General features: G+C 43.3%; 4 protein-coding genes, 1 long non-coding RNA gene and 1 pseudogene across 7 annotated transcripts; 1 reads left to right on the top strand and 5 right to left on the bottom strand.

The window, feature by feature from the left end:
- Positions 1–30,365: 30,365 nt before the first annotated feature.
- Positions 30,366–31,775, bottom strand: LOC127315811 (uncharacterized). Its single transcript, XR_007860173.1, has 2 exons — positions 31,488–31,775; positions 30,366–30,713 (listed from the first exon to the last, which is right to left on the bottom strand). It is a non-coding gene; the product is annotated as an uncharacterized lncRNA (long non-coding RNA).
- Positions 31,776–31,787: 12 nt separating this feature from the next.
- Positions 31,788–33,682, top strand: LOC127315809 (peptidyl-prolyl cis-trans isomerase CYP18-2). The gene is made up of 6 exons (XM_051346260.2): positions 31,788–31,973; positions 32,077–32,172; positions 32,257–32,318; positions 32,645–32,778; positions 33,234–33,318; positions 33,484–33,682. Exons 1-6 carry the CDS (start codon positions 31,902–31,904, stop codon positions 33,527–33,529), a joined length of 495 nt encoding a protein of 164 aa, XP_051202220.1. The 5' UTR covers positions 31,788–31,901; the 3' UTR covers positions 33,530–33,682.
- Positions 33,683–34,602: 920 nt separating this feature from the next.
- LOC127315805 (probable UDP-N-acetylglucosamine--peptide N-acetylglucosaminyltransferase SPINDLY) lies at positions 34,603–42,079 on the bottom strand. Its single transcript, XM_051346258.2, has 18 exons — positions 41,854–42,079; positions 41,008–41,441; positions 40,015–40,176; positions 39,724–39,899; positions 39,540–39,615; positions 39,118–39,246; positions 38,914–39,033; positions 38,763–38,831; positions 38,580–38,661; positions 38,028–38,122; positions 37,758–37,822; positions 37,449–37,647; positions 36,903–37,097; positions 36,601–36,695; positions 36,379–36,514; positions 36,085–36,302; positions 35,803–35,930; positions 34,603–35,520 (listed from the first exon to the last, which is right to left on the bottom strand). The coding sequence occupies exons 2-18, from the start codon at positions 41,401–41,403 to the stop codon at positions 34,982–34,984; spliced, it is 2,880 nt and encodes a 959-aa protein (XP_051202218.1). The 5' UTR covers positions 41,404–41,441; positions 41,854–42,079; the 3' UTR covers positions 34,603–34,981.
- A 4,614-nt stretch (positions 42,080–46,693) lies between these two features.
- On the bottom strand, positions 46,694–48,231 carry LOC127315810 (small ribosomal subunit protein eS25y). Its single transcript, XM_051346261.2, has 4 exons — positions 48,087–48,231; positions 47,914–47,988; positions 47,679–47,813; positions 46,694–46,972 (listed from the first exon to the last, which is right to left on the bottom strand). Exons 1-4 carry the CDS (start codon positions 48,087–48,089, stop codon positions 46,859–46,861), a joined length of 327 nt encoding a protein of 108 aa, XP_051202221.1. The 5' UTR covers positions 48,090–48,231; the 3' UTR covers positions 46,694–46,858.
- Positions 48,232–49,026: 795 nt separating this feature from the next.
- LOC127315806 (putative F-box/FBD/LRR-repeat protein At5g56810) lies at positions 49,027–55,625 on the bottom strand. Of its 3 annotated transcripts, none has more exons than XM_051346259.2 (5): positions 55,316–55,625; positions 53,973–54,085; positions 49,936–50,739; positions 49,685–49,837; positions 49,027–49,610 (listed from the first exon to the last, which is right to left on the bottom strand). In XM_051346259.2, the coding sequence occupies exons 1-5, from the start codon at positions 55,359–55,361 to the stop codon at positions 49,236–49,238; spliced, it is 1,491 nt and encodes a 496-aa protein (XP_051202219.1). In that variant the 5' UTR covers positions 55,362–55,625; the 3' UTR covers positions 49,027–49,235. The 3 variants fall into 3 exon arrangements, with proteins under 3 accessions (XP_051202219.1, XP_071679517.1, XP_071679516.1); XM_071823416.1 differs by having other exon boundaries at positions 49,936–50,169; positions 55,316–55,623; XM_071823415.1 differs by lacking the exons at positions 53,973–54,085; positions 55,316–55,625 and adding an exon at positions 51,033–51,165.
- Positions 51,003–52,352, bottom strand: LOC127315807 (cation/calcium exchanger 1-like; annotated as a pseudogene).
- Positions 55,626–71,031: the final 15,406 nt, after the last annotated feature.

The following is a 71,031-nucleotide window of genomic DNA, read 5'->3' as shown; positions in this document are numbered from 1 at the left end:
CGCCTCGTGGCCCCACTTCGTATCTCCCTCGGTCTTCTGGAAGCTTCGTGGAAAAATAAGCCTCTGGGCGTTGATTTCGTCTAATTCCGAGAATATTTCCTTACTAGGATTTCTGAAACCAAAAACAGCAGAAAACAGCAACTGGCTCTTCGGCATCTTGTCAATAGGTTAGTGTCGGAAAATGCATAATAATGACATATAATGTATATAAAACATGTGAGTATCATCATAAAAGTAGCATGGAACATAAGAAATTATAGATACGTTTGAGACGTATCATGACTCCAAGAGGGAGTATTTATGCTTGATAGTGGGTTCATGCCTCCATTGAATCTGGGACAGTGACAGAAAGTTCTAAGGTTGTGGATGTGCTGTTGCCACTAGGGATAAAACATCAATGCTTTGTCTAAGGATATTTGTGTTGATTACATTATGCATCATACTTAATGCAATTGTCTGTTGTTTGCAACTTAATACTGGAAGGGGTGCGGATGCTAACCTAAAGGTGGAATTTTTAGGCATAGATGCATGCTGGATAGCGCTCTATGTACTTTGTCGTAATGCCCTGATTAAATCTCATAGTAATTATCATGATATGTATGCATCTCTATTTGTCAATTGCCCAACTGTAATTTGTTCACCCAACATGCTATTTCTTATGGGAGAGACACCACTAGTGAACTGTGGACCCCGGTCCATTCTTTTACATCTGAAATACAATCTACTGCAATCTCTGTTCTCTGTTGTTTTCTACAAGCAAACATCATTCTCCACACCATACGTTTAATCCTTTGTTTTCAGCAAGCCGGTGAGATTGACAACCTCACTGTTAAGTTGGGGCAAAGTACTGTGATTGTGTTGTGCAGGTTCCACGTTGGCGCCGGAATCCCTGGTGTTGCGCCGCACTACACTCCTTCACCAACAACCTTCACGTGGCCTTCATCTCCTACTGGTTCGACAACCTTGGTTTCATACTGAGGGAAACTTGCTGCTATACGCATCACACCTTCCACTTGGGGTTCCCAACGGACGTGTGCTTCACGCGTTATCAAGCTAAATTTCTGGCGCCGTTGCCGGGGACCTGAAAAAAAGTTACACCACTAAGATTTCTATCTCCCACGACAACTGCACGCCAGCAGCTAAATTTTTGGCGCCGTTGCCGGGGAGATCAAGACACGCTGCAAGGGGAGTCTCTCACATCCAATCTCTTTACTTTGTTATTGTCTTGCTTTACTTTACTTTATTTTCTGCTTTGTTTGCTTTCTCTATATCAAAAACACAAAAAAAAAATTAGTTGCTTTACTTTATTTCATTTGTCTTGTTTGCTATCTCTATATCAAAAACACAAAAAAATTAGTTACTTGCATTTACTTTATTTACCTTTTGTTTATTTCATCATGTTTCATCCTAAGTTCACTCTGAAAGATATACCGGTAGGACAAGGGTCTATCATTGGAAGAGATAATATAGAAGAATTTTTCACTCATGTTAGTATGGTTGAAGATTTTGAAGATAGATCCTTGGTAGAACTTGATCCTAATTATGAAATTGCTACTGCCTCTTTAGTGCACATGTTGGAAGCTAGATTTGTTAATCTTAATCCTATAATGCAACATATGTTTCTTACACTTGGTGATATGGAAGAAGGAGAGAAGAAAGATTTTGTTTTAGAAACCCTTCTTAAAGAATTTGGTGATGTAGCTAGAGAAGCTAGGAAAGTTTTTATTCGACATAAGATGTTAGGCTTGTGTACTAATTTTGCAAATATCCTTGAAAGGAGGGAAAAGGATAGGCTAAAATATACTAATAAAACCAATTGTGAGGGGGAGATGAAAATACCAATACCTCATAAACTCATGGGGATGCATGAAGCTCTAGAAAATAACTATGCTTGGCTTGTTCCTGAAAATTTGTTTGATGAGGATAGTAAGCCTAAGAGCAACAAAAGAGGAGTTACTTACATAGACAAGATACAATGCATTGTTGAGAAAACTCCCAACTCCCCTGGTAATAATGTTGATGCTTCATCTCTCGATAATACTTGATTCACACTTTCTGCGTCTAGCTGAAAGGCGTTAAAGAAAAGCACTTCTTGAGAGATAACCCATGTATGTTTTTATTACTGTTTTGTTGAGTCTTGGAAGTTGTTACTACTGTAGCAACCTCTCCTTATCTTTACTTTATTGCATTGTTGTGCCAAGTAAAGTCTCTAATAGTTAAGTTGATACTAGATTTGGATTGCTGCGCAGAAACAGATTTCTACCTGTCACGAATTTGCGTAGATCTCTCTGTAGAAAAATCAAAAAAATCTGCCAATTTACGTGCGTGATCCTCAGATATGTACGCAACTTTCGTTAGTTTTGAGCTTTTTCATTTGAGCCTGTTAAGTGCCTCTGAAAAATTCATCTTTACAGACTGTTCTGTTTTGATAGATTCTGCCTTTTATTTCACATTGCCTCTTTTGCTATGTTGAATGGATTTCTTTGTTCCATTAACTTTCAGTAGCTTTGTGCAATGTCCAGAAGTGTTAAGAATGATTATATCACCTCTGAATATGTGAATTTTTGATTATGCACTAACCCTCTAATGAGTTTGTTTTGAGTTTGGTGTGGAGGAAGTTTTCAAGGATCAAGAGAGGAGGATGATACAATATAATCAAGAAGAGTGAAAAGTCTAAGCTTGGGGATGCCCCCGTGGTTCATCCCTGCATATTTCAAGAAGACTCAAGCATCTAAGCTTTGGGATGCCCAAGGCATCCCCTTCTTCATCGACAACTTATCAGGTCACCTCTAGTGAAACTATATTTTTATTCAGTCACATCTTATGTGCTTTACTTGGAGCGTCTGTTTGCTTTTGTTTTTGTTTTTGTTTGAATAAACTCAGATCCTAGCATTCTTTGTGTGGGAGAAAGACACGCTCCACTGTTTCATATGAACACTGGTGTTCTTAGCTTTACTTTTAATGTTCATGGCGAAGGTTGAAACTGCTTCGTTCATTGTTATTTGGTTGGAAACAAAAAATGCTTCATGTGGTAATTGGTATATTGTCTTGAATAATTTGATACTTGGCAATTGTTGTACTCAAATAGATCATGTTTAAGCTCTTGCATCATGTACTTTGCACCTATTAACGGAGAACTACTGTAGAGCTTGTTGAAATTTGGTTTGCATGATTGGTCTCTCTAAAGTCTAGATATTTTCTGGTGAAGTGTTTGAACAACAAGGAAGACAGTGTAGAGTCTTATAATGCTTGCAATATGTTCTTATGTAAGTTTTGTTGTACCAGTTTATACTTGTGTTTGCTTCAAACAACCTTGCTAGCCAAATCCTTGTACTGAGAGGGAATACTTCTCGTGCATCCAAAACCTTGAGCCAAAACCTATGCCATTTGTGTCCACCATACCTACCTACTATGTGGTATTTCTCTGCCATTCCAAAGTAAATTACTTGAGTGCTACCTTTAAAATTCCATTTTTTGTCTTTGCAATATATAGCTCATGGGAAAATAGCTTAAAAACTATTGTGGTATTGAATATGTTGCTATGTATCTTATTTCTTATAAGTTGCTTGTTGAGCGGTAACCATGTTTCTGGGGACGCCATCAACTTTTTACACCTTTGTTGGATATCATGTGAGTTGCTATGCATGTTCGTCTTGTCTGAAGTAAGGGTGATTTATCATGATCAAATGGTTTGAGTATGCATATTGTTAGAGAAGAACATTAGGCCGCTAACTAAAGCCATGAATCATGGTGGAAGTTTCAGTTTGGACACTAATCCTCAATCTCTTATGAGAATATTATCTGTTGTTGAATGCTTATGCATTAAAGAGGAGTCCATTATCAGTTTTCTATGTTGTCCCGGTATGGATGTCCTTGGTTGAGATTTATCAAAAACGAGAAATCAAATGCGATCTATCTCCTTGGACCTTTGTAAAGGCGGCATAGAGGTACCCCTTTGTGACACTTGGTTGAAACATATGTTATGCAATGATAATCCATGTAAATCCAAGCTAATTAGGACAAGGTGCGAGCACTATTGGTATTCTATGCATGAGGCTTGCAACTTATAAGATGTCTTATGCATAACACATATGAATTATTACTACCGTTGACAAAATTGTTTCTATGTTTTCAAAATAAAAGCTCTAGCACAAAAATAGTAATCCATGCTTCCCTCTGCGAAGGGCCATTCTTTTACTTTATGTTGAGTCAGTTTACCTACTTCTTTCTATCTTAGAAGCAAACACTTGTGTCAACTGTGTGCATTGATTCCTACATACTTGCTTATTTGCATTCATCATATTACTTTGTGTTGACAATTATCCATGAGATATACATGTTGAAGTTGAAAGCAACTGCTGAAACTTATATCTTCCTTTGTGTTGCTTCAAAACTTTCTACTAAGAATTTATTGCTTTATGAGTTAACTCCTATGCAAGTCTTATTGATGCTTGTCTTGAAAGTACTATTCATGAAAAGTCTTTGCTATATGATTCAGTTGTTTAGTCATTGTCTTTACCATTGCTTCGAATCACTTCATTCATTTCATATGCTTTACAATAGTATTGATCAAGATTATGATAGCATGTCACTTCAAAAATTATCCTTGTTATCGTTTACCTACTCGAGGGCGAGTAGGAACTAAGCTTGGGGATGCTTGATACGTCTCAAATGTATCCATAATTTCTTGTGTTCCATGCTAGTTTTATGACAATACTCACATGTTTTATACACACTTTACATCATTTATACGCATTTTCCGGCACTAACCTATTAACGAGATGCCGAAGCGCCAGTTCCTGTTTTGTGCTGTTTTTGGTTTCAGAAATCCTACACAGGAAATATTCTCGGAATTGGACGAAATTAACGCCCAGGGTCTTATTTTTCCACGGAGCTTCCAGAAGACCGAAGGGGATACGAAGTGGGGCCACGAGGTGGCGACACCACAAGGCGGCGCGGGCAAGGAGGGGCCCGCGCCGCCCTATGGTGTGGGCCCCTCGAGCCTCCCCCGACTCTGCCCTTCCGCCTACTTAAACTCTCCGCCGCGAAAACCCTATTACCGAGAGCCACGATACGGAAATAGTTCCAGAGACGCCGCCGCCGCCAATCCCATCTCGGGGGATTCAGGAGATCGTCTCCGGCACCCTGCCGGAGAGGGGAATCATCACCGGAGGGCTCTACATCACCATGCCCGCCTCCGGACTGATGTGTGAGTAGTTCATCCTTGGACTATGGGTCCATAGCAGTAGCTAGATGGTTGTCTTCTCCTCATTGTGCTATCATGTTAGATCTTGTGAGCTGCCTATCATGATCAAGATCGTCTATTTGTAATGCTACATGTTGTGTTTGTTGGGATCCGATGAATATTGAATACTATGTCAAGTTGATTATCAATCTATCATATATATGTTGTTTATGTTCTTGCATGCTCTCCGTTGCTAGTAGAGGCTCTGGCCAAGTTTATACTTGTGACTCCAAGAGGGAGTATTTATGCTCGATAGTGGGTTCATGCCTCCATTGAATGCAGGACGATGTGAAGAAAGTTCTAAGGTTGTGGATGTGCTGTTGCCACTAGGGATAAAACATCAATGCTTTGTCTAAGGATATTTGTGTTGATTACATTACGCACCATACTTAATGCAATTGTCTGTTGTTTGCAACTTAATACTGGAAGGGGTGCGGATGCTAACCTGAAGGTGGACTTTTTAGGCATAGATGCATGCTGGATAGCGGTCTATGTACTTTGTCGTAATGCCCTGATTAAATCTCATAGTAATTATCATGATATGTATGCATCTCTATTTGTCAATTGCCCAACTGTAATTTGTTCACCCAACATGCTATTTCTTATGGGAGAGACACCACCAGTGAACTGTGGACCCCGGTCCATTCTTTTACATCTGAAATACAATCTACTGCAATCTCTGTTCTCTGTTGTTTTCTACAAGCAAACATCATTCTCCACACCATACGTTTAATCCTTTGTTTTCATCAAGCCGGTGAGATTGACAACCTCACTGTTAAGTTGGGGCAAAGTATTGTGATTGTGTTGTGCAGGTTCCACGTTGGCGCCGGAATCTCTGGTGTTGCGTCGCACTACACTCCTTCACCAACAACCTTCACGTGGCCTTCATCTCGTACTGGTTCGACAACCTTGGTTTCATACTGAGGGAAACTTGCTGCTATACGCATCACACCTTCTACTTGGGGTTCCCAACGGACGTGTGCTTCACGCGTTATCATGCCCTCCTACAGATTCTTATGATTTACACATTCCATAGTATAGCATTTGTTGTTATCTTTCTACCAAAATTGGTTTCATGCGATTCGGAGTTTGAGAGCATTAGGTATTACGGAAACTAGATTTGTCAAAAAGAAAAAGGGAAAAGACTTTAAAGAAAGGGGCCCTGTGGATTCCGGCCTGCTCGGTTCCCGCCGGCTGGTGGGCTTGGTGCAACCGGGCCACCTACTGTAAGGCTCCCGACCTGGGTCCGACCCAGCTCCCGGCTGCCGCCGGCCTGCTCGGCGTGAGGCCCAGCTGACCGGCCTCTCTGCCGGCTTGGGCCTTCTCCCCCCAGCGCGGCCTGCTCGCCCCATCTGGCCTGGGCCTCGGCTCGGCTGGGCTGCATGCCGGCCTGTTCGGCCGCTGCTCCGGTCGGCCGGCTGGGCCGATTTCCTGTGCTGTTTTTGTTGACTTTCTCCCCAACGGTTATTTTCCCCCTTTAGCTATAAAAAGCCTTCTTCCACCTCGAGCTGAGCTAGTTCTTCCCACCCTACTCCTCCATTGTTGCTATTTGAAGAACTTGCTTCCCCTCTTGATTCCTCCCATGATTTTTGCCCATTCTTGAGGATTTAAGAGAGGAGATCTAGATCTACAATCCCCACCAATTCATTTCTCCTCTAAGTGAGGGGAACCCATTGGATCCAGATCTTGGAGTCTTTTGTTGACTTTCCTCTTTGTTCTTCCTCTCTAATCTCATCCTAGCATTTGTTACTCGGGTGGGATTTGAGTGTGAAGGACTCGAACACCTCTAGTGCTCTTGCTTTGCATCATTGCATAGTGTTGAGCTCTCCACCACGATTAGTTCGAGTGAGAGACCGTAATTTGTTCACCCAACATGTTGTTTATCTTATGGGAGAGACACCTCTAGTGAACTGTGGACCCCGGTCCAATTCTCTATACTGAAATACAATCTACTGCAATACTTGTTCTACTATTTTCTGCAAACAATCATCTTCCACATAATACGGTTAATCCTTTGTTATAGCAAGCCGGTGAGATTGACAACCTCACTGTTTCGTTGGGGCAAAGTACTTTGGTTGTGTTGTGCAGGTTCCACGTTGGCGCCGGAATCCCTGGTGTTGCGCCGCACTACATCCCGCCGCCATCAACCTTCAACGTGCTTCTTGGCTCCTCCTGGTTCGATAAACCTTGGTTTCTTTCTGAGGAAAAACTTGCTGCTGTGCGCATCATACCTTCCTCTTGGGGTTCCCAACGAACGTGTGAGTTACACACCATCAAGCTCTTTTTCTGGCGCCGTTGCCGGGGAGATCAAGACACGCTGCAAGGGGAGTCTCCACTTCTCAATCTCTTTACTTTGTTTTTGTCTTGCTTAGTTTTATTTACTACTTTGTTTGCTGCACTAAATCAAAATACAAAAAAATTAGTTGCTAGTTTTACTTTATTTGCTATCTTGTTTGCTATATCAAAAACACAAAAAAAATTAGTTACTTGTTTTACTTTACTTAATATCATGCATGTTTTTATTTCACTAGTTAAGCATAATGGAAAACAACAAAAATATGAGAGATCTTTATGAACTTTATCTTGAATTAGGACATGATGTGTTTGAAGAGAGAAATAAAAAACCCATGGAACTTTATATGCATGCTAATGGGAATGTTATTACTATGAATGCTTTGAACACCATTGTTGCTAATGCTATGGAAAATTCTAAGCTTGGGGATGCTGGCTTTGATGAGCATGATCTTTTTAGTCCCCCAAGCATTGAGGAGAAAATTTTCTTTTATGATTACAATATGCCTCCTATATATGATGATAGCCACTTTGTTGAATTTGCTCACACTACAACTAATAAAATTGATTATGCTTATGTGGAGAGTAATAATTTTATGCCTGAGACTCATGATAAGAATGCTTCATATGATAGTTACATTGTTGAGTTTGCTCATGTTGCTACTGAAAGTTATTATGAGAGAGGAAAATATGGTTGTAGAAATTTTCATGATACTAAAACACCTCTCTATGTGCTGAAATTTTTAAAGCTATACTTGTTTTATCTTCCTATGCTTGTTACTTTGCTCTTCATGAACTTGTTTATTTACAAGATTCCCATGCATAGGAAGCATGTTAGACTTAAATGTGTTTTGAATTTGCCTCTTGATGCTCTCTTTTGCTTCAAATACTATTTCTTGCGAGTGCATCATTAAAACTGCTGAGCCCATCTTAATGACCATAAAGAAAGAACTTCTTGGGAGATAACCCATGTGTTATTTTGCTACAGTACTTTGTTTTAATTTTGTGTCTTGGAAGTTGTTTACTACTGTAGCAACCTATCCTTATCTTAGTTTAGTGTTTTGTTGTGCCAAGTAAAGCCGTTGATAGAAAAGTTCATACTAGATTTGGATTACTGCGCAGAAACAGATTTCTTTGCTGTCACGAATCTGGGCTGTTTTCCCTGTAGGTAACTCAGAAAATTATGCCAATTTACGTGAGTAATCCTCAGATATGTACGCAACTTTCATTCAATTTGAGCATTTTCATTTGAGCAAGTCTGGTGCCTCGATAAAATTCGTCAATACGAACTGTTCTGTTTTTGACAGATTCTGCCTTTTATTTCGCATTGCCTCTTTTGCTATGTTGGATGAATTTCTTTGATCCATTAATGTCCAGTAGCTTTATGCAATGTCCAGAAGTGTTAAGAATGATTGTGTCACCTCTGAACATGTTAATTTTTATTGTCGCTAACCCTCTAATGAGTTGTTCTAAGTTTGGTGTGGAGGAAGTTTTCAAGGATCAAGAGAGGAGTATGATGCAACATGATCAAGGAGAGTGAAAGCTCTAAGCTTGGGGATGCCCCGGTGGTTCACCCCTGCATATATTAAGAAGACTCAAGCGTCTAAGCTTGGGGATGCCCAAGGCATCCCCTTCTTCATCGACAACATTATCAGGTTCCTCCCCTGAAACTATATTTTTATTCCATCACATCTTATGTGCTTTTCTTGGAGCATCGGTTTGTTTTTGTTTTTTGTTTTGTTTAAATAAAATGGATCCTAGCATTCACTTTATGGGAGAGAGACACGCTCCGCTGTAGCATATGGACAAGTTTGTCCTTAGTTTCTACTCATGGTATTCATGGCGAAGTTTCTTCTTCGTTAAATTGTTATATGGTTGGAATTGGAAAATGATACATGTAGTAATTGCTATAAATGTCTTGGGTAATGTGATACTTGGCAATTGTTGTGCTCATGTTTAAGCTCTTGCATCATATGCTTTGCACCCATTAATGAAGAAATACATAGAGCATGCTAAAATTTGGTTTGCATATTTGGTTTCTCTAAGGTCTAGATAATTTCTAGTATTGAGTTTGAACAACAAGGAAGACGGTGTAGAGTCTTATAATGTTTTCAATATGTCTTTTATGTGAGTTTTGCTGCACCGGTTCATCCTTGTGTTTGTTTCAAATAAGCCTTGCTAGCCTAAACCTTGTATCGAGAGGGAATACTTCTCATGCATCCAAATACTTGAGCCAACTACTATGCCATTTGTGTCCACCATACCTACCTACTACATGGTATTTCCCGCCATTCCAAAGTAAATTGCTTGAGTGCTACCTTTAAAATTCCATCATTCGCCTTTGCAATATATAGCTCATGGGACAAATAGCTTAAAAACTATTGTGGTATTGAATATGTAATTATGCACTTTATCTCTTATTAAGTTGCTTGTTGTGCGATAACCATGTTTACTGGGGACGCCATCAACTACTCTTTGTTGAATTTCATGTGAGTTGCTATGCATGTTCGTCTTGTATGAAGTAAGAGCGATCTACCACCTTATGGTTAAGCATGCATATTGTTAGAGAAGAACATTGGGCCGCTAACTAAAGCCATGATCCATGGTGGAAGTTTCAGTTTTGGACAAATATCCTCAATCTCATATGAGAAAATTATTAATTGTTGTTACATGCTTATGCATAAAAGAGGAGTCCATTATCTGTTGTCTATGTTGTCCCGGTATGGATGTCTAAGTTGAGAATAATCAATAGCGAGAAATCCAATGCGAGCTTTCTCCTTAGACCTTTGTACAGGCGGCATAGAGGTACCCCTTTGTGACACTTGGTTAAAACATGTGCATTGTGATGATCCGGTAGTCCAAGCTAATTAGGACAAGGTGCGGGCACTATTAGTACACTATGCATGAGGCTTGCAACTTGTAAGATATAATTTACATGATACATATGCTTTATTACTACCGTTGACAAAATTGTTTCATGTTTTCAAAATCAAAGCTCTAGCACAAATATAGCAATCGATGCTTTTCCTCTATGGAGGACAATTCTTTTACTTTCAATGTTGAGTCAGTTCACCTATTTCTCTCCACCTCAAGAAGCAAACACTTGTGTGAACTGTGCATTGATTCTTACATACTTGCTTATTGCACTTATTATATTACTCTATGTTGACAATATCCATGAGATATACATGTTATGAGTTGAAAGCAACCGTTGAAACTTAATCTTCCTTTGTGTTGCTTCAATGCCTTTACTATGAATTATTGCTTTATGAGTTAACTCTTATGCAAGACTTATTGATGCTTGTCTTGAAGTGCTATTCATGAAAGTCTTTGCTATATGATTCACTTGTTTACTCATGTCATATACATTGTTTTGATCGCTGCATTCACTACATATGCTTTACAAATAGTATGATCAAGGTTATGATGGCATGTCACTCCAGAAATTATCTGTGTTATCGTTTTACCTGCTCGGGACGAGCAGAACTAAGCTTGGGGATGCTGATACGTCTCCGACGTATCGATAATTTCTTATGTTCCATGCCACATTATTGATGTTATCTACATGTTTTATGCACACTTTATGTCATATTCGTGCATTTTCTGGAACTAACCTATTAACAAGATGCCGAAGTGCCGATTCTTTGTTTCTGCTGTTTTTGGTTTCAGAAATCCTAGTAACGAAATATTCTCGGAATTGGACGAAATCAACGCCCGGGGTCCTATTTTGCCACGAAGCTTCCGGAAGTCCGAAGAGGAGACGAAGAGGGGCCACGAGGGGGCCACACCCTAGGCGGCGCGGCCCCCTTGGCCGCGCGGCCCTGTGGTGTGGGGCCCTCGTGCCGCCTCTGACCTGCCCTTCCGCCTACTTAAAGCCTCCGTCGCGAAACCCCCGCATCGAGAGCCACGATACGGAAAACCTTCCGGATACGCCGCCGCCGCCGATCCCATCTCGGGGGATCCAGAGATCGCCTCCGGCACCCTGCCGGAGAGGGGATTCATCTCCCGGAGGACTCTACGCCGCCATGGTCGCCTCCGGAGTGATGTGTGAGTAGTCTACCCCTGGACTATGGGTCCATAGCAGTAGCTAGATGGTTGTCTTCTCCCCATTGTGCTATCATTGTCGGATCTTGTGAGCTGCCTAACATGATCAAGATCATCTATCTCGTAATTCTATATGTTGCGTTTGTTGGGATCCGATGAATAGAGAATACTTGTTATGTTGATTATCAAAGTTATATCTATGTGTTGTTTATGATCTTGCATGCTCTCCGTTACTAGTAGATGCTCTGGCCAAGTAGATGCTTGTAACTCCAAGAGGGAGTATTTATGCTCGATAGTGGGTTCATGCCCATTGACACACAGGACGATGTGAGAAAGTTCTAAGGTTGTGTTGTGTTGTTGCCACTAGGGATAAAACATTGATGCTATGTCTAAGGATGTAGTTGTTGATTACATTACGCACCATACTTAATGCAATTGTCTGTTGCTTTGCAACTTAATACTGGAGGGGGTTCGGATGATAACCTGAAGGTGGACTTTTTAGGCATAGATGCAGTTGGATGGCGGTCTATGTACTTTGTCGTAATGCCCAATTAAATCTCACTATACTCATCATGATATGTATGTGCATGGTCATGCCCTCTTTATTTGTCAATTGCCCAACTGTAATTTGTTCACCCAACATGCTGTTTATCTTATGGGAGAGACACCTCTAGTGAACTGTGGACCCCGGTCCAATTCTCTATACTGAAATACAATCTCTTTGCAATACTTGTTCTCTTGTTTTTGCAAACAATCATCTTCCACACAATACGGTTAATCCTTTGTTACAGCAAGCCGGTGAGATTGACAACCTCACTGTTTCGTTGGGGCAAAGTACTTTGGTTGTGTTGTGCAGGTTCCACGTTGGCGCCGGAATCCCTGGTGTTGCGCCGCACTACATCCCGCCGCCATCAACCTTCAACGTGCTTCTTGGCTCCTCCTGGTTCGATAAACCTTGGTTTCTTTCTGAGGGAAAACTTGCTGCTGTGCGCATCATACCTTCCTCTTGGGGTTCCCAACGAACGTGTGAGTTACACGCCATCAGTATTCTGTTCCCGATGGGATGGTTTGTCGTCTTCGACGCTCTGTTTATGGCCTGAAACAGGCCCCTCATGCCTGGTTTGAGCGTTTTGCCTCTATGGTAACTGCTGCTGGTTTCTCTCCTAGTTTTCATGATCCAGCGCTTTTCGTTCACACTTCTCCTCGTGGACTCACCCTTCTCCTTCTCTATGTTGATGATATGATCATTACTCGTGATGATCCTGAGTATATTGCCTTTGTCAAGGCTCGTCTTCGTGATCAGTTTCTTATGACTGATCTTGGTCCTCTTCGCTATTTTCTTGGTGAAAGAACATCTCTCACATTATGTTTTGGAGTGTTTGATGTCAATATGTGTGATACACTAATGTTTGATGAAGTGGTGCAGAGTATATATGTATACATGTATTTGGGTGTCTTGTGTGGAAAAATGAGACAAAAAGAGGCAGAAAGTTTTTCTCCAGGCCGGATATTTGCAAAATATCCGGCCCCCCAAAATCGGCTAAGGACTTTTGAAAAAGTGGCTCAGTACTACCCTGGACATGGGCCGGATTTTTGGCCGGACTTTTGCCCGGAATTTCCCAGGGTCGGACTTTTCAGGGGGTCCGGATTATCCGGCCCCAACTTAGACCGGATTATCCGGCCCTCGAAGAGCTCCAACGGCTGGATTTTGAGAGGGGGTATTTATACCCCCTTCTTCTTCCTTCCAACCTGCTCAATCATTCACAAAGTTCATCCCCATTAGAGCCAACTCAAGCCACCTCAAGAAACACAAGAATCACAAGATCTCCTCCTCCATCCAACCAAAGCTCTTGATCTTTGGAGATTCGAAGGAGAAGACCCCGATCTACATCTTCACCGAAGCGATTTGCATTTCCCCCTCATATGCTTGAGGGCCCTTTGCTAGTGTTCCTCTTTTGAGAAACCCTAGTTGTTTGTACTTGATATTGTTCTTGTTGTTGTTGTGTTGTTACAGATTTGGGAGCCTCCAATTTGGTTGTGGATGTGTGCCCCAAGAACCTTGTAAAGGCCCGGTTTCCGCCTCGAGGAAATTCCTTAGTGGAAGTGGGCTAGGCCTTCGTGGCGTTGCTCACAGGAGACCTGAGTGAAGCCTTCGTGGCGTTGGTCTGGCTTTCATAGTGACCAGACTCCTCCGAACGTAGACGTACCTTCTTGCAAAGGAAGGGAACTACGGGAATCAACTCCGTGTCTCCGTGTGCTCCACTCTCGGTTACCTCTATCCTATTATCTCCTCTATATATTGCGTAGCTATATCTTGCTTAGTCATTGACCTTGTCATATAGGTAAATTCACATAGTTGCATATCTAGAGAATTTACCTTTGTGTCAAGCCTAAATTGAAAAAGAACTAAAAATTGGTTAGAACCTATTCACCCCCCCCCCCCTCTAGGTGCGGCATACGATCCTTTCACCTGGGATTGAGGTTTTCTCCACTTCTGATGGCTTTTCTATCTCTCAGGAAAAATTCATTCAGGATCTTCTTGCTTGTGCTGCTCTTGGGGATGAGCGCACGGTTGATACTCCTATGGAGCTTAATGTTAAGCTTCGTCCTACTGATGGTGATCCTCTTCCTGATCCCACACGTTATCGCCATCTTGTTGGGAGTCTTGTTTATCTTGTTGTCACTCGTCCCGATATTTCTTATCCTGTTCATATTCTGAGTCAGTTTGTCTCAGCTCCTACCACCGTTCACTACAGTCATCTCCTCCGTGTTCTTCGTTATCTTCGTGGCACGATCACTCGTCGCCTTTTCTTTCCTAGTTCCAGCTCTCTCCAGCTCCAGTGCTACTCGGATGCTACGTGGGCGAGTGATCCTACGGATCGTCGTTCCCTTTCTGCTTACTGTGTGTTTCTTGGTGGTTCGCTTGTTGCTTGGAAGACGAAGAAACAGGTAGAGGTTTCCCGTTCGAGTGTTGATGCTGAGCTGCGGGCTATGGCTTTGTTGATTGCTGAGGTGACCTGGTTACGGTGGTTGCTTGCAGATTTTGGGGTCTCTGTTACGGCACCCACTCCACTTTTGTCTGACAGAACATGTGCTATCAGTATTGCACGTGATCCGGTCAAGCATGAGTTGACCAAGCATGTTGGTGTTGATGCTTTTTATACGCGTGCTCAGGTGCATGACGAGGTTGTTGCGGTTCATTATGTGCCTTCAGATTTGCAGTTGGCGGATTTCTTTACAAAGGCACAAACTCGAGCGCAGCATGACTTCTTACTCTCCAAACTCAGTGTTGTGGATCCACCATGAGTTTAAGGGGGGTGTTAGAGTATATATCTGTATATTGTAGTTTCTCCATATGTTAGGGGGCTTCCTGCATATTTGCACATGTACATGTACTATATAATATGGCCTTTGGCCCCTAGTAATACATCTAGTATATTGCCCTAACAATTCCAAGATTTCTCTACATGTTTCTTACTATCACACTTCAAAAACGCTACTCGCATGCTTAAGAGTAACGACACAACGGGCGCGGCGTGCCACCGCGCCTTGGCTTCCTAGTATCTATTACCACTGGTGCATTACCATCATGGATGAAGAGTTGAAGACCCACCACTGGCAGCTAAATTTAACACGATGCTGATAATATTTTCCTACTAGTTGCAGCTACTGGAGCATGGTTGGGCGCCAAGGCAACACGGTAGGGTCCAGGTTGGCGGGAACAGGTGCTTGCGTGTGACGATGGCGGTGCAGTAATCGGTGGCCCTCTAAGCGGTGCAGAACAGAGTCACTGCCTACTACTGCTCCGATTTAATGGGATGGGCCTAGTATCGTTTCAAGGTTTTTTTGCGAAACACAGTACAGACGTAGACATTCACGTATACGCACATACACTCACCCTTATGAACGCACAGATGCACACTATACCCCTATGAGCACCTCTTGCGTCCAAGAAACTTCATCTGATGGGTCTTGAGATTGAAGAAGTCACCACAGGAGCCTCGCTGTTGATGGAAACGTCGCCTCCCACTGAAAAATATTCCGCCTTTAATGAGATACAAAGTATCAAACCTAGGGTTTGAACTCTGGTGGGCTGGGGCTGCCACTGTCCTCCTAACTATCCAACCATAGGTTGATTCTCGTGGTAGTTTCGTTTGCATTCGTATGTTTCGCTAGGCATACCGTTTCTTTCATCGGTAGCACTGATTCTCATGTTCATAGCATTATTCTCATGCTCATTTAGAATAGTCATTCCTACTCCGAGTGTTACGTTTTGGAGGCCGAGCTGTATGTAGCTCTTTATTTTCAAAGATTTAAAATTCGTATTTTAAACTTTTTAGAAAAATCTGAAACAAAAAAATTCTAGAGGCAGCCGATGATGTATGCTACAATGGTGCAAAATCTAATGCAAACTAATTTGTATTATAGGCTACACGAAATTGACAAAATGTGACAAATTTAGTAGTCTTCAAATGTGCACTGTTCACTATAAAATTTATCATAATTTGTTATTTTTGTATAGCCTAGAATATAAAGTAGTTTGTATTGAGATTTTACACCATTGTAGTATACATCATTGGCTATCTCCAGAATTTTGATCTGAACTTTTTAAAATTTAAAATATGAATTATGTGTGTTTGTTTGAAGTTTTCCTTCCTACTCCTCCGATTCAAGGTTACTTTGCATCCTATGATTAGTTAAATTTAAATTCTATAAATATTGATAAATTTTTTAGGGAAAATATCATCATGTATAATGTAAAATCTGTACTATTAGGGTCGCTATGAAGCAAAGTAAATAAAAAACATAAGAAGTAGTGCTCAAACGGGTCAGAATTCTTTTTATCAAAGAAACTGTAGTTGAATTCGAAACATCAACTAGATAGACTGTCAGGTATGTCACCGTTACATTGTTTCTTCGCACGCAGAAACCAGAAAGAACAAACAAAAAGTTCAGAAAAGAAAGATAAAAATTCAGAAGTTGCTTCTTTCCGGATAAGATCACGAAGTGGTGTTGTGAGACCTGACAAGTTTTTCGACATGTTCTTCTGCAGTTTTTTGCAGTTTTTCACAGGCGAGCTCACCTCCTTCATCAATTTTACAGTTTTACTCTCGTTGTTCTCTTTCTACCCTTATGTTACGTTTTTGTTCGACTCACGTGTCCTATTCCACTGTTACCCATATGAGCCGTGTTACCTATCCGCTACCTATCGCCGTTGTTTGTTGGTTAAGCCATGCGAGTCGTAGCGCATGTTTAGGGATCTGTTGTTATCTCTATATCTGTTGGGTTTGTTGCGAAGTTATCACATGTTACATCAGTTTTTGAAGATACTCATGCCTTACTCTAATGATAATAACTAAAATTGCTAAGCAGTGGCATTTGTGAGCCCTTTGCGAAAGCATCGAATCTTTGTCTCGCTAATGTCCCCTAGGACCTAAGTTCTTGTTATCTGTTTCGAAATTGAGCGCTCTACCCGTACGTGGGGATTACTACTAGGACCCCCTCACCAATTACCTTTTCTCAAGTCAGTTCAAAAGGGGCCACAACCTTGGTTTTATTTGCCTATGCCATGCTTTACTTACTATTGTCTCCGGATGTTTACTTCCTATTGTCTCCGGATGTTTATATTTTGTATTGTACCTTGCGGAATGTTTAGCGAAGCGTGTGGTTTGCACGCCTAGCCGTTAACACAAACCCTGAGTCCGCTTTGGGGTACGGCCGAACTTCGTCACGGGTAGCTTAGTCGGGTGGCTCCCCTAGACTTTCTTGTTGAACTAGGAACGGTCTTGTTGTGGGATTTCACTGTCGCTCGATCTCAATGTGGTTGATCATGCGTATGATTACATTTCGGCAACCCCTGTAGGGTGTACATCTTATCGATAAGCCGTGTCCACGGTCATGGACGACTTGGAGCTAATTAACTCGATCATAGAACAACTTACACATTTATGATGTTGTTAGTATTTTTTTAATAACGTGTGTAGTAATATAATATTACTTCAACCTATATCTAATAAAACTTGTCAACAATGTGGGTGCCCTTGTTAGTACTTACTAGATGATACCCCGCGAGTTGCGGCGGGATTTGCGGGAAAAAATATGAATGCATTAGACTAATGGATATAAAGTAATTTGATTATCCATGCTAAGATACCACAGCCTGTGCCAGCGAATTGTACACGATTTCATGAGATTGATCAATGCAAGAATAAGGGGTGTGAACTAAGGTAGTAACTGGAACAGATCAATAGCTGTGGCAGGGGTACAAATTTAACCGTTGCATATAAACATGATATATGAGCGAAGTGAGAAAAGTACTACCTCATTGCATGTTGAAGTATTCCTGGTACAATATCCAGTACGTATAATGGTTGAACAAAGTATTTTCACCTTGCTAACAATAACCCAATAAATATAATGTTTGATATACATTATCCGTCAATTACACCAGCTGATGAGAAGAAAGTATACATGATGTACTGTAAACATAAACTCCACCAACACTGGAAGCATAGTCGTAGTGCAAAGGTATGTCATAGAAATATAGAAATTCTGCTGCAAGTAATCATTTCATATTGCTTTCAGAGTTGAAGTTGATTTATTGCGTCAAATGAGAGCTAAAGCATCTAAAAAACCTGCACAATGGATAGTTGACTCCCTCATATTAGTTCATCCAATATTCGAGTGCATACTCTTTTTCATCTGATATAGACATATCAACTGAGCTTGAATTAACAACTTTTTTCGAAAAAACAATGCAAGTCTGTAAAGGATCATGACAACTGGAGCTAAATATTCAATTTAGATATCTGATGTGCAGAGAGAAACTGGTCTGCACCACTGTAGGTGATGCTGTCAATACTTATCCATGAACCATGCAAAACCGTAAAAAAAAGGATAGAAATTTAGTTTGTGCCATATCTTCACCAACGCTAGCAAACTCCACCACATTTGAGTTAAGTGAAAGTAATCAGCGTGACAAAAGTTTCCACGATTAAATAAATTAGTGATACAAATTGACTGAATAAAAAATGGCCAATCAAAAGAGAGTACACAAACATATCATGAATTAATTGATTCATGGTTTACAGTAAAACAACTTTGGTTGATGAATTGTACATGTCATTCCATTATAATAATATGCATGATCCTGTTGCCAGTACCACGGTGTAAGGAAAGTAGATTTGGGAAAGTCAGGCTAGACAGTCCCTAATACAATAATTTATCAATTTTCTTAGACCTATTATGACAATGAAGGCTGATAAGTAAACATAATCTTAACAACTATGTGAAGTGAATATATTTAGATTAAAAATCTGGGACCGAAAGCACTTTAAATCAATCAAAGATGGACAACTATAACATCCGTTACCTAAGGAGATGTTCCATACACTGATACATCAATCATTTTGGGTATTTCATACTCCATATTTCAGATGACAGATTGACAATCATGGCAGAGACCAGACAAAAAAAAATCCCATAGCACTGTCAGATTGTTCGCAGCGAGGTAATAGCAATATTATGCCCACATGATTTGCAGTTGTGCACCTATTCCTCTAGCTCTGCAGATCTGCTCACACACGCAGCACGAACATAAGTTAGCATGAATATTTAGAAAATCAAACGTACAGAGGCAGAGGCACCATGCGGCCATGCCACGGGAGGGAGGGAGGGAGGGAGGGAGGAAGCATGGATCAAAATCTGTACATGGTCGGAATAAATGTGTAAGGACAAAAGTCTCATCCCAAATCATTCGGAAAAATCGTTCTAGAGCACAGAGCATTTGTTTCCTCCGCCTCTTCATCAATTGAATCTTGAAGTCGACAGCCTATATCCAGGAGTCAGATGTTGTCTGTTGAGTCGGTTCTGGTGATTGACTGAGAAGGCAAGTACACAACAACGGAGAGGTCTGGTGATGGTGTGTTTGTGGGTGCTGGATCATGGCATAGTATGGGAGGAAGCAAGAAGGGGAGGAAAGAACTCCTTGGCTTCATAGAGTAGGACATATGTGTATTTGCTGCTCCCTGTCAATCCATTCGACATCACACAAAGATTGGCATGTTGAATAAGCTAATTACATCTGCTTACAGGAACAGAATAGGGGAAGAAGATTAGAGCATGTGTACGGATGGAAGAAGGCGCTGTGTAGTGTCCACGGACCAGAAGTCAATAAAACCAAGGAGATCTCCAGCGAGCAGACTGAGAATTTAAGAAATCCAAAGAAATCGCGAGGGCATGAGGTAGAAGCGGACTGAATCCCATGAAAACATGAGGGCCTGAGGTAGCAGCGGGCTCAATCCAGTGAAATCATGATGGACCTGGCAGATTGGGAAGCTATCTTGAGGAATTGTGAAAACACAAAGGAGGAATTAGGATGGGATGCGGATGGCAGCAAAGCCTGCTTTGTAAGCTGGATGCAATGGCAGCGACGGATGAGCTCCATTGAGCAGTTTTTAGTGATTGAATGATGGGATTTATTAGATGTTTTGATGAGTATTAAGTTTTCATGGGGAGGAGTACAGACATTGGTGGCGGCGGAGGAAGGAAAGAATCAGCCGTCAGCAGTTTTTTCCAGTACGAACCGAGTCGGGCCATTGAGCGAGTATAGGACGAAGCGAGTCGGCTGTAGAGAAAGCCTAGCCCACGAACGGACCCATGTCATCCAACCCACGTTTTTAAGCCTATGCCGGTCCGAACCGAGGCGAACGCCAGCCCATGTCAGTCCGAAGCCAAGCAAAGGAATGCGCGTGACGCTGTATGTGACAGCATGTGGGGAGAAATAGAGGTGACGTGGCACGCTATGAGACCAGCAAAATGGGCGACCTATTAAGAAAGAGAAGATTTCTTTCCAAGGGGGAATGCATCGGTTGAGTTTTGTTTGCAGAGTGTAGAAATGTTAGCTTTTGCACTCTCTCACCTTATCTGGTTAGACGAATGTTGTAGCGTGTCTCTATTAGTTAGTACCAGCTTTGCTGCCGCTAAACTCCACCATATAGCCGGGCAATATATATTGCCCACCGGTAAGCACAGCCGTTCTAGTCTCGCAAGTACGTGCCTTGGTACTTACTCTCATCTTTCTTTCTCTTTTATTCGGCAACCCTTGGCCGACTTTTGCAGGTTTGAGATATCGACGTTAGCAAGGTTACCTTTCCGGATTGGCCTGGTCAGGCTTATGGACGTCACTGGTTATCTTCAGGACTCTTAGTCCCATTTGTATCTTGTCTATACTCGGACGCTTTATTTTCTTTATTTGTGACTTGGATCTTTGTGTTCTATATTTGTATTTTTGACTCGTTAGAGTCGTTGTTGTAATATGTGTTTCTTGTAGGCTCTATTGTAAACCTGTTGTAATGTAACCGCTCGTGGTAATTTCTCTTGCATCACGTGTTTGATTCGTCGTGCACATCGTGTAGGAGGGCATCTCAGAATCGATACGTGCAGATTTGGGGCGTCTCACCTCGCAAAAAAGCCACCACCTACTCCATGTTGGGCCTCAACGGACGCACGGCGCGCCTCCGTCTCCCCCTTCCTCTCCGTCTCTGCCTCCGTAGTCGGCGCAGAGCTGGAGCCCATCGGACATCTTCGATGTAGGCCTCATCGAAGCCGACATAGCGAAGTCTGTCCTCCTGAACATGCAGCAAGATGTCGACGCGGCACGAGAAGCCGAAGAGAAGCAGCGGGAGCTAGTCGCCGACCCGCAGCAGGCGGCGATACTTGAGTCTTACCGGCTGGCGCACGACCAGAGGAACGCCACCTGCATCCTAGAGCAGGCGGACCGAGTAGGCTGGCCGGCTCCTCATGGAGGGTGGACGATAGAGGATCCTTGAGCTAAACGCTCGGGCTCTAGCCGAGGGACGCCGCCATGAAGATGTGTGGCTCGCCCTCAACGCCGAGTACACCATGAGGCGGTGGTTCGCGTTGATCCAGCGGGCCGCCTCTGCGCCATCGACCACTGCGGAGAACGATGGCGAAGTTGGGCCATCGCGACTGCCGATAGAGGGCTAGTAGGGTTTTTAGTTGCTTTCATTCAAACATGTACATATAACGAATTTTGAATGAAAGTTTTAGTTTCTGCCGTGTTTTAGTTGCTTTCATTCAAACATACATATACCACATCATCAAAATGCACCAGCCAAGACCGAATGAATGGTGGCGGGGTGGTGCCGTTGGACGCTCTCCATATCGACCAGACCGCGAGACGCATCCAGTCTACAGGTCGACCCAAACGGACAAAAATGAATCGTTTGGTCACCAATTTGGGTCAGCCCGCTGGAGATGTTGATACGTCTCCGACGTATCGATAATTTCTTATGTTCCATGCCACATTATTGATGATATCTACATGTTTTATCCATACTTTATGTCGTATTTATGCATTTTCCGGCACTAACCTATTAACGAGATGCCGAAGAGCCAGTTGCTGTTTTCTGCTGTTTTTGGTTTCAGAAATCCTACAAAGGAAATATTCTCGGAATTGGACGAAATCAACGCCCAGGGTCCTATTTTGCCACGAAGCTTCCAGAAGACCGAAGAGAAGACGAAGTGGGGCCACAGGGCGACGACACGCCAGGGCGGCGCGGCCTGGGCCCTGGCCGCGCGGCCCTGCTGTGTGGGTCCCCCGTGACGCCCTTTGACCTGCCCTTCCGCCTACTTAAAGCCTCCGTCGCGAAACCCCCAGTACCGAGAGCCACGATACGGAAAACCTTACTGAGACGCCGCCGCCGCCAATCCCATCTCGGGGGATTCAGGAGATCGCCTCCGGCACCCTGCCGGAGAGGGGAATCATCTCCCGGAGGACTCTTCACCGCCATGGTCGCCTCCGGAGTGATGAGTGAGTAGTTCACCCCTGGATTATGGGTCCATAGCAGTAGCTAGATGGTCGTCTTCTCCTTATGTGCTTCATTGTTGGATCTTGTGAGCTGCCTAACATGATCAAGATCATCTATCTGTAATGCTATATGTTGTGTTTATCGGGATCCGATGGATAGAGAATACTATGTTATGTTGATTATCAATCTATTACCTATGTGTTGTTTATGATCTTGCATGCTCTCCGTTATTAGTAGAGGCTCTGGCCAAGTTTTTACTCTTAACTCCAAGAGGGAGTATTTATGCTCGATAGTGGGTTCATGCCTCCATTAAATGCAGGACGGTGATGAGAAAGTTCTAAGGTTGTGGATGTGCTGTTGCCACTAGGGATAAAACATTGATGCTATATCCGAGGATGTAGTTATTGATTACATTATGCACCATACTTAATGCAATTGTCTGTTGTTTGCAACTTAATACTGGAAGGGGTTCGGATGATAACCTGAAGGTGGACTTTTTAGGCATAGATGCATGCTGGATAGCGGTCTATGTACTTTGTCGTAATGCCCAATTAAATCTCACTATACTTATCATATCATGTATGTGCATTGTCATGCTCTCTCTATTTGTCAATTGCCCGACTGTAATTTGTTCACCCAACATGCTATTTATCTTATGGGAGAGACACCTCTAGTGAACTGTGGACCCCGGTCCATTCTTTTACATTAAATACAATCTACTGCAATACTTGTTCTACTGTTTTCTGCAAACAATCATCATCCACACTATACATCTAATCCTTTGTTACAGCAAGCCGGTGAGATTGACAACCTCACTGTTTCGTTGGGGCAAAGTACTTTGGTTGTGTTGTGCAGGTTCCACGTTGGCGCCGGAATCCCTGGTGTTGCGCCGCACTATACTTCGCCGCCATCAACCTTCAACGTGCTTCTTGGCTCCTCCTGGTTCAATAAACCTTGGTTTCTTTCTGAGGGAAAACTTGCTACTGTCTGCATCACACCTTCCTCTTGGGGTTCCCAACGGACGTGTGTTAATTGCACGCATCAAGCATATTTTCTGGCGCCGTTGCCGGGGAGATCAAGACACGCTGCAAGGGGAGTCTCCACAATCCAATCTCTTTACTTTGTTTTTGTCTTGCTTTATTTTATTTACTACTTTGTTTGCTGCATTATATCAAAACACAAAAAAATTAGTTGCTAGTTTTACTTTATTTACTGTCTTGTTCTCTATATCAAAAACACAAAAAAATTAGTTACTTGCATTTACTTTATCTAGTTTGCTTTATTTACTACTTCTAAAATGAGTAATCCTGAAGTTGAAGTTCGTTCGTTTAAACAACAAGGTGAAGAAAGTTTTAAAGATGCTTGGTATAGAATTAGTGATGCTCATCATAGGTGCACTAAGAAACACTCCACTACTATCCTACTTAGGAACTTTTATGTTGGTATATCTAGTTGGAATAGGTATGTTCTTGATACTCTTTCGGGGGGTAATTTCCTAGGTACTCCTGCTTTAGAAGCTAGTTGCATCATTGAGAGTCTAGTTGGGATACCACCTGTTAATGAAACTAAAATTGAAATCTCTCTTGAGAATGTTATGAAAAAATTGGAAACAATAGAGAAGAACTTTCCAAGTGTTGAAACTAAATTGGAAATGTTACTTGATAAAACTGATGAACTTGATAAATCCTTAGGAGGAATTGATGAAAGAATTAGTGTCCTAGGAACTTGTGTTGTCCATGATAATCAAATCAATAGGATTGGCGAACTTGAAAAAGCTATGGGAACTTTGGGTTCAACTTTTTCTTCTCTTAAATATAAGGAGAAAGCTTATGTGGGTAAAGAGCAAAAATTCATGTATGTCTCTAAGGTGCCTAAACCAAAGAATTATTATAGGCCTAAAGTTGAGAAAACTCCAAACCCCGCTGTCGATACTGCATCTTTTGATAACACTTGATATACACTTTCTGCGCCTAGCTGAAAGGCGTTAAAGAAAAGCGCTTATGGGAGACAACCCATGTTTTTACTACAGTACTTTTATTTTATATTTGAGTCTTGGAAGTTGTTTACTACTGTAGCAACCTCTCCTTATCTTAGTTTTGTGCATTGTTGTGCCAAGTAAAGTCGTTGATAGTAAGGTTCATACTAGATTTGGATTACTGCACAGAAACAGATTTCTTTGCTGTCACGAATCTGGGCCTAATTCTCTGTAGGTAACTACGAAAATTATGCCAATTTACGTGAGTGATCCTCAGATATGTACGCAACTTTCATTCAATTTGGGCATTTTCATCTGAGCAAGTCTGGTGCCATTTTAAAATTCGTCTTTACGAACTGTTCTATTTTAACAGATTCTGCCTTTTATTTCGCATTGCCTCTTTTGCTATGTTGGATGAATTTCTTTGATCCATTAATGTCCAGTAGCTTTGTGCAATGTCCAGAAGTGTTAAGAATGATTATGTCACCTCTGAACATGTAAATTTTTATTGTGCACTAACCCTCTAATGAGTTGTTTCGAGTTTGGTGTGGAGGAAGTTTTCAAGGATCAAGAGAGGGAGATGATACAATATGATCAAGGAGAGTGAAAGCTCTAAGCTTGGGGATGCCCCGGTGGTTCACCCCTGCATATTTTAAGAAGACTCAAGCGTCTAAGCTTGGGGATGCCCAAGGCATCCCCTTCTTCATCGACAACATTATCAGGTTCCTCCCCTGAAACTATATTTTTATTCCATCACATCTTATGTGCTTTGCTTGGAGCGTCGGTTTGTTTTTTTTTTTTGTTTTTGTTTGAATAAAATGGATCCTAGCATTCATTGTGTGGGAGAGAGACACGCTCCGCTGTTGCATATGGACAAATATGTCCTTAGGCTTTACTCATAGTATTCATGGCGAAGGTTGAATCTTCTTCGTTAAATTGTTATATGGTTGGAATCGGGATATGCTACATGTAGTAATTCTAAAATGTCTTGAATAATTTGATACTTGGCAATTGTTGTGCTCATGTTTAAGCTCTTGCATCATATACTTTGCACCTATTAATGAAGAAATACATAGAGCTTGCTAAAATTTGGTTTGCATATTTGGTCTCTCTAAAGTTTAGATAATTTCTAGTATTGAGTTTTGAACAACAAGGAAGATGGTGTAGAGTCTTATAATGTTTACAATATGTCTTTTATGTGAGTTTTGCTGCACCGGTTCATCCTTGTGTTTGTTTCAAATAACCTTGCTAGCCTAAACCTTGTATCGAGAGGGAATACTTCTCATGCATCCAAAATCCTTGAGCCAACCACTATGCCATTTGTGTCCACCATACCTACCTACTACATGGTATTTCTCCGCCATTCCAAAGTAAATTGCTTGAGTGCTACCTTTAAATTTCCATCATTCGCCTTTGCAATATATAGCTCATGGGATAAAATAGCCTTAAAAACTATTGTGGTATTGAATATGTACTTATGCACTTTATCTCTTATTAAGTTGCTTGTTGTGCGATAACCATGCTCCTGGGGACGCCATCAACTCTTTGTTGAATATCATGTGAGTTGCTATGCATGTTCGTCTTGTCTGAAGTAAGGGAGATTTACCACTCATTAAATGGTTGGAGCATGCATAATGTTAGAGAAGAACATTGGGCCGCTAACTAAAGCCATGAATCATGGTTGAAGTTTCAGTTTTGGACATATATCCTCAATCTCATATGAGAACATTAATTGTTGCTACATGCTTATGCATTAAAGAGGAGTCCATTATCTGTTGTCTATGTTGTCCCGGTATGGATGTCTAAGTTGAGAATAATCAAAAGCGAGAAATCTAAATGCGAGCTTTCTCCTTAGACCTTTGTACAGGTGGCATAGAGGTACCCCTTTGTGACACTTGGTTAAAACATGTGTATTGCGATGATAATCCTGGTAATCCGAGCTAATTAGGACAAGGTGCGGGCACTACTAGTATACTATGCATGAAGCTTGCAACTTGTAAGATATAATTTACATGATACATATGCTTTATTACTACCGTTGACAAAATTGTTTCATGTTTTCAAAATAAAAGCTCTAGCACAAATGTAACAATCGATGCTTTCCTCTTTGAAGGACCTTTCTTTTACTTTTATGTTGAGTCAGTTCACCTATTTCTCTCCACCTCAAGAAGCAAACACTTGTGTGAACTGTGCATTGATTCCTACATACTTGCATATTGCACTTGTTATATTACTTTACATTGACACTATCCATGAGAAATACATGTTATAAGTTGAAAGCAACCGCTGAAACTTAATCTTCCTTTGTGTTGCTTCAATACCTTTACTTTGATTTATTGCTTTATGAGTTAACTCTTATGCAAGACTTATTGATGCTTGTCTTGAAGTACTATTCATGAAAAGTCTTTGCTTTATGATTCATTTGTTTACTCATGACATTACCATTGTTTTGATCGCTGCATTCATTATATATGCTTACGATAGTATGATTAAGGTTATGATGGCATGTCACTCCAGAAATTATCTTTGTTATCGTTTACCTGCTCGGGACGAGCAGGAACTAAGCTTGGGGATGCTGATACGTCTCCGACGTATCGATAATTTCTTATGTTCCATGCCACATTATTGATGATATCTACATGTTTTATGCATACTTTATGTCGTATTTATGCATTTTCCGGCACTAACCTATTAATGAGATGCCGAAGAGCCAGTTGTTGTTTTCTGCTGTTTTTGGTTTCAGAAATCCTACAAAGGAAATATTCTCGGAATTGGACGAAATCAACGCCCAGGATCCTATTTTGCCACGAAGCTTCCAGAAGACCGAAGAGAAGACGAAGTGGGGCCACGGGGCAACGACACGCCAGGGCGGCGCGGCCTAGGCCCTGGCCGCGCGGCCCTGCTGTGTGGGTCCCCCGTGACGCCCTTTGACCTGCCCTTCCGCCTACTTAAAGCCTCCGTCGCGAAACCCCCAGTACCGAGAGCCACGATACGGAAAACCTTACTGAGACGCCGCCGCCGCCAATCCCATCTCGGGGGATTCAGGAGATCGCCTCCGGCACCCTGCCGGAGAGGGGAATCATCTCTCGGAGGACTCTTCACCGCCATGGTCACCTCCGGAGTGATGAGTGAGTAGTTCACCCCTGGACTATGGGTCCACAGCAGTAGCTAGATGGTCGTCTTCTCCTTATGTGCTTCATTGTTGGATCTTGTGAGCTGCCTAACATGATCAAGATCATCTATCTGTAATGCTATATGTTGTGTTTATCGGGATCCGATGGATAGAGAATACTATGTTATGTTGATTATCAATCTATTACCTATGTGTTGTTTATGATCTTGCATGCTCTCCGTTATTAGTAGAGGCTCTGGCCAAGTTTTTACTCTTAACTCCAAGAGGGAGTATTTATGCTCGATAGTGGGTTCATGCCTCCATTAAATCTGGGACAGTGACAGAAAGTTCTAAGGTTATGGATGTGCTGTTGCCACTAGGGATAAAACATTGATGCTATGTCCGAGGATGTAGTTATTGATTACATTACGCACCATACTTAATGCAATTGTCTGTTGTTTGCAACTTAATACTGGAAGGGGTTCGGATGATAACCTGAAGGTGGACTTTTTAGGCATAGATGCATGCTGGATAGCGGTCTATGTACTTTGTCGTAATGCCCAATTAAATCTCACTATACTTATCATATCATGTATGTGCATTGTCATGCTCTCTCTATTTGTCAATTGCCCGACTGTAATTTGTTCACCCAACATGCTATTTATCTTATGGGAGAGACACCTCTAGTGAACTGTGGACCCCGGTCCATTCTTTTACATTAAATACAATCTACTGCAATACTTGTTCTACTGTTTTCTGCAAACAATCATCATCCACACTATACATCTAATCCTTTGTTACAGCAAGCCGGTGAGATTGACAACCTCACTGTTTCGTTGGGGCAAAGTACTTTGGTTGTGTTGTGCAGGTTCCACGTTGGCGCCGGAATCCCTGGTGTTGCGCCGCACTATACTTCGCCGCCATCAACCTTCAACGTGCTTCTTGGCTCCTCCTGGTTCGATAAACCTTGGTTTCTTTCTGAGGGAAAACTTACTACTGTCTGCATCACACCTTCCTCTTGGGGTTCCCAACGGACGTGTGTTAATTGCACGCATCAGATGCCCCTAAGGAATCCATCAAAACGATACTGGAGAATTAGTAGGTAGTTAGTGTCTTCATTTTTTTCCCTGTTTTCAGTCGTTCTTTTGCCCTCCGTGTTATCTTTACACGTGTTAAAAAAATACGTTCATAATAATATTTATTATTTAAAAATATTTCTATTTAAAATGAGATTTTCAAACCCATGAATATTTTCCGAATGCATGAACATATTTCTTTTGAAAAACCATGAATATTTTTTAAAAACATGTGAACTTATGTTTTTAACGCATGAGGTTTTTTTTAACCTTGTGAACATTTTTTCAAACTATATGAACAAATTTTGGTATGGAAAGAAAAGATTTTTTTTTATCCATGAACGTGAATTTGAAGCCCATGAAGAATCTTTTGGATCTCACGATTTTTTTCTTTTTGAAAATCCGTGAACGTGTTTTAATCAAACATGTAAAATATCGAGCATAATAAACATTATTAAGAATCATGTAAACATTTTATGAATCCTAAATTAAATTTTAAAAACATTTTTTAAATTATGAACCTATTTTTTATAAAACCCGTGAACATTTTTTTAATCCTGCAACAAAAGGAAGAAAATAAAATAAAATATTTTTAACTTTTTTCAAACCATGAATATTATCTTAAAACGTGAGATTTTTCGAATCAATGAACTTTTTTTGACTATGTGAATAACATTCCAACCTCTTCAACAATTTTTCAAACTAAGTTAACAAACTTAAAATATAAAAGATTTTTTTTTTCGGATCCATGAACGTACTTTTCTAAGACCTTCATGTGAAAACCTAAGCTCCGACCTTCATGTGAAAACCTAAGCTCCATCGAAAGCAGACGGCGGTGACGAACATGCCACTACGTTCTTGAAGGTGTCGCCTTAGAGGCTCTTAGCGACTTGTTCATGGCGGTCGGTCAGGGCGGATCGTAGAGTGTCAACCCTAGAAGGTGGTTGGGTGTCGAGGCGGGGGCATCAAGCCTCTATGCAGCAACGGTCCTATGAGGCTTTTGGCCGTCACCTGTCATGGGGCTTAGGTGACGGCTTGAGTTCATCGACCCGGATGATTCATCTTCGGCCAACGCAAAGGTTCATCTGGCTGTTACGTCGGTACTGTGGCTCTGGAGATAGATGTGTGTGTTTTGCGTTTGGTGGATGGTTGCATTGTGTGAACGAACGAGTCTCCTTGCATTTGTGGTCTTTTGCCCCGGTTTTTCTCGTAAATCAGATAAATATATAGGGTAGGAAAAATATAGGAATAGAAATTCTTCTTTACCACTATTTATTTATTTGATTTAAAGGAATGGAGCATAGAAAAAGTGTAGGAATTTTTTCTTCGGTTTAAGTTTTAAAGGAAAAACAAAACAAAAAACTCTACAGTCCAATTAAAGATCTTTTTTTACATTACTACGCACAAAAAATGTGGCAAAGGTCATAAATTGCATAATGATGACCTTTACATTAATTTTAACCATGATTTTATTATGGTGTAAAAATTCTTGTGTTTTTCCTATTCCTACAAACCAAACATACAGTTTCGTAATTTCACGTGCTTTTACAATCTTATGAGTTTGCACATGTATTACTATCATATTCCTATATGGTTCATATTGCTACGTTTTAAAATCATGTGAATCAAGCATGTCCATAGTTTGTATAGTTTTTGGACCTGGTTTTTCTGATAAACTGGATCACTCTCTTACATCTAATCGGAATGGTGGATACCATCACCTTTGCCTAGAAAAAACTAAAGAACATATGGTTACCTAGAACAGCATCGCCTTTACCCGAAAAAAAACTAAAGAACATGGTTACCTAGAACGCAGTGATGGAACTTACATTATGATACGTCTGATGTAACAGCTAGCTATACAACAAAGTAAATCGGCTACTAGCTGATACATTCATACTAGTGCTTGATGTAACAAGAAACACAAAAGAGAATATGACTTGCTACTACAGTTTTATTTCTACGCACAGAAGAAATACACAAAGTGACGTGATACCAACATCATTCACGGTCTTCAGTCATTCTGTCTCCGAATCTGCTACTCTGAATTTTCTTGTCCCTTCCTATGTCCATCCTTACCAGATTTGAATATAAGGTCCTTCAAAGATAGTTGTGAGGATTCCTTGGCCTTCTTTATCTGCATAACAAGTCCATGCTAGTTAAAACGCATATCCGAACGGGACCTGCACAGCAATTCGACAGTGACAGTACACCCACACAAATAGCAGTTCAGTGGCGAGGACGTTATAGGGGCGTTCCCCTTTGGACCTACTTCCTATAGAACAAACGCTCTACTGAAATCTATTGGTTTCCTCAATTCCTCTTATCCAGCTTACCGGGCCCTTATACAAAAGACAACAGGAAAACGTAGGTGCAACTAGGGAAGCGCCCATAACCCAATCTAGAAATTTCACAAATCCAATTTTGGCCACCAATACAAACTAATCATGCAGGCATACACCTCATACATATGCATCCTTGAAAATAAGATATATATAATATATATATACTGCTAGTATTTGTTCACTATATGGGCTAGCTAAAAAATCCCAAAAAAAAAAAAAAACAAGCTAGAAAGTGGAACTGTGTTGCTGCTTCTGACTTGAGTTGAACCCAGTAAATGAACAATAGTAGTCCCTCCAATCTATGATAAATATCGTGGTTTTAGTTCAAGGTAGTAACAACAAGCAGACACATGCCTTGATCCAAGAACAAGAAGTGCCACGCTACAGCAAAGTTAACTTGTAAGTCTCATGTAATTCAGGCTAATGAGTCTTCCCTTTATATTACGAACAAACAACATACCTAAATTACAAAATAAGATCACTAGAACGCCATGAAAAATCGTGACGAAATGTGCAGGACAATGTAGCAATATATAGAAGGGTAGAAGAGATAACCGCCGCCTGACCGGGTTGGTGTAGTTGGGGCCGTAGTCGGCGGTGAGGAGGAGGTAGGCGGCAACGACTGCGCCGACCATAGAAGTCCGTCGAACTACCCTCTCCGTCCTCGGGTCCATCGGCGCCATGGATCGCAAGTTGCTTCGCTACTGGAAGGACCGAAGAAGAAGAGTGGAGAAGTTTCTTCGAGGAGAAGAGTCGAGAGACTGGTAGAAGAGGAAACCGCGAAGGTTCCCGTATTGGGCCAGGCCTTCGAGCTTTTCCCCTCTTGGGCTTTTTAAGAATTTCGGCCTCTGAGCTTTCACTATTGATGGGCTAGACATCGTTTCGGCCAGTCCACCGCCGCCGTCCCCCTCTCGCTCTCTCCTCCCCCTGTCTCGCCGCCGCCGCCGCCGTCTCTCGCCTCGCCGGCCACCCCGCTCAAGATGCTGGGCGTCGCCGACGGAGGGACGCCGGAGGTCACCCTGCAGACCTCCATGGGAGAATTCACCGTCGAGGTACCAGGGTTCCCTCTTCTTTCTTCTTCCTCTTCGTCATTGTCTTCTTGCCGCTGATGGTTCCTTCTTCGTTTGATCGGTGCCCGCTGCTCTAATTGGGCAGATGTACCACAAGCACGCTCCCAAGACCTGCAGGAACTTCATCGAGCTCTCGCGCCGCGGAAACTACAACGACGTTATCTTCCACCGCATCATCAAGGTTTCCCTCCGATCTCGTTTGGCACTTCTCTTGGCCTTGCCAAGTCCGGCGATTGGTGTTCCTTATCCGGTAGTGCTCATGCAGGATTTCATCGTGCAAGGTGGGGATCCTTCTGGAACAGGCAGGGGCGGCGAATCCATCTACGGGTCAGTGCCCGAATACTAGCTATTTTGGCTTTCTTCTAGAGTCAAACATATTATTGGAGTGTCCCTCGATTTCTAAGTAGCACTGAATTATGTGCACCCTAAAGTCTGGAATAAGCGTCAACGGTGTGCTAGAAATTAACTATTTTGTACTATCAGTGTTTTCGTGGACGTTATACCATTGCTTTCAGCATGCCCTAACGTATTGTTTGGTACAGGAAGCTAACATGTTTCTTGTTCATCAGAAATAGGATGAAATTGTATTGGTCGATGGTTGAATCTTAAGATTGGCCGTTACGCAGTTTATCTAACGTTGTCTGTCTCTGCAGAGCAAAGTTTGAGGACGAGATAAGGCCAGAACTGAAGCACACCGGGGCTGGGATTCTATCGATGGCAAATGCTGGTCCAAATACAAACGGAAGCCAGTTCTTCATAACTCTTGCTCCTTGTCAGTCACTGGATGGTGAGACTAGCATTCCGGCACTCCACAATATGTTACTGCTCTTGCATGTTTTTCCTTATTGAGCCAGGTTAGGTGTTCTCACTCTACGCCGGAATACATTCTGCACACTGGTTCATCGACACCTTCTTTTTCTAGTTGTCGCCTGGAAAAATGGCAATTGTTACGAATTGATGGTTAATTCGATTCCTAATGATTACAAACAAGTACAACTAAGGTGGCTTGAGTTATTAAGAGCATTTTGGAGGATCACTTTATTATTATTCAAGTTTAATGCATATTGTCCCTGAAATATGATGCCAGCATAGCTGTGCTTCCCTTGTTCACTGCCATCCTCAGATAATCTACCTTAGAAGCTACATTACTGTCTTTCTTTCTTCTGGAATGTGTCCACTCTGAACTTTGCATCAGTATGCCTGCATTTTCAGTCAATCAACATAATAATTTGAATGTACCAGGGAAGCACACAATTTTTGGGAGAGTGTGCAGGGGAATGGACATTGTCAAGCGCCTTGGAAGCATTCAGACAGACAAGAACGATAGGTACCACTTACACTATATCCATAGCTTCACACGAGTGCACCAGAATACTTGTGTCCCATTAAATCAATTTCATTATTCACCTGCAAAGACTTCATGTAGTATTTTTTTCCTATTTTGTCAATCCTTAGAATTGAATCTTATTTTATTACTACTATGTTGGTCCAGGCCCATCCATGAAGTGAAAATCCTGAAGACCAGTGTCAAAGATTGAAGCACGCCGGTCCTACGTGCTGTCATGACCTCTGATCTGGCTGTGTTTGATTCCTAAGTCTTGTAATGTGATGCATTTTGGAGAAGTGATACCAGCCATTGGCAAACTTGTACTTTGTTGTTCCCTTTTAACAGCCGATGGTTCCTTGATCTATCTGACTTGAATGCATGATCATCGATTGGTAGAAAAAATAACTCTAGAAAATGTGCGATGACCTATATTTCTTGTGTAGTGTGTGGTCATTTTTGGGCAAGAAGTTCACAGCCTACTCAGGTAGAACACTGAGCAGGTTTTACGCAGTTTATGTTTGCAGCCATTTTTCTTCTGACTTGTGCGCTACTTTTGTTGCCAATTGCGGCACAACCCTAACCTTGCACAACTGCCAGTTGCCCAGGCTCCTTGGCCATCCCCTTTATCTCTTAGACAAGTAGGCAAGCAACCGAACTACGGTATCTAGTTGCCCATCTCTTGGTTCTTCCAGTCCTGCAGATTCCATGAACATCGCCGAAAGCTCAGATTTTCCCAGATCACATCCAGCATACACCAAAGCAGATCTCTCCGGCTGTACACTTAACTTGTGGGGCATCCTGATCAACACAAGCTTGCTTCCTGAATCTTGATAAGTTTCCAAGTTCCTGTCGAGTATGGGATTGCCACTACCTGTGCTACTGTCCACAGATACGATTGCAAGTAGGCAGAATACCCCATCCTTGATCTTTCTTCCCGGAAGTTCCGCATGTAGCCAGGAAATTTTTCATAAGGCGCCACACAGCTTAATATTATAATTGAACATGCTAGCCTGAACAATCCTCCGGGGCACTAATTTATTCAGAGATTACAAGATTTGTTCCCATAACATGATTAGAAATGAAGGTCCTCAGATTGCAATGAATACTCGTTAGGCAATTACATCAGAAACCTGCTAAACAAAATTACTCCTAAACCAGAAAGGCCAACAAAAACAAAATCAACGTTCATAGGTTCACCTTGCAAATCTCATTATCTGCCAGCAGGCAACCTCAGAAAGTTGTACTTGCAGATAGCAGGCTCAGTGGACGATAAACAGAACTGAATGAAGAAGGGCAAACAGACTGTTGCAATTGCCTCAGTTAAATTGAATATAGAAGCTGTTTCTACATATACAATCAATGCCTTTCTTGATTTCTAACATGCAACACAATTTGTCATATACGCCTTACTCGTACACCTAATGGGGGGGATAAACTCTACAAATCAGACTCTATAAGCATCCCCCACGAGTTATATTACACCTGCTACAAGTCATGGGTCACCATAGTTTTGCCACCAGATGACACACTTACGTGCTGTTATCCGTTCATGATGTCAACAGCAGGGGCACCTAGTCCCTGATAATATCACCCACACCAATGGTGCATCTAGACATCAGTGTGTGCCTGCATCAATGGAGCATTCCCTGCCTCCCATTATTGGTCATCGTATGCTATGCCCGTTCATTTCGCATCTACCAGAAGTGGAATGAGGTGAACTCACACCATTCATCATTATTTGGGGCTGATCTAGCTGCGCCGTGGCTATCAGGGCCTGGCTATCAGCAGGTGAACTCACACAATTTGCCATTATTATCTGGGGCTGCCCGCCTTCCTCCGGCGTGGCATTAACCTTTATTGGGGCCTGATTATCTTCCTCTGCAATGGCATTCACTCTCTGTACTCTGGGATCTGCAAGTTTCACTGCCATCTTGTCTAAGTCTTCCTTGTTGGAGCCTGGCTGATCCGCCAACAGTTCTAGGCGCTTGAGAGCTGGCGAATCCCCATCACAGTACCTGCGCCACATGGTTCTGTATGCAGATTCCAGGCCCCGTGTGAAACTCTCCCCATCGCAGACTGGTGATTTTATCATCAGTTCTCGTAGGCTCATTCTCAGTTCTTGTAAAGCACCGACATCTGATGCCAAATCCAATGCTAAGCTAACATATTCATCCTCCGTTTTGGCAACCAGTCTCCCCAAACCTGGAAGAAATAACTAGCAATCAACAATTTTCTTCATGATTACATATCTGATTGGACAGTGAAAAAAAACAGTGGTAGCACAAGTTAACACTATCAAGATCCCAATAATCCTTCTTTTTTGTAGGTTCCGCAGCAGATATATGTACTGGGAAAAAAGATAGTGGAATAAAATGCAGCTCCTACAAATATCCAGGCAGGAGAAACGAAAATAAAACAAATGAATAAGAAGTGCAATTAAAATGTGTCAACACCATCATTGGGGTACAGTTCAGTGTTACATACCAATTTTGGTAAGTAGGCTAACACCAACGTTATGAGCATGGACTGAACCAGCCATTGTAACACATGGAACCCCCATGTAAAGGGATTCACATGTTGTGGTAGTTCCAGCATAGGGAAACGTATCCAGGCTGCAAAAACGTAAGCCAAAGTTCAGTCATCTGTTCAGAGGAACACAGATAATGGAGAAAGCATTTTCTAAATATTCACGTGATAAGGAATTGCTACCCTGACTAACATTTTAAAACTTAACCGAGAAGATGTAAATGTAACATAACTTCTCACCTAATGTCCATTAAGGAATATGCTTGCATGTGATCATGATTGAGATGGATCAATGGCAGCAAATCAACTCGTAATGGCTCCAAACCTAACTCCTCCAGTGTTGTTAAAAATTTCTGTCTGATATTGTCACAGCAGAATGGTTTGCACTTAACCACAAGCCGCGAGTTAGGGACTGCACATAATATTCTGGCCCAAACTTGCAACACTTTAGGTGTAATCTGCCAAAAAAAAAATAACTCAATGAACAAAGTGATCCAATTAAGATAAATTAAAACATTCAAATCTAGCGTGTACCTTTGCTAGATTGTTAAAACTTCCAAATGTGACGAAACCATTTGAAATTGCTGGTGTTGGACAAACTGGCCCAGCTTCTGGGGAAGGAGTGTAACAAAGAAAGCTTTCAGGAAGACGCACCAACTCTTCAACATGCCTGCACACATATGTCAGTATGGGGTTCTAGATGCATGGGGAGAAACTGCATCACAGACTATAAACAGAGGAAAGCATACGACATACTTTTGGTTTGTATTAGGTGTATCAGCCAATGAATCTGTTATTCGGTAGTCAATTGCTGGTAAACCTGTCGTGTTAGGGTAACCAATCCATGTAACCTGTATAGACACACATCGAAGTTAGAAAAGAGACCCTTTCAGAAGAACAATCAGATAGTCAGTAAATTAATGATCATGAAATACTTGAATGGTTTAACATCTACCAAGATTCCAGAACATAATAACAGGAATAACGGTGTTCACATGAAAAACCAGTTCTGGAAATAAAACCAAGTCCTAGAAATGCATCATGGAACACAAATATACCTGAATAGGAGCAGGCCTGCACGCCATTGTTCCTAATTTGTTATTTGCAGTATGACCAGTAAGTTCCACAAGTATATCCACTTTATCCTCTCTGATCAAGCTAGCAACCTTCTTTTCGTCAATACCATATATATCTCTCCACAACCCACCCTTTTTTAACACCTTATCCTTGAATCGAAGGGTCTTTGCATCTGCCTAAAGAATCATAAATGAAAAGAATATAATCAGAAAATAAAGACTATGCGTGGAAAAGGAAAAAATGACAAGGAGATAACCTAGACCCAACTTGACAGCTTCATATTGCATGTTACTTTTTCATTTTGCATATTTTGTTTTACCGAACTGATTTTTTCTATATAAATAGACCCCCAGCTCCCTACCCTGTGAACCACTGGATGACCGTTTTTGTTTTGGTAAAGTGATCATTTGGCATGTTTATTTCCACAGATATTGTGATTCCAAATGAGGCAAGGCAGTTTAAATAGGTTGATAGCCATGGTGTGCACAAAATCCAGAATAGCCAAACAAAGAACAAATTATCTCTACCTTCACAACACCAGAGTAGACGACCACCTTGCAGTTTGCGTAGTCATGGTGTGCAAGGGGGGCTTCAACGAAGTATGACACGGAGTGAGTAAAAAAATCAGGAGATACATAACCAATGACCAGTGGACGATCAGCGACTTTTGGGTTATCCCAACTAGTATAGTGGGCATACAGTTTCATAAAGCGCTTTCCCCATTCTCTGCAAAATATAGAAAGAGAGAAAGAACTGAATAGTATTAATACCATGTAGAAATGCAAATCAGCTAACATAAAAATGGCACATCCATTGCTAATAGTGCATAGAAGGACCTGTGAGCATCATAAAGCTTGTCATCTGACCCCTCATCAATATAGTTCATTGCAAGCAATCGATTCTGCAAAAAAGTTATTCTGTTAAGTTGACCAGCACCAGCTCAGGAAAGATATTAATCTATACAGTGCATCGATGGACAATAGTGTCAGATACTAAATGGGAGCATACTAGTGGTACCTGCTAAACTAAATCAACACTTCATACAACAACATACAGGAGTCCTGAAGAAACGTTAATAAAGCAAAGCTTGGGGCCTCAAAAAGTACCTGACCGGCATTTCGTGAATCAGGATCAATTTGAAGGCATCTCTCATATGCCTGTACAGATAATGTGATACTTCCTGCATCTCTGTAAAGAACACCTATGATAAAGAAATGGTGAACTGTCAGTCACTTAAAAACGCCCAGAAAATGAAAAAATAATATTGAGCAGACATTTTTTTTCAATACTGCCATAGCTGTACCCATGACTGGTCGATATGTGGAGATACATGCATTGGGCCATTGGGGAGTATTGAGAATTTTTATTTTCGAATTAACATTAAATAAATCCTGATTTTCCTCTACACTTCTGCACCAGAAACACTTCAAAGGAAAAAAAACCTAGCAAACTCCTGATGGCCACCTCATGTCAGATCTGGGAAATGTCCCCTGACTCTCGCTTACTATTTATGCCGATTGTTCAAAGTTACTGATTGTGCAATGGTCATCCTCTAATATACATGATGTATTTGTTTTGTTTAGATACATATATATCCTTTTTGCGTGTGATGCAATTATAAGAATCTATAATGGTAGTACAGGTTTGTTACTCATTACCTAAATTATTATATGCTTCAGCATACGTGGGGTTTGCAAGTATGGCCTTCTCAATCATGCTCGCAGCAGCATCCATCTTGCCCTAAATATGAGAAATGCATTTTGATAAACCATAAGTGCAATGTAACCAGACAACCACAGTAAGAATGTGAGCAAGAAAAATATGATACTAGCGGAACATACCTGAACTGTGTAGACAACTCCAAGGTTATTCAATGACTGAGAGAAATTTGGCTTAATTGTCAAGGCCATCTGCAAAACACAAAAGAATGAGAATAGAGAATAAATAAACACAAGTATACTTGAACAGAAGTCCATTATTAGTTCCACTTACTTGATAGCATTCAACAGCCTTATCGAGATTATCCCTATCCTTGTATATTACTCCCAGATTATTGCATGCCTCCGCACAGCGAGGATTGAAGTGCAGAGCAAGTTCATAAAATACGATAGCCTTCATGAAACTCGTAAATAGTTTATGTCAGAAAAAAGTGAATGCTAAATAAAACCGAATTAATGTAATTTTCTTGTAACTCACCATCTCAAAATTCAACATTTCACCATATGCAACGCCAAGATTATACATTGCATCAGCATAGTGCCAATTATAGAAGAGAGCTTTCTTGTAATATGCCACACCTTGATTGATGTCACCCTCGATTTTTACCTAAACATCTTCGGTTATTTAAATAATAATTAGTAAGCGAAAATATAAAAGATTTCCTTTAATCAATCATGAACAATGGCAGTGCTATGGACTACTAAATGTAAAATGTATACAAAAAGTATGACAATTGCAGCTGAGCTTCTGTACAGCCTTTAGTACTAGAAAACATGAGAAATTAGTAGTACATGATGCATACATTGAATGCCATTTTAAGGTCAGTCAAAGAAAAGAAAAAATGGAGAATGATGGTAAGCATAGAATTTACACAACAGTAGTAGTGGACAAGTTCCCACCTTTGTACCCATGTCGGTTAGTGCTATTGCCATGTTATTCTTAGCAATCTCAAAGTTTGGGGATATAGTCAAGCACCTGGGATACAGTAAAGTTATGCAACGCGTGAGCTTCAACATGTTCATGTTGTAGATTGCTTTATGAACATCAACACAATTCAAATGAACAACTTAATGGCAAGGTTACCTGTCATAGCAAGCAATTGCTGCATCTAGCTCTCCCCGGTTCTTGAAAATAACTCCCATATTGCAATAAGCTTCGGCATACAATGGTCTCTCCAATGCAGCTTTTTCATAACAAGTAAGAGCTACATCAAATTGCATCATCTCTGAATAAACCACTCCAAGGTTGTAATAAGCAGGCTGCAGAAATCAGATGGACACATTAGCACAACGCTAAATGAAATGAAAAACATAATATCTATTTTTACCATAAAAAGATAACAACGAGGTATGAAGATAAAGTAGAGTTAATGACCGCATAGTGGCTATCCACTTCAAGAGCTTCGCAATATTTTTGAATCCCAACTTCTGTATTGCCTGCAAGCTTCAAGCTAGTCCCAAGATCGGTCAATACAATAGCAAGAAATTCTGCAGCAGCTTTATAGGAAGGATCCGCAGTTCGGGCTTTTTGATACGCCTGTTTCACGTTTGTTTTCCCAATTAGAACATTAAAAAGGCACAGGACACAATAAATACAGTAAATCAACAAAACTTTAAGAGCATTTTTTACAGTATGTATTAACAGTTTCCAACGGGGTAACGTTTTAATCTAATGAACTAGAATGGTAACCATTTTTCAGAGTAGGATCCCACTTTCTTTTGCTACAGTTACCATCTCATTTTCTACAGCCAATCAGCTAGACTGCTAGACATCAATTACATCACACAAGAGTTTATACTTAGAACCCAATGGTGACTATGTTTATCTGGACAAACTGAGTTAAAGAGAAGTTTATAAACAGCCTTATTAACTACTCCCTCCGTCCGGAAATAAGTGACTCGGATTTGTCTACATTTGCATGCATCTAGACGTGTTTTAGTGTGTAGATACATGCGAATCTACACAAATCCGAGTCACTTATTTCCGGACAGAGAAGTAATTGTTAATTTAAATTCATTCCCCGCAAAAAAATATTAAAATTTAGGGAAGCATACTGACATGAAATCATCCATTCAGGCTAGCATGGCACAAGCGATGAGCACGAAACCAGTGGGTTCCTAGTTCCTACTATTGGCAGTGGCAGGGTGCAACGGGGAAAGGGGGCTAACTCATAAATCTACAGTTTGCTTTCAATTAACCACCTACTCCATACAAAATTCCCAGTGTTCAGTTCTTAACAATAACAATGCTACAAATAAAACAAGGTCTATTTTTTTCTGCAAGACACTTCACAGTTCACAAGAAGTCAAAGAACCAGCAATCCAACAGACAGGTGGGAGAATGCCCATAAGGAATCTTGCCCCATACCTCCGCAGCTTCAACCAAGTGCCCCTCGTCTTTGTAAATCATGCCACAATGCGTGAGAGCGCACGCATTACCGGGGTCGACCTTCACGGCCTCGGTGAAGCACTCCAAGGCCTGCTTGAGCAGGCTCTGCGCCTGGAGGCAGATCCCCTTCCCGATAAGGGCCTCCACGTTGGCGCCATCCTTGTCAAGCACGGCGCTATACAGCTGGAGAGCGTCCCCGAACTTGTTGCGTGACCGGAGGATGTTGGCGTACCGCAACGCATCTGCCCCTTCCAGCTGCTGCTGCGGCTGCTGTTGCTTCGCGGGGGGAGCAGGGGCACCAGCGCCGTTGCAGTCAGGAACGGCCGCACCGTTGCTCTCCTTCCCTTCGAGGGGCTCCGTCCCTGGCTGCCCCATGGAAGAGGGGGAGGGAGACGCCTTCTTCTCTCTTCTCTCTGCGAAAGATTGCAGATGTCAACAAGAATTCGAGGGCGTGCGGAAAACGCATCGAGGAAAGGGGATAAAGAATCTGGAGCGAAGAATGGGCGTAAAGACTATAAAAAGACCGGGCTTTGGACTCGCTCCGAATTGCGGTTAGAAGTTCGCGGCGATTCTGCGAGGAACTCGGGAAGGAGAGAACGCAAGAAGTCGGATTCCGGAACCCTAGTCTCGAAAGACGAAATTACGCGAGCCAGCCTGCAGAACACCCCCAGAGGATCCTCCAAGAACACGTACGCCCAAGAAAAAATCGCAGGGAAATACGCTGTGCCGAGTACAGCAGGAGCACGGCAGGCACGGAAGCGCGCCCGCCTTGTCGAGAAGGCAAGAACCGGAGTGGAAAGGGGAAAGGGGGGAGGAGGGGCTCACATTGGGGGGCGGCGCGGAGCACCGGAGTGGGGAGGCGGGAGATCATGTCCTCGGCGGAACGGTCCCGTGCCTCCGCCGCTGGTACCGGAAGGCGGGCCGGCGATCGCCGCCGCTGCGACGATTTCGAGGGCGGCGGCGGCGGTGGGGGAGGAGGAAGGGGAGAGGAACGTAGCAGGCAGCTCTCTCTCTGGTGTTTTTTTGTGCCTTTCTATTTTTTTCTGACTTTTTTCCCTTCGCTTTTACGCTTTCACCGCGCGTGCGCTCGCTTTGAGCTCAGGCCCTTTTGTACTACTGCTGCAACCGGGCCGGTATGGGCCGGGCAGATATGGGCTGGGCCGGGCCGCAGCTTCCTTTTTCTGCTATCTTTCGGCTGCGCCAGTCCTGCCACGCCCTCCGGGTTTCTCGCCTCCTTTGGAGAGCATGGGACGTTTTCTATGGGAATTGAGCTCTTTGTGTGGAATTTTTGTGTTTAAAGTGGCGATGTAATGAAAGTTCATTAGGAAGATGGAAAAGAGACAAACAATAGAGAAAATAGTAATACTTTACCACCATTTTCTCCATTAGTCTAAATACTTTACCTTCGTCACTCTTTCCTTCTTAATCTTCACTAGTAAGTAGCACGTGCTTTGCACGTTCAAAGAAATAGTAGAAGAATTTAACCTAAAAAAATATTATTTACTACATGCATATTAAAAATCAATTTTCTATGTTTTAACATTTAAAGACAAAATCCTCTAGCAAATAACATACTCCCTCCATCCCACGAAACATATCGAAGGTTTATCAAAATTTAGATGTATCTAGACACTAAATAGTAGTAGATACATCCAAATTTTGATAACTCTTTTCGACATGTTTCGTGGGACAGGGGAGTACGTTATATCATTATATGTCTAATTGAATTTACAACCTACTTTAATATACCTAAAATGAAACATATTAGCAGTGTTTTCATAAAGTTTAGACGTGACATGTTCTCATGTATTTTACTTATTACATGAGTTGTATTAAAAGTTGAATACACAACCAAAAAGACATAGAATACACATAGACTATTTATCGAAGGCAGTGACAATTTCTTGGTTGATTTAGAAATAAGTTGCACCAATTAATTGTCAATGTTTCTTAATAAAGTTCACAAGTGACATATTTTCATGTATTCTACGTACAAATATAACTCTTTTCTAGAAAATGGAATAAACAAATAAATACACCGTCAATAACTTTCAGACCATGTAACCCAGGGGGAGTGACTATTTATCAGTTGACCTAGAAATAGTTATGTCTCAGTCAACAATTATAGCCGCCTGAGATCTTAACATCCCTTTGAACTTGAAGATGTCTCAATACTTAGATCATACGGTCCTTAGGGTCGACTTAAAAGCAGTTATTTCTCAGGCATCCCATGAACAAGAGAGCTTGTAAAAAAATACATCAATACCAAGGAAAATATATCTATTTGTGAAATCTAGGGGTTGCAATAGCCTAATCGTGCAATACGAAATTGGCAAAAACGTGTTCTAGATAGCTAAAAGGGGGTATACATACATAACTTAATTTATTTATGGACGGGCCAGTGTCACTATGTGTTTCTACGGCCATACATTTGGGACTAAAAATGTCAAGAGTAGTTGTACACGTACAAAATCTTTATTGGTTTTTTTTTCGAAAAAAAAATTAGTGAATTGTTAGGACATACAAGTTTGTAGGACAGATTATAAAAAAGTAATTAAAGATAAGACAGCGAATGTTCCTTTGATGGTATCTTTATAAAAATTAACCTCTAAAATTTCTAAGTATTTTGGTTATTGCGCGCTTCTTATTTATTTAGTCTATGTTTCCAAAGAAGGATCAGAATTTGCAGCCTAACGAATCATTCATCTTATAAGATCTGAGATGCTGTAGAACATAAAGCACCTCATTTGATTTCTTTCTGTCTGCTGTATGGATTATTTCCTATCTAGTATCGTAGATCAGTTACCCGCGGAAGATCCACTCACGTACCACAGAACCAAATGTATATGTTTCTGGAAAAGTCATCTAGCTTCCAGCTGTATCATGGAACTGGACCAGGCCAGACTTGCTGTGGCGAGGAGAGACGAATCCAGAACCTGCTGGCCGCGTCTTCGGCTCCTTGACGCCTCAGTGTGTGACACTGCTTTAGCCGGTGGCCGTCTCCACAGCTTGAAGTCTGGGCTGCCCTCCCGTCGTGCGCCGTCGCGGGGCTCCCGCACTTCAGTGAAGAACTCTTAATTGCGCTCTCCCCTGGCTAGCCAAGGCCAGAAGCAAGGCGATCATCTGGAATATCTCGAAGCGCATGAACTCTGGTCTTCAACAGCTCCGGCCCCTCCGATCTCAATCATCCACGATGATGGAATATCCCTCATATATCGCCGTCGTGGCGACGGTGCCGTTCCGGCGCAGGGGCAGGGTCACCTGAACCAGCTGTAGCACTTGTCGCTGCTGCTCGCGGCCTTAGCGATCCCCGTGCACTTCGCCATGCCAGAGCCGCACCTGTGGAGGCCCGCGTCTGCGTGCACAGCTAGGACGGGGAGGTGCTCCACGCCATATGCTTCCACGCGCTCAACGTCCCGGCGCACGGGTCCCGTGATCTGAACTCGGTTCTAGAATGATGTAGAGGCAACTACATTCTACTGTTCATGCGAATCCACGGGATCTCATCCGTTAGATTTAGCAAATCAACTGGTGCATTATAGTAGTAGAGATAATGGCAAACCTTTTTAGTATGGATCCTCATTGCTGCAGAACACACCAGAAATAGATAATTTTATAACATGTTTTTATTGTCTTATCTCGAAGAAGGCTTCCGGTCTTAGTTGCCACACCAAACTACGGTCTTCAATATTGAAGAGTCATTATTGTATTTAAGTTCAAACACACACAAAAAAAAAACAGATTTGAGGTACAATAGTCCCAACAAAAAGTCGTTCTCTTATGGGAATTAAGCTTTTTGTGTGGAATTTTTGTGTTCAATAAAGTGGCCAATTATGATGTAATGGAAGTTCTTTAGGAAGATGGAAAAGAGACAAAGAATAGAAAAATAGTAAGTACTTACCACTTTTTTTCTCAAGAAGGCTTCCGGTCTTACTTGCCAGTTGCCACACCAAACTACGGTCTTCAATATTGAAGAGTCATTATGTGTATTTAAGTTCAAACACACAAAAAAAACAGATTTGAGGTAGTCCCAACAAAAAAAAGCGTTCTCTTATTTGATTTTCTGGTGTACTGCCATAAATCCATAACATAAGCTGCACGGTTTCCCTAATGAAGGTTATCCACCGGAAATAACATTAAATCTTTGTATGGAAAAATATTTTCAAAACAGATTTATAACACCTCGGGTTTAGAGAAATATATATAGACCATGGTTTGATCAATACTATAATTATTTGGAATAAAAGAAAAACAATACTAGCAGAAAAAATGTACTCCGCCTTCCTCTCGCATGGTATACTTTGGTTGGGTCTTAGGTTGTTTCTATGTTCTGTGAACTTTGTAGTAACTACTAAGGACTTGTTTACTATGGGATTGGAGACCGGAGGCGTTTTGGTGAAACCCTTATTTTCGGCACATCCACTTAAATACTCAAGGTGGTGACGATGACCCATAGGAACATGGTCTCTCTCCCGCCTCGAATGTGTTTTTATCGACATCACATCAGATCAATTGGTTCACTTTCGATCTTGGGTGCTGGTCTGCCCGTCCAGCAAGGGAAGCAATTGGGTGGTTGTGGATGAGTGGCCAAGGATTGCAAACATGTACTTGTGTGGGGTACATTCCCAGCCTATGATTGTCAACTAATCTCATTGTTCACAGCCAGTCTTCAGAGCTTGTATTGCGATTTTCAATGTAATTTTAATTTCTACTTGTCATCTTGCTCTTCTATTTTTCTTAATAACGTCAGATAAGGGTTACCCTATTGGTGACTTCTATATACTTGGAAAAAAAAACGTTGTGGTAGAAAAGATAGGAATTGCAGTAAAGATGGACGAGGGCAAAAGGCATCACTATGGAGGTCAAGAGACGACCATTCAGGAACCTTCGGCATGCAGAAATCATGAAATGGAAAACAAATGATGTACTACCTCCATCCACAAATAAGTGGACATCTAGCACTAAACTTTGTTCACAAAAAATGTACTCCTATCTTCTCAATGCACTTTAATTGCTTCTCTCTCATCACACGGAAATCAAACCCAATAATATTAAGCATATGTTCTCCTTGTTTTCTACGAACACTTAGCTCATTGGAGATGAACTAATTAAAGAGGGGAGATGCATCTTCCCAATGCATTTTTTACTTCACTTCATAATGTATCTTGAAACCCCGCACGGACACTTATTTGTGGACCGAGGGAGTAATGATGATATAATGTATCTTGAAAACCCCGCCGGTACACTTATTTGTGGACGAAGGGAGTAATGATGAGGCAAGTTGTGATACAAGGATAGAAGAGTGCACACTGTTTAACTGTAGAGGGAGATTTAAAGGAACAAATTAAGATCATCAGAGATGGTATCTAAACTAAGAAATAAACCAATCGAAACTTCACTTCAATACACATAGCATGGCAGTAAATAACACTGCCTCCGATCGATACATATAACTGGTCATGGTCTTTAGTTCAAATTCACAGCACTTAAGATCAACAGGGTTGTAGAAACAATTGTAAAACAGGGTTGTCAAACCGATTGACTGAAGCAAGTCAGATTCACAATAGGCAACAGACAAATAAACACATACAGTAGGATTTATCCTAACATATGAACAGTCAAACATGCAAGAATCCATCAACGAAAATGAGACATTGTAACGATATAAAAGACAAACCAGCACAGTACTCAATCACATTCAAAATCTTTCAAATGCTGAAGTGCCTCGTTCAACAAAACATTAGCGAACTTGATAGAAGATAAACGATTCTAAAGTAGACATGGATCACAGACACAGGCCATTGATGATAAAGAGTGACAACACCACACCCTAAGTGTTGGTAGCACGGGTGTAGATCTGCTGGCTTGAGTGAATCGAAACCATGCGGATGAGGCCACGCTCCTCAAGATCCTTGATAGCCCTGCGAGCAAGGGAACCATTGATCTGCAACCACAATGGCAAAAGGAAAAATTAGCTGGTTGGCAAATGGATGAATTAACAGAAAGTAGACATGAATGTTGTACAGTGTAATTAGGCTAAGAACAAGATACCAGCAGCACAGGCTGTAAGGTATAGAAAGTCCTACGAATAAAATGTTAAGGGAATGGTCCATATTTAAATCAGTTCACAAACACAGCTCACTAGTGTTGGCAAACAATTATAACCTGCTCATTACACGAGGAATCAATATACTTTCAAACATGCATCAGGTATAAAAGCAAACTTGCATCTAGCAAATCAAACCAGACTTCCAAGAATCAAACAAGCATCTTAAATCATTTATCTAACACAATTCAGCAAATCGGATGTCTTCTAAAACATTCGGTTCTTAACTAAGCACGAATGAAAACACATAACGGCAGAGGCAGTGATGTGCTGAACACAGCAGATGTAATGCAGACCATCACATACATGACAATGATTCAAGCTGACATAGCAACGACTTTTAGCTAAGTCACGCGATAATCTTTAGCAATTTGCAAGATAAACTACGCATACATAACTAGCAATGCGATATCCACAAATTATAGACTAGACAAGAACAATATCGTTCAGCGCACATCGCAAATCTACATCGCATCAGAATACAATTAGCACAGAATTTTCGATGCGCATGCATAAAGAGCAAACGTGGGCAGGGGAAGATTACCCGAAGCCTCTCAGAGAGGACGGAAGGTGTGATCTGCTTGTACTTGGGCGCCTCGGTGATGAGCTTGTCGTAGGTGGCCTGGTCGAACAGCACCGCGTTGTTCACCTTCTCCTTTTGCTTTCCCTTGCTCCACTTCTGCATCAACCAACAAACAAATCCACCATGAGAAACCTCGGCAGATCCGGAAACGAGCGACGGAAAGTGAAGAGAAATTCAGAAAGAGAGATAGCGTCACCTTCTTCTTCTGCTTGCCACCGCCAGACTTGGCCGGCTTGGACGACGGCGGCGGGGCCTTCTCCTTCTTCGGGGCCTGGGGAAGGACAGAGCGACGAACAGGAAAACGGATCAGCACGCCGCGGTGAGTCGATGGGCACCGGTGGAAGACCACGGGCGGGATAGACAACGTACCATCTCGGGAGCGGCGGTGGTTCGACGACTGCGGCCGGCGGCGCGGGAGAAGGGAGCAGAGGAGCAGGAGGCTGTGACGGCGGCGCGCTAGGGTTTTCGGGAGCCTGGTGGGCTGGATATATATAGCACGCTCGGTGTCGCCTCGGCCGTACGATCAGATCGGAGGGTGGAGGGGGCACCACAGGCAAGCCAGGTAGGCTTTCGCAGCCATGGGCTGATGCCACGCACACGATCCTGATCGGACGGACAGAAGCTACTCCCGCTGGCGTGCTAATGTACACCGCACGATCATGAGCACACATCGCACTTCAGTTGCTGCTTTCGTCCCAGGATACTCTTTGCTGGAAGGTTAATCCAGCCAAAATTTTCGATTGTGAACGAATAATATAATCAACACTGAGTATTTATAAGATCCTTCCAAGACACCCTCTCTTGCTTAGGTTTTCTCTTTTTAGGTTCTCGGCATATCAAAATCATTATAGGAAATTCTTTTATACCGGTGTGGAGAGGTCTCGAGCTAGAGAGAGACGAGATAGCGTGACAACGCCTTGTGTCCGGCGCCCCGAGGTCAACCCCAAGTGTGGCAATTTACAACGCCTTGTGTCCGGCGCCCCGAGGTCAACCCCAAGTGTGGCAATTTTCTCTGCGCCCACAATAGCCCTCGCAGGGCTATGTGGGTGCGAGTAAGGGCCTAACAAATTAAATTTCGTTTCATATAAGTCAAAGTTGTCTTTTAGGCAAACTAAATTGGAAGGAAGAAATTTTTTATTTTATTTAAGAACTACTTGAATTTTTCAGTCTAAACAAATCCATTGAATCGGGTAGCCAACAACAACAAACAGAAAAGATCCTCTTTAATAAAGAGCGAAAATCATCTATCTACTAAAACTAAGATCCACGCACACGATAGGTTTTTTTTTAAAAAAGAACAGGTTCAATAATCCATCAAAGAAAAAATGGTTTAGCTATAATAATAATTTGATTAAAGTCACAACACACTCCACCTTTAAAATAACTTATCCAATAATCTAAGGAACAAAGCATGGTATCAAGTTTAAATGATCATACATGGCGCAAGTAAGATAACTTATATGACATCTACCACCCTCCATCAGCATTTCACCGGCTGCAAGCTTATGACATCAACCATCATCCACTCGAATGACACCGTGTGCAAGGCTCCAGAACACTCAGCTTAGCTGTAGGCGGGACTTCATCCTCAATGAACCTTCTTATAGCCACGACCGTTCTAGAGGCTTCCTTGAGATCAGACTTACTAATGGGCCAACACTTTTTACTATTTTTTCCACAACGTATGTGACTACCACGAAGGGTGTCCAACATAAGGAACTCAAGTGAGACTGCGTTCTTCACAATGCAGCATGTTAGCTCAACCAAGCTCTTTGCAGAGTTGAACCCTATGATCTCCACACGCTTCAGGCAGACATGGCGATTCTCAGGCAGCTGCCTCAAATGTGAGGGACCTCCAAAAACTGATTCATGCTCCACATATTCCTGAGATACCTGAAGATGGAATAAAAAACGAAATTGAATCGATGGACCCACTTAGTAAACCAACAGAATGAACAGTGACTTACATCCAAGAACAAAGTCTCCAAGGAAGGAGATGCATCCAAGAAAGAAACCAGATAAAAATAATCATAGGATGGGGAAAATGTCTCTCCCGTAATTTGAATACTCAGGTGCTTGAGGTAGATGAATTTGGTAGGCAGCATCGGTGTATTAACCACCTGCACAACAAATATATGTACTGTTCAGATTAATTATATGCACAAGGTATGACTGCTGTTGTACGCATGTATAGCAGTACTAAGTCTTTTAATTATACCTCATCATCTGAACCTAAATTAAGAGTCTCAAGATTTGGCATAATGGACGGCAGCTCAGCAAGCGCATAACAGACGACTTTGGGACAGCGCATGCGCAAGTCCTTCATGCACAATGCTTCTCTGAGTGAGAGTTTAATATTTTCTCCGCTAACGTCAATACTGGAGAGATTTGGAGCTTTGATGTCTATCACTTGAAGCCCCCAGCATCCAACAACACTCAGGCAGGTGAACCGCTGCAGCATGCAAGGTATCTTTAGGAAATTTATCTCCTTGCAATCATAAAGTTTCAACTGCTCCAAAGCAGGGGAGTTGGAAATAAAGCACCCTAATTCATCCCCAGTAGTACGCACAGAACACAGATGCAAACTTCTTAGGCTTCTCAAGGGGCCAAGTTCAGCCATGAGACGGAAGGTACAAGAGCCAAGTTGAAGATACTGAATTGAGTTTCTAACTCCATCAGATAAAAGTGAGCATGGGAAGTTGTACTTTTTATATAGCTTAAGGGTGAGCTCCTCAATCCCTGGTGTAACAGCAAACTGGAGCCAACTGTTGATATGAGGAAAGGTATGGTCATCGTCACCTAAATTAAGCTTCAATATCTTCAAGCCAATTCCGGAGTGGTTCCTAATTATGCTGTCAATTTTGCAGCTCAAATTTCCTCCATGTCCCTTGGAGCAAAGCGTATTCCAGTCCAAGGTGAGGTTGGGATAGTACGTCCAGAAATGTAGAAAGGCGCGAGAAAGGCAAGCAGCACGAGCAGCATCACGCATTGGCATTAGAGAATGTATACGATGCCAGATGTTCTGCATGCAATGGAATTCCAATCAGAGAAAGGAAAAAAGTAGAACCACATGGAGTATCGTCTACCCCAGGCAGCTCTTTGCATGATTGCACATAGTGCGCTATATTACATAGGTAGATGGTGCAACTAACGTAACAGTATCAGCAAACTTAGCATTGCATAGAGAAATTTTCTTCACAGTGTTACTAATGGCTTTTTGATAATTATGATATTTAATCTTGAGAGTGGATTCTGTGACCGGGTGTATACGTGAGCACGCGCCCGTTGCCATTGGATTTGCTTTAAGATTCTCACTTTATGGGGAGATGTTAACGGGCATCATACGGCGTCGAATCTACTTAGTTGACCACGCGAAGTGAGCTGAGCTGCAACCGCTAGAGGACATCATCGTTCAGAGTTTTTTAGTGCTTTCTGTGCTGGTTTGGATCATCTCTTGGACGGGGCGGTGTTCACGCTGACGCTTGCTGCGTGGCTCGCTGCTACCAGAGGCCGAGGCTGTTGAGGACGCGGGTGCCGAAGAAGCAGAGGTAGATGACGATGAGCCCGACCCCGTACAGCCGACCCAGCCGCATCCCCCTCGCCGGCACCACCAGCAGCGCCCACGCGAGCCCGGCGAACAGGAACGCCACCGTCTCGTACACCGCCCCGTCCGCCGGGATCGTGAAGGGCGCCGGGTACTGCGCGTCCGCCGCCAGCGTGAGCGACAGCCCGAGCCCCACCACCGTGTTGAAGAGCGGGCCGGCGTAGCAGGCCGACACGGCCGTCGCGCGCCGCCGGGCCCGCCGTGCGTGGCCATGGCGACGTTGGAGACCAGGTCCCCCGGCGAGTCCCCCCACGCCAGCACCGTGACGCGCGCGCACGCCCGAGTCAACGCCCACCATGTAACCGATGGCCACCAGCGGCGCCACCAGCTCCCGCGCCGGCGTGTGGGCCACGCACGCTCATCGGGAACCCCGCGGCCAGCCACGGCACGCGGTGACGCCGGCTGCGGGCGCGGAGCCGGCGTCCGTGGTGGACGCGGCGAGGGCCGCCGGGAGGAGGCCCGGGAAGGCGGCCGCGAGCAGGATGCCGACGCCGTGGCCGTGGTCGAGCGAGGCCGCCGCGGCGCTGCGCGAGGTGAAGGTCGTGGCGACGAGGACCGGCGCCAGCGCGGCGGAGGCCACGGCGTAGGGCTTGCGCCAGCGGTGCCCCGCGATGTCCGGGATGGTCAGGCGCCGCGGGAGGTAGAGCGGCATGGTGAGCGCGTGCAGGACGCGTTGAAGACACGATTTTTCGCCGGGTCCGTCGGCCGCGGAGTGGGACGGCGAGGGGTGGGGCGTCGCCGTCGAGGAGGAGCGGCTCGGCGAGGTCCGGCTTGCTCGCGCCGGCGCAGCAGCAGGAGGTCCAGACGAGGACGACGTAGGCGGCGTAGAGGGAGACGAAGGCCGCGGCGACCCAGACGGTGACCGTGCCGGTGGCGAGGACGGCCACGAGGAAGCAGAGCGCGAAGAAGAGGAAGCAGAGGTCGCGGACGAACCCGCTCAGCTCCACCACGGCCCCGCCTTCGCCGCCGCGGGAGGTAGAAGAGGACGAGGAGCCAGAGCAGAGAGGATTAGGTGGGGGTGTGAGGACCGGTCAAATCTGGTGAAACAGTTTTTTAGTAGTAGTATATCACCTCACGGGGGACTAACGCCGTTAGACACGTGTCGACTTCTGAGTGCGTGCTCACGTATACACCCGGTCACCAGGCTTCATCCGATTTAATCTTACCTGCATTAGAGCGCAAACTAATCAGTGATACAGCTTTCTGTGCACTTGTGTCAACCAAAATGCACAGTGATTTATTATTGTGCAATAGCATGTTATAAATTGGTCAGCATAGCAAAGAAACAGAAATATGGAACTTATGCATTGGATACAAAATTACAAATAGAACACCTAAACCAACAGAATCCCATGAAAGAGAATCAAGAAGTTTCGAAAAGGACATCATGAAATAACACACAATTCAAAGAGTCATTTGTTAATTAATGTCCTAGCATGAATAGTGAATCCAAATGATCAAATTTTCTAGACTTAATATGCTGTTACAGCACAACATTTCAGCATCGAAGCACTAACACATTATCATACTTAAGTTATTAAGACTGACCATTTTTTATACTCTTATCAAACAAATATGCATGGTCAGCATCCTTAGGCCTGCTCAATATTATGTTCCAATCATACAAACTTGGCATGGCTCCCAATTGTTGTATCAGGGATCACATGTTACAGCTATTGGACTTAAGAGTAAAAAAGGAATTTAATGATGCTTGCCATGCCTTATGGCCATTGGCTAGGCTGTACCTTTTAAGGAAGCTAGATTTAATGGTAAGTGCATCAATACAAAAACAGCTGACAATAATTTGACATCCTCTATGCTTAAGATATGTTAAATACTCCCTCCGTTCAGTAATGTAAGGCCTTCTAGCTTTTTTTGTAAATGCATGTACCTAGAGGCGTTTTAGTGTGTAGGTTCACTCATTTTGGTCCGTACATAGTCCAATTTGAAATATCTAAAAGGTCTTAAATTAGTGACCAGAGGAAGTACATATTTATGGGGAGAAGACAATTGCAATCTCAACATTATGTTTAAGAACAAGTGTTATATAACTACCTTCAGAAATACTGATGGGGTTGTTAGTTCAAGGCTGGACAGCTCTCATAAGATCCTAGGCTGTTATGATTATGGTGTATGCTTTATCAGACACAGCACCTATATCAACTATCGAACACCATAAGCAGTCTATGTGTCATTATTATGTATATATGCTCTGTCTCGGTATGGCAGGACAAGTAAGAGAAGAATGGAATGAGTATTGATCCGAGAAGTTCAGAGACACTGAGGTAATAGTATATAGATAATAAAATAGAATGTGTATTGATAATATAAATGTGATGGTGATTACCAGCCTTTGCACAAAGAAGTTAGAACAAAGCAAAGCTACCACTCTCTCCAGTCATCATGCATGACGTTGGGACAACATGCCAATGCATGCACACAGTACAGATCTGCTGTCGGAACTTCATAATTGGAGGGAGTAAGTCACTAGGGATATAGGACCATGACCAATTGAAGCACTAAAAGATATGCTTTCTCTGTTAATAAATAATACGCAGCTACCAGTGTCCTATGAATTACTGTGGTTAGAGCAGTCAGAGCGAAATTAAACTTGCAATCTAAGACACCATCAGAATTTTATGCTGTGGTACCTCTGGAAGGTATGGGATTGAATATGTCAATGTTTCACCATTTTGAGAATCACCATCGCCAATTTGTTGATAGGGCGAGTCCTTTCTTCTATTCAGTGTACCAATCAATCCATCTGCAACCCAACAACCATGGTTAATAGCGCATCTAACATAAACAGATCAGGGGGGGGGGGTTGCACGCAGAAACAGGCAACAATATCTTGAAATCTCCTCCCCTAACCAAATTTTTAGTACTGAAGTGTGAGCACTCACCTATGTGTTAGAAAAAAGACTCCTTTACAGCATCTCTAACGGATGATGTAAAACAAATAAAAATTTGGTGCCAAAAAACTGATTTTTAGGGCACCAGAGGTCAAAAATGGTGTTCGAGCAGATGCCCTATCCCTAATTGGGAAAAAAATTAGGACACACCCTAAAAATTTGCTTCTATATTTGGGGCCCAAGATGGCTGCCTTATCCTATGCCATATACCAAAACGCACTGTGGCACGGACTCGATGATTCCAGATGGTCCTCGCCGACGCAACGCACGCCACCGCCACGACTCCATTGGCATCCCTCAGCCCCGTCGTCATCTCACCGCTCATTTCCCGCCACTCCGGACCTCCGCCATAACCCCCCGCAGCCGCCTCTGAATCACAGAGCGCCACCACATGAATTCGCCTGAATCTGCCCGTTCCTCGTCCTGCCGCCGGTGGAGTTGGTCGTCACAACACCACGGCAACCTACCGAGGTCGATTAGCAACCACCGCTACCCCTATATGACTGCCGGCGAGCTGCTGCTTCTTGTGGAGCCCTCGGCGCTCGGTCAGCGCAGCGTCGCCAGATTTGGCCGCATGCCCGGCTCCCCCTTCAGCTCCAGTGCCGCCCACGCTGCCTTCCCTTGGCCTCCGACGGCCTCCGCCGGCCAAAGGTGAGCTCGCCGCCCGGCGACCATCAGATCCGCCTCCCTACCTCAGCACTGTCAGATCTAGTTTTAGGGCACTAGTTTTAGGGCATCTATTACAGCAAAAACTTTTCTGGTGCCTTAAGACCTTCTCTCTCCTGCCCTAAATTTTTTAGGGCACTAGTTTTTGGTGCCTTATTATACATCATATGATCTTATGGCTCTTTTTAACAAACAAATACGGATATGTGTTAAAAGGAACTCGATTGGGACCTAACCTACCCAAATGACAGTTCAATCTCAAACGTATTAAAATTTAATAGTATCCATCTGACACTAATCTAAACAAATCGATTACCAAACTACAGATAAAAAAATAGATGCATTTTTTATGAGTGAAGGAAATAGCAACTGGGTGAAACGAATCAGAGAGAGAGGGCGAGCGAGTTAAGGCTTACTCCGGGCTAGGACTTGGCGGCGACGGCGCTCCTGCTCGCGCTTCATGGATATGAGCCGCCAGCAGCGCCTGGAACTCTCGGCGGAGCCCGGCGTCAATGGAGACGTCGCGCTCGTCCACAGGGACGCGGAAGCCGCGCACTGCGGACCAGTGAGGGCGGGGGGGCAGGCAGCGACCAACCTTCCTGTGGCTCCCGGGAGACGGAGGCGGCAGCGGAAACGAGGTGCAGCGGCCGGAGATTGGCGGACGGCGGCCCCAAACCCTAGTGCGGAGCTCGGGAGTAAGATTTTTTTAAAAACAACCAATACCCGAAAAGTGTTTTTGCCAACCGGGGATTTGCACAAAAATAACCCAAAGTCAAAGAAAAGCAAAGACTGACCCTGCGGCGAAACTATTTCACCCATCTAACCCTTTTGTGTGGCGCCCTCCATTGGCGCCACACATGTCAGTGTGGAGCCCCTCCTGCCGGCGCCACTCTCCCAGCCGATGTGGCGCCCTCGACGCTGAGCTGGTGCGCCGATCCGACGTGGCAGCATGTGTGGTGCCCCTTCCATCGGCGCCACACATGCACTTATAATTGCCCAAACATACTGTGAGACAATTCGTCTGGGACTTAGCCGTTTTGGCGAGGCTCTATGTGTGGCGCCGATGCCGCGGGCGCCACACTAGCATGTGTGGCGCCGATGCCACGGGCGCCACACAAAGTGACTCGCCAAAACGGCTAAGGACTAATCGTCCGGAGCCCCTGGATGTTTTCGATCCAAAAGTTGCTATATGTAGGCATGTGTGGCGCCAATGCCACGGGCGCCACACAGTGCACTGTGGCGCCAGTGTGAAGGGCACCACACATTGACTTGTGTTAAAATCATGAAAAATCCTACCAAACTCTAACAGTTTTGAGTACAACATTGGACACAACAAGTAGCAATTTCAGAACATACACATATAACACTTCATAGCTCACATCGTAGCAAGTAGATTCAAACAACAAGTAGCATTACAGACATTGTTCGAAATGACATAGGGTTCACAACTCGATACTTATGAAGATATAGTTCACAACAAAACGTAGCACATCCAAGTGTCGTCCTCGACGTGCCGTCCTCACGGGCTGCTTCCGGACGGCCATCCTCTTCATCCGCTGTCGTGGCTCTTGTTGTTGATGTTCCTCCTGCTCCTCCTCCTCTGAAGAAAACGGCTCGTCGTTCCTCATCCTCGACAAAGATGATCTCCGCGGCGGCCCCTCATCCTCCTCAATGACAACCTTCTTTCCTCGGTTGACATAATCTTCCGGAGTGTACCGGTTTGGAGCCTTGCCCCTTGGCTTCAACTGGTAAGCTGACCGTGGGGCTTGCTTGGAGGTATGCTTTGGAGGTATGCTTTAACTCAGAATTTCCTCGTCGTCAGGAATCTTCACAAACATGAACACATGAGTTACAAAAGTTGAAATTAGTAAGAACATGTTTGACAGCAACAAAATAGTCCATACCTCCCGCTCTTCAGAAGAGGAGGATGTAGGAATTTCGCCTTCGCGGCAACCTAGCAAGTTGGCTAACCGCCGCATCTTTCGTGCAGTGTTCTGCGTCATGGAACTCATGGTTACAAAGCCACCAGAACATAATAGCGTACATTCAAAGTTGGTGATCATACCTTAATGAAATGCCGCAACGGTCCGACAGGCTTTTCATCTCCCCCGCTCTGCTCCCACATAATCTCGCACTCGTGAGCTGTTTTTTGGATCTCCGTCCGCTGTGACAAACATAGCATACACAATTTAAGCGAGCACATGGCAATCTAGATGATGTACTAGTTAGTGAGAGAATCCATTACCACGAAGTTCAGCTCGGAAGCAATAGAAGTCGATCTCCCTCTGCGAGCAAAGGTGTCGTGCTGGCTTTGCGCAACCTCATCGAACTCAATGGGGTCATCCAAGATGTCCTCAGCATACGCGTGCTTCACTAACTCGATACGCGTGTTTTCATGGAACCACTCGAGGTAGTTGTTGAAAGCGGCCAAGTCGTGAGGCACAATCTCCACAGGGCCAGCATTCCGTGTCGCTTCCAAACAGTGTAGGAACGCTGCGACGTGGCCGCTATGATGAACTGGCCAATTTGTGATCTTCCTCTGCCGCTGCCTATCAAGCCTGCAAGAATCAAGAAGTTAGATTGTACCTCTTCTATCAAGAATCTTCCATCGCGTGATTCCAGAAGTTTACCTATGAAGCGCCTTGTCCATGTCTTGCCACTGAGGTGGGCACTCCTGATACAGCCCAAACTGTCTCATCACTCTGTGCGGCTGGTGGTGTTCAACAAGCCACATGCATATGAGTGGGCAGCGCATACGCCAGAACCGCGCCTCCTCCGTGCACTTGTGGTTGAGGTCAGCCATCCCCGCGCCAATATGGTAATAGCTACCATATGGCTGCCATTCCACCTGCAGCATACAAATATCTCAGAATTTAGAACATGCCAGTAGAATCAATGAAAACTAGGATTGCAAAAGAGTGATCGGTTACCTGCTCAGCGGTAAGAGTGTCCAACACCGCAGTGTACTGCATGTACATGATCTTTGGATCGCTCGTCATCTCCAAGACATTGTCCCAAAGGTATGCCCAAGTCGGCTCCCGATCAAGGTGAAGGAGATATGCCCAAGAGGCAATAATAAAAGTGGTTATTATATATCTTTATGTTTATGATAAATGTTTATATGTCATGCTATAATTGTATTAACCGAAACATTAGTACATGTGTGATATGTAAACAACAAAGAGTCCCTAGTATGCCTCTTAACTAGCTTGTTGATTAATGGATGGTTAGTTTCATAATCATGAACATTGGATGTAATTAATAACAAGGTTATGTCATTATATGAATGATGTAATGGACACACCCAATTAAGCGTAGCATAAGATCACGTCATTAAGTTATTTGCTATAAGCTTTCGATACATAGTTACCTAGTCCTTATGACCATGAGATCATGTAAATCACTTATACCGGAAAGGTACTTTGATTACACCAAACGTCACTGCGTAAATGGGTGGTTATAAAGGTGGGATTAAGTATCCGGAAAGTATGAGTTGAGGCATATAGATCAACAGTGGGATTTGCCCATCCCGATGACGGATAGATATACTCTGGGCCCTCTCGGTGGAATGTCGTCTAATGTCTTGCAAGCATATGAATGAGTTCATAAGAGACCACATACCACGGTACGAGTAAAGATTACTTGTCAGGAGACGAGGTTGAACAAGGTATGAAGTGATACCGATGATCAAACCTCGGACAAGTAAAATATCGCGTGACAAAGGGAATTGGTATCGTATGTGAATGGTTCATTCGATCACTAAAGTCATCGTTGAATATGTGGGAGCCATTATGGATCTCCAGATCCCGCTATTGGTTATTGGTCGGAGTGAGTACTCAACCATGTCCGCATAGTTCGCGAACCGTAGGGTGACACACTTAAAGTTGGATGTTGAAATGGTAGAACTTGAATATGGAATGGAGTTCGAAAATTTGTTCGGAGTCCCGGATGAGATCCCGGACATCACGAGGAGTTCCGGGATGGTCCGGAGAATAAGATTCATATATAGGAAGTCATTTTATGAGATTTAAAATGATCTGGAAGGTTCTATGGAAGGTTCTAGAAGGTTCTAGAAAAGTCCGGAAGAAACCACTATGGAAGGCGTAGTCCCAAAGGGACTCCACCTCCATGGCCGGCCAACCCTAGAGGGGGAGGAGTCCCAAGTGGACTCCCCCTATGGGGGCCGGCCACCCCCCCCCCCACATGGAAGGGGGGAATCCCACCTCAAGTGGGATTCCCACCTTGGGTAGGTTTCCCTATCACATGGAAGGTTTTGGGTTCGGGTCTTATTCGGAGACTTGTAGTCCAACACTTGGGGCTTCCACCTACATAATGAGGGACAAGGGGAGGGGGCCGGCCACCCCAAGAACCACCAAGGTGGCCGCACCCCTTAGTGGCCGGCGCCCCCCTCTCCCCAAACCCTAGCCGCCCCGCTCCTCCACTTCCCGCACGCTTAGCGAAGCTCCGCCGGATTTCTCCACCACCACCGACACCACGCCGTCGTGCTGTCGGATTCAAGAGGAGCTACTACTTCCGCTGCCCGCTGGAACGGGGAGGTGGATGTCGTCTTCATCAACAACCGAACGTGTGACCGAGTACGGAGGTGCTGCCCGTTCGTAGCGCCGTGATCAAGATCTTCTACGCGCTTTTGCAAGCGGCAAGTGAACGTCTACCGCAGCAACAAGAGCCTCATCTTGTATGCTTTGGAATCTCTTCAAGGGTGAGACTCGATAATCCCCTCGTTGCTACCGTCTTCTAGATTGCATCTTGGCTTGGATTGCGTGTTCGCGGTAGGAAATTTTTTGTTTTCTATGCAACGTTATCCTACAGTGGTATCAGAGCCGTGTCTATGCATAGATGGTTGCACGAGTAGAACACAATGGTTTTGTGGGCGTTGATGCTCTTGTTATCTTTAGTTTGAGTACTTTGCATCTTTGTGGCATAGTGGGATGAAGCGGCTCGGACTAACTTTACATGACCGCGTTCATGAGACTTGTTCCTCGTTCGACATGCAACTTGTATTGCATAAGAGGATTTGCGGGTGTCTGTCTCTCCTACTATAGTGAAGATTCAATTTACTCTTCTATTGACAACATTAGTATCAACGTTGTGGTTCATGTTCATAGGTAGATTAGATCTCTCTCGAAAACCCTAAACCACGTAAAATATTCAAACCAAATTAGAGACGTCTAACTTGTTTTTGCAGGGTTTGGTGATGTGATATGGCCATAATGTGATGATGAATATGTATGAGATGATCATTATTGTATTGTGGCAACCGGCAGGAGCCTTATGGTTGTCTTTAAATTTCATGTTGAGTAGTATTTCAAAGTAGTTGTAATAGTTGCTACATGGAGGACAATCATGAAGACGGCGCCATTGACCTTGACGCTACGCCGACGATGATGGAGATCATGCCCGAAGATGATGGAGATCATGTCCGTGCTTTGGAGATGAAGATCAAAGGCGCAAAGACAAAAGGGCCATATCATATCACATATGAACTGCATGTGATGTTAATCCTTTTATGCATCTTATTTTGCTTAGATCGTGACGGTAGCATTATAAGATGATCCCTCACTAAAATCTCAAGATAATAAAGTGTTCATCCTTAGTAGCACCGTTGCCAAGACTTGTCGTTTCAAAGCATCTCGTGATGATCAGGTGTGATAGAATCAACAAGTGCATACAACGGGTGCAAGACAGTTTTGCACATGCGGATACTAAGGTGGCCTTGACGAGCCTAGCATGTACAGACATGGTCTCGGAACACGTGATACCGAAAGGTAGAGCATGAATCATATGGTTGATATGATGAACACTTTGAGTGTTCGCCATTGAAATCACACCTTGTCTCGTGATGATCGGACTTAGGTGCGGTGGATTTGGTTCGTGTGATCACTAAGACAATGCGAGGGATATTGTTTTGAGTGGGAGTTCACCTAGATTTTTAATTATGTTGAATTAAAATTTGAACTCAATTTGTCATAAACTTAGTCTAAACTTTTGCAAATATATGTTGTAGAGATGGCGTTCCCAATCAATTTTAACCAGTTCCTAGAGAAAAAAAAGCTTAAGAGCAACGGTAGCAACTTCACCGACTGGTTCCGTCATGTGAGGATCTTCCTCTCTGGCGGAAATCTGCAATATGTGCTTGATGCACCGCTAGGTGACCCTCCTGCAGAAACTGAAACCGATGAAGTAAAAGCTGATTACGCAACTCGGAAAGCTCGGTACTCTCAAGTTCAGTGTGCCATCCTGTGCAGTCTGGAATCCGATCTTCAAAACCGTTTTGAGCACCACGATCCTCATGAGTTGATGAATGAGCTGAAAGCTATATTTGAAACTCATGCGGCCGTGGAATGCTATGAAGCATCGAAACATTTCTTCAGCTGTATGATGGAAGAAGGCAGCTCCGTTAGTGAGCACATGCTCGCCATGACCGGGCATGCGAAGAAACTCAATGACTTGGGAATAGTGATTCCTAACAGACTGGGGATTAATCGTGTCCTTCAATCACTGCCACCAAGTTACAAGAACTTTGTGATGAACTACAATATGCAGAACATGAACAAGGAGTTACCTGAACTCTTTGGCATGCTAAAAGCTGCTAAGATTGAGATCAAGAAAGAGCACCAAGTGTTGATGGTCAATAAGACCACCAGTTTCAAGAAACAGGGCAAGTCTAAGGGAAAATTCAAGAAGGGTGGCAAGAAAGCTGCCACGCCTCCTATGAAACCTAAGAATGGCCCTAAGCCGGATGCTGAGTGCTATTACTGCAAGGAGAAGGGACACTGGAAGCGTAATTGCTCCAAGTATCTGGCTGATCTGAAGAGCGGCCTTGTCAAGAAAAAGAAAGAAGGTATATCTGATATACATGTTATAGATGTTTATCTCACTAGTTCTCGTTCTAGTACCTAGGTATTTGATACTGGTTCGGTTGCTCATATTTGTAACTCGAAACAGGAACTAAAGAATAAACGAAGACTACTGAAAGATGAAGTGACGATGCGCGTTGGAAACGGATCCAAAGTCGATGTGATCGCTGTCGGCACACTTCCTCTATATCTACCTTCAGGATTAGTTTTAAGCCTAAATAATTGTTATTTTGTACCCGCGTTGAGCATGAACATTATATCTGGATCTTGTTTAATGCAAGACGGTTATTCATTCAAGTCTGAGAATAATGGTTGTTCTATTTTTATGAATAATATCTTTTATGGTCGAGCACCTGAAAAGAATGGCTTATTTCTGTTAGATCTCGATAGTAGTGATACGCATATACATAACATTGATGCTAAGCGAATTAAATTGAATGATAATTCTACTTATATGTGGCATTGTCGTCTTGGTCATATTGGAGTGAAACGCATGAAGAAACTCCATACCGATGGATTACTTGAATCACTTGACTTTGAGTCACTTGATAGATGCGAAGCATGTCTAATGGGAAAAATGACTAAGACTCCATTTTCTGGTATGATGGAGCGAGCTACTGACTTATTGGAAATCATACATACCGATGTGTGCAGACCAATGAGCGTAGCATCGCGCGGTGGTTATCGTTATGTTCAAACCTTCACAGATGATCTGAGTAGATATGGGTATATCTATTTCATGAAACATAAATCCGAAACTTTCGAGAAGTTTAAGGAATTCCAAAGTGAAGTAGAAAATCAACGTAACAAGAAGATTAAATTTCTACGATCTGATCGTGGAGGTGAATATCTGAGTTATGAGTTTGGCATGCATTTAAAGAAATGCGGAATACTTTCACAATTGACACCGCCGGGAACACCACAACGAAACGGTGTGTCCAAACGTCGTAATCGAACTCTCTTAGATATGGTTCGTTCTATGATGTCTCTTACTGATTTGCCGTTATCATTTTGGAGTTATGCATTAGAGACAGCCGCATTCACTTTAAATAGAGCACCATCAAAATCCGTAGAAACGACACCGTATGAATTATGGTTTAATAAGAAACCTAAGCTGTCGTTCCTGAAAGTTTGGGGTTGCGAAGCCTATGTAAAGAAGTTACAACCGGACAAGCTAGAACCCAAAGCGGAGAAATGCTTCTTCATAGGATACCCTAAGGAAACTATAGGGTACACTTTCTATCACAAATCCGAAGGCAAAATCTTTGTTGCTAAGAACGGAACCTTTCTTGAGAAAGAATTTCTCACTAAAGAAGTGACTGGAAGAAAAGTAGAACTCGATGAGATTGATGAATCTATACTCGTTGATCAGAGTAGCGCAGCACCGGAAGTTGTACCTGTACCGCCTACACCGGCAACAGAGGAAGCTAATGATAATGATCATGAAACTTCGAACGAGGAAACTACTGAACCTCGCAGATCGACAAGGGAACGTGCCACTCCTGGTTGGTATGATCCTTGTCTAAATGTCATGATTGTGGATAACAATGATGAGGACCCTGCGACGTATGAAGAAGCGATGATGAGCCTAGATTCCAACAAATGGCAAGAAGCCATGAAATCCGAAATGGGATCCATGTATGATAACAAAGTATGGACTTTGGTAGACTTACCTGATAGCCGAAAGGCTATCTAAAATAAATGGATCTTCAAGAGAAAAACAGATGCTGATGGTAATATTACTGTCTATAAAGCTCGACTTGTCGCAAAGGGTTTCCGACAAATTCAAGGAGTTGACTACGATGAGACTTTCTCACCTGTAGCGAAGCTAAAATCTGTGAGGATTTTGTTAGCAATAGCTGCATTTTTCGATTATGAGATTTGGCAGATGGATGTCAAAACGGCGTTCCTTAATGGAGACATTGAGGAAGAGTTGTATATGGTACAACCCAAAGGTTTTGTCGATCCTAAAAATGCTGACAAAGTATGCAAACTTCAGCGTTCAATCTATGGACTGAAGCAAGCATCAAGAAGTTGGAACCGACGCTTTGATAAGGTGATCAAAGACTTCGGGTTTATACAGTGTCATGGAGAGGCCTGTATTTACAAGAAAGTGAGTGGGAGCTCTGTAGCATTCCTGATATTATATGTAGATGACATATTATTGATTGGAAATGATATATAACTATTAAGCAGTGTAAAAGGTTATTTGAATAATAGTTTTTCAATGAAAGACCTTGGTGAAGCATCGTATATATTAGGCATCAAGATTTATAGAGATAGATCAAGACGCCTAATAGGGCTATCACAGAGTACATACCTGGACAAGATTCTAAAGAAGTTTAGAATGGACGAAAGCAAGAAAGGGTTCTTACCTATGTTACCAGGCAAGGTCTTGAGTAAGACTCAAGGACCGGCTACGGCAGAAGAAAGAGAGAGGATGAGTAATATCCCCTATGCCTCGGCAGTAGGATCTATCATGTATGCCATGCTATGTACTAGACCGGATATAGCGCATGCTGTTAGTTTGACTAGCAGATATCAAAGTGATCCAGGAATGGAACACTGGACAGCGGTCAAGAATATCCTGAAGTACTTGAAAAGAACTAAGGATATGTTTCTTTGTTATGGAGGTGACCAAGAGCTCGTTGTAAATGGTTACACCGATGCAAGTTGGAACACTGATCCTGGTGACTCTAAGTCACAGTCTGGGTACGTGTTTATATTGAATGGTGCTGCAGTAAGCTGGGCAAGCTCGAAGCAGTGCACGGTGGCGAAGTCTTCAACAGAATCAGAGTACATAGCGGCTTCAGAGGCTTCATCAGAAGCGGTATGGATGAAGAGGTTCATTGTAGAGCTCGGTGTGGTTCCTAGTGCATTGGACCCATTAATCATTTACTGAGATAACATGGGTGCCATCGCCAATGCACAAGAGCCAAGGTCACACAAGAGGCTGAAGCATATCAAGCTGCGTTACCACTCGATTCGCGAGTACATCGAAGATGGAAAAGTAAAGATTTGCAAAGTACATACTGATCTGAATGTAGCAGATCCGTTGACTAAAGCTCTCCCTAGGGCAAAGCATGACCAACACCAGAATGCCATGGGTGTTAGGTATATTACAATGTAATCTAGATTATTGACTCTAGTGCAAGTGGGAGACTGAAGGAGATATGCCCAAGAGGCAATAATAAAAGTGTTTATTATATATCTTTATGTTTATGATAAATGTTTATATGTCATGCTATAATTGTATTAACCGAAACATTAGTACATGTGTGATATGTAAACAACAAAGAGTCCCTAGTATGCCTCTTAACTAGCTTGTTGATTAATGGATGATTAGTTTCATAATCATGAACATTGGATGTTATTAATAACAAGGTTATGTCATTATATGAATGATGTATTGGACACACCCAATTAAGCGTAGCATAAGATCACGTCATTAAGTTATTTGCTATAAGCTTTCGATACATAGTTACCTAGTCCTTATGACCATGAGATCATGTAAATCACTTATACCGGAAAGGTACTTTGATTACACCAAACGCCACTGCGTAAATGAGTGGTTATAAAGGTGGGATTAAGTATCCGGAAAGTATGAGTTGAGGCATATGGATCAACAGTGGGATTTGTCCATCCCGATGACGGATAGATATACTCTGGGCCCTCTCGGTGGAATGTCGTCTAATGTCTTGCAAGCATATGAATGAGTTCATAAGAGACCACATACCACGGTACGAGTAAAGAGTACTTGTCAGGAGACGAGGTTGAACAAGGTATGAAGTGATACCGATGATCAAACCTCGGACAAGTAAAATATCGCGTGACAAAGGGAATTGGTATCGTATGTGAATGGTTCATTCGATCACTAAAGTCATCGTTGAATATGTGGGAGCCATTATGGATCTCCAGATCCCGCTATTGGTTATTGGTCGGAGTGAGTACTCAACCATGTCCGCATAGTTCGCGAACCGTAGGGTGACACACTTAAAGTTGGATGTTGAAATGGTAGAACTTGAATATGGAATGGAGTTCGAATATTTGTTCGGAGTCCCGGATGAGATCCCGGACATCACGAGGAGTTCCGGAATGGTCCGGAGAATAAGATTCATATATAGGAAGTCATTTTATGAGATTTAAAATGATCCAGAAGGTTCTATGGAAGGTTCTAGAAGGTTCTAGAAAAGTCCGGAAGAAACCACTATGGAAGGCGGAGTCCCAAAGGGACTCCACCTCCATGGCTGGCCAACCCTAGAGGGGGAGGAGTCCCAAGTGGACTCCCCCTATGGGGGCCGGCCACCCCCCCACATGGAAGGGGGGAATCCCACCTCAAGTGGGATTCCCACCTTGGGTAGGTTTCCCTATCACATGGAAGGTTTTGGGTTCGGGTCTTATTCGGAGACTTGTAGTCCAACACTTGGGGCTTCCACCTATATAATGAGGGACAAGGGGAGGGGGCCGGCCACCCCAAGAACCACCAAGGTGGCCGCACCCCTTAGTGGCCGGCGCCCCCCTCTCCCCAAACCCTAGCCGCCCCGCTCCTCCACTTCCCGCACGCTTAGCGAAGCTCCGCCGGATTTCTCCACCACCACCGACACCACGCCGTCGTGCTGTCGGATTCAAGAGGAGCTACTACTTCCGCTGCCCGCTGGAACGGGGAGGTGGACGTCGTCTTCATCAACAACCGAACGTGTGACCGAGTACGGAGGTGCTGCCCGTTCGTAGCGCCGTGATCAAGATCTTCTACGCGCTTTTGCAAGCGGCAAGTGAACGTCTACCGCAGCAACAAGAGCTTCATCTTGTAGGCTTTGGAATCTCTTCAAGGGTGAGATTCGATAATCCCCTCGTTGCTACCGTCTTCTAGATTGCATCTTGGCTTGGATTGCGTGTTCGCGGTAGGAAATTTTTTGTTTTCTATGCAACGTTATCCTACACAAGGTTCTCATGGTGATGAGGCCATGGCCTCTCGTTGAGTACCCTGGGACGCCCAACTGATAGGCGGTCCCAGCTCCATACGGAAAGTAGGAGCATGCATCCACCAATACCGCCGCTCCCAGTCCTGCTCCCAGTCCTGCGACAAGCTTCGTCCAACTAGGTACATAAGACATTTGGTTAGTACTTTGTCTAGCACACTACTATAGGAAAATAGTACATAGAACAAATCATCACCTGCCGGTAGAGGTAGGCAAGTGCCGCTGTTCCCCAACTCCACCGGTGCTCCAACACCGTAAGCGCCTTCAGCCAACACCAATGGGCCAGCTTCCCCCCACTGTCAGGAAAGAGAGTCCTCGAAATCATGTACCATAAGTACACGCGGGTGTACGTCCTCAGAGTGTCCCTGTCGGCCCCTTCCGGACATTGTCCAAAGTTAAGCCTAATCCAAGAGAAAGACGCGCCGGCGGGAACCCTCGCCTTTGGTTCTGCTGGCAGCGGAGGGGCCCTACCAATAAGCGCCTCCATCTGCCGGTGCCACCCATCAGAAGCTGTGTTCATACACAGTGGCTCGCCCTGAATAGGTAGTCCAAGGATCATAGAAACATCCTGGAGAGTAGGGGCCATCTCGCTGGCCCTCAAGTGGAAGGTGTGCGTCTCCAGCCTCCACCGGTCGACAAGAGCGGTGAGTGCCACGGCGTTCATGTTCGGCCCCTGACGGCTTACAAGGGATATGAACGGGAGAAGACCGGTAGGCTCGATGAACTCCGTGTACCTCTCGTCATACGGTATATCCACTGTGCCATGGTAACGAATCTTCAAAGGGTGAAGATCCGTTGTCCTCTCTGTCATATGAACAGCCCGGTGATCCCTATCATACTCTTGATCTAGGAGCCACACCATCCTACATGTTTACACAAATACACCATACTATGAGCCATTCATAACAAATATGAGCAACACATACATGAGAATATATCCAAATAAGCCATCACACATACATCATATACATACATATACATTCATATCTAGGCATTCCTAACAAATATGAGTTATTCCATCACAAATACTAGGCATATGTAACACATTTGAATGCATTTGCTAGGCAAATATTAGACATTTCAACACATACATACATAGGATTTCAACACATACATGTAAAATTTCATATCTAGGGTTCCAACAAATCTTTGGTTCAAACACATATACTACAATGTAGATTCCACCAACATTAATTTCCATATCAATGGTTCATATCCAAATCCACCAACATAAATTTCCATGTCTAGAGTTCATATCCAAATCTACCAAATCCACCAACACTAGTGGATGAATCTGAGGGAATCGAAGGGGAATACCTTGAGGAATGGATGAGGAAGGAGTTGGCCGGATAGATCTGACGAATCCTTGGTCAATTTGGTGGGGGCGCGAAGGGGAGGCGGGCGGCGGCAGCGGTTTCCTGGGAGCAGAGAAGAAAGAAGAGAGAAGAAGAGGTGTGGTCGGGCTGGGGCGGGTGTCGAGGGTACTCCTCGTCAATGCCCTCCGATAGGGGCTTAGGGTTGATGGAATCCTGCAAGCTGACACGAGACATCGGTTCACAGACAAGCGGGGAGAGCAATTTACCCAGGTTCGGGGCCCTCGATGAGGTAAAACCCTTACGTCTTGCATGTCTGTTCTTGATTATGATGATAATGGGTTACAATGGGGTGCTGAATAGTTCGGCTGAGATCTTGTCGAGATGGCTAATCGCTAAGGTGACCTAGCTCTAAGCTTTTGCTGGCTAAGATTGCTAAGATTGACCGTGTCCCTCGGCATCCCCTCTCCTGGCCTTTATATAGGAGGCCAGGTCTCAAGAGGTCTAACCGAATACGACTAGGTTTACAGTAGTTTTACATCCGATCTTTCCTTGTTCGACTGCTTCCTTGTCTTGCCCGTCAAGGAACCTTCTGGTGCACCGTCCTAGAGGCCCGTCTTGCTTCCGAGTGTCTTCATGGGCCTCCAACTAGATGGTACAGGATAGGGCAACATCGGTTACCCGAAGGGTAGTGCCCACGTCAGTAGCCCCCGAGTGTCTAGCCGAAGATAGTTCGGGTAGAGACTAAAACACGTCTCCTCCTGATGTTCTTCTCTTTCATTGTCCTTGTTCATCTTGAATCTGCTTCACCTTCTTCTATCGGGTGCACGTCAGCGCTCCCGATGGGAGTAGCCCCCGAGTCTAGGTACGGATGCTTGCAATCCGTGCGTAGACTCAAGTTGTACCACTCGAATATTTCGTTCTGCCGAAGTTTTTTCTATAAAATCTTCATAGGTCATCCGATATATTTTCTTTATGCAAGGGATAATGAGTAACGTGCCCAACTTTTGTTGGTTAACTGCCGATGGCAAAACAACATTACCCTACACAGAATCAAGTTCCCGGGCATGATCCTGGAGTGCAAAAAACTTCTATCGGGTGCGTGATACGTCTCCGACGTATCGATAATTTCTTATGTTCCATGCCACATTATTGATGATATCTACATGTTTTATGCATACTTTATGTCATATTTATGCGTTTTCCGGAACTAACCTATTGACGAGATGCCGAAGGGCCAGTTCTTTGTTTTTCATTGCTGTTTTGGTTTCAGAAATCCTAGTAAGGAAATATTCTCGGAATCGGACGAAATCAACGCCCAGCATCTTAGAAATACACGAAGCTTCTAGAACACCCGAGAAGGACCAGAGGTGGGCCACAAGGGCCCCAGGAGGGTGGCTGGCGTGGCCCAAGCCCTGGCCGCGCCGCCATACCCCCTCACCGCCTCGTCGCCCCTCCGACTCCGCCTCTTCGCCTATATAAAGGTCCTCGACCTAAAACCTCGATACGGAAAAGCCACGGTATGAGAAACCTTCCAGAGCCACCGCCGTCGCGAAGCCAAGATCTGGGGGACAGGAGTCTCTGTTCCGGCACGCCGCCGGGACGGGGAAGTGCCCCCGAAAGGCTCCTCCATCGACACCACCGCCATCTTCATCAACGCTGCTGTCTCCCATGAGGAGGGAGTAGTTCTCCATCGAGGCTAAGGGCTGTACCGGTAACTATGTGGTTCATCTCTCCCTATGTACTTCAATACAATAATCTCATGAGCTGCCTTACATGATTGAGATTCATATGATGATGCTTGTAATCTAGATGTCATTATGCTAGTCAAGTGGATTTTACTTATGTGATCTCCGAAGACTCCTTGTCCCACGTGTGTAAAGGTGACAGTGTGTGCACCGTGTGGGTCTCTTAGGCTATATTTCACAGAATACTTATTCACTGTTATGAATGGCATAGTGAAGTGCTTATTTATATCTCTTTATGATTGCAATGTGTTTTGTATCACAATTTATCTGTGTGCTACTCTAGTGATGTTATTAAAGTAGTTTATTCCTCCTGCACGGTGTAATGGTGACAGTGTGTGCATCGTGTTAGTACTTGGCGTAGGCTATGATTGTGATCTCTTGTAGATTATGAAGTTAACTATTGCTATGATAGTATTGATGTGATCTATGCCTCCTTTCGTAGCGTGAAGGTGACAGTGTGCATGCTATGTTAGTACTTGGTTTGGTTATGTTGATCTGTCACGCACTCTAAGGTTATTTAAATATGAACATCGAATATTGTGGAGCTTGTTAACTCCGGCATTGAGGGTTCGTGTAATCCTACACAGTTAGTGGTGTTCATCATCCAACAAGAGGGTGTAGAGTCTAGCATTTATCTATTCTGTTATGTGATCAAAGTTGAGAGTGTCCACTAGTGAAAGTATAATCCCTAGGCTTTGTTCCTAAATACTGCTATCGCTGCTTGTTTACTGTTTTACTGCATCTGTACTTCCTGCAATATTACCACCAGTCCTGGACAGCAAAGCACTTTTCTGGTGCCGTTGCTACTGCTCATATATATTCATACCACCTGTATTTCACTATCTCTTCGCCGAACTAGTGCACCTATTAGGTGTGTTGGGGACACAAGAGACTTCTTGCTTTGTGGTTGCAGGGTTGCATGAGAGGGATATCTTTGACCTCTTCCTCCCTGAGATCGATAAACCTTGGGTGATCCACTTAAGGGAAACTTGCTGCTGTTCTACAAACCTCTGCTCTTGGAGGCCCAACACTGTCTACAAGAATAGAAGCTCCCGTAGACATCAAGCACTTTTCTGGCGCCGTTGCCGGGGAGGAAAGGTAAAAGGCACTCATACTCCGGTTCCAGGTAACAGTACTTTTCTGGCGCCATTGTGTGAGTGCTCGAAGCTATTTCCTTTAGATCCTGCAATTGCATCTTTTTGTTTCTTGTTTAC

Source organism: Lolium perenne, chromosome 7 (genome assembly GCF_019359855.2).
Source record: "Lolium perenne isolate Kyuss_39 chromosome 7, Kyuss_2.0, whole genome shotgun sequence".
Lineage (NCBI taxonomy): Eukaryota > Viridiplantae > Streptophyta > Magnoliopsida > Poales > Poaceae > Lolium > Lolium perenne.
Note: the sequence above shows the minus strand (reverse complement) of the source record. Positions and strands in the feature narration are given on the sequence as shown.

What these genes read in the sequence shown, in the direction of transcription:
- LOC127315810 (XM_051346261.2), bottom strand. An exon ending in GTGGCAAGCAGAAGAAGAAG is followed by an intron (nt 47,814 to 47,913) that starts GTGACGCTATCT and finishes TGGTTGATGCAG; the next exon opens with AAGTGGAGCAAGGGAAAGCA. An exon ending in TCCTCTCTGAGAGGCTTCGG is followed by an intron (nt 46,973 to 47,678) that starts GTAATCTTCCCC and finishes TTGTGGTTGCAG; the next exon opens with ATCAATGGTTCCCTTGCTCG.
- LOC127315809 (XM_051346260.2), top strand. Translation starts at nt 31,902, where the DNA reads ATGCTGGGCGTCGCCGACGGAGGGACGCCGGAGGTCACCCTGCAGACC. An exon ending in GGCGGCGAATCCATCTACGG is followed by an intron (nt 32,319 to 32,644) that starts GTCAGTGCCCGA and finishes CTGTCTCTGCAG; the next exon opens with AGCAAAGTTTGAGGACGAGA. An exon ending in CAGACAGACAAGAACGATAG is followed by an intron (nt 33,319 to 33,483) that starts GTACCACTTACA and finishes ATGTTGGTCCAG; the next exon opens with GCCCATCCATGAAGTGAAAA.
- LOC127315806 (XM_051346259.2), bottom strand. Translation starts at nt 55,361, where the DNA reads ATGAAGCGCGAGCAGGAGCGCCGTCGCCGCCAAGTCCTAGCCCGGA. An exon ending in CCGCCAAGTCCTAGCCCGGA is followed by an intron (nt 54,086 to 55,315) that starts GTAAGCCTTAAC and finishes GTTGGGTTGCAG; the next exon opens with ATGGATTGATTGGTACACTG. An exon ending in TGGAGACTTTGTTCTTGGAT is followed by an intron (nt 49,611 to 49,684) that starts GTAAGTCACTGT and finishes TTCCATCTTCAG; the next exon opens with GTATCTCAGGAATATGTGGA.
- LOC127315805 (XM_051346258.2), bottom strand. Translation starts at nt 41,403, where the DNA reads ATGGGGCAGCCAGGGACGGAGCCCCTCGAAGGGAAGGAGAGCAACGGT. An exon ending in AAGTGGATAGCCACTATGCG is followed by an intron (nt 39,900 to 40,014) that starts GTCATTAACTCT and finishes TGATTTCTGCAG; the next exon opens with CCTGCTTATTACAACCTTGG. An exon ending in GCAATTGCTTGCTATGACAG is followed by an intron (nt 39,616 to 39,723) that starts GTAACCTTGCCA and finishes ACTGTATCCCAG; the next exon opens with GTGCTTGACTATATCCCCAA.